At 32.8% G+C, this 72,089-nt stretch overlaps 3 protein-coding genes across 5 annotated transcripts in view; all 3 read left to right on the top strand.

Moving 5' to 3' along the window:
* LOC139527939 (prolyl 4-hydroxylase subunit alpha-1-like) overlaps positions 1-21,888 on the top strand; it is a 24,264-nt gene extending 2,376 nt beyond the window's left edge. Inside the window, exons 2-13 of the mRNA XM_071323632.1 lie at positions 4,237-4,391; positions 8,859-9,029; positions 9,812-9,972; positions 11,313-11,364; positions 12,705-12,898; positions 13,216-13,389; positions 14,797-14,867; positions 16,183-16,282; positions 17,948-18,001; positions 18,719-18,787; positions 20,128-20,196; positions 21,405-21,888. Coding sequence (XP_071179733.1) covers positions 4,237-4,391; positions 8,859-9,029; positions 9,812-9,972; positions 11,313-11,364; positions 12,705-12,898; positions 13,216-13,389; positions 14,797-14,867; positions 16,183-16,282; positions 17,948-18,001; positions 18,719-18,787; positions 20,128-20,196; positions 21,405-21,572 — 1,438 coding nt within the window. The 3' untranslated portion in view covers positions 21,573-21,888. The remainder of the gene's footprint in view (positions 1-4,236; positions 4,392-8,858; positions 9,030-9,811; positions 9,973-11,312; positions 11,365-12,704; positions 12,899-13,215; positions 13,390-14,796; positions 14,868-16,182; positions 16,283-17,947; positions 18,002-18,718; positions 18,788-20,127; positions 20,197-21,404) is intronic.
* Positions 21,889-33,375: 11,487 nt separating this feature from the next.
* LOC139527938 (uncharacterized) lies at positions 33,376-49,260 on the top strand. 3 transcript variants are annotated; one of them, XM_071323630.1, is made up of 3 exons: positions 33,376-33,428; positions 46,394-46,446; positions 47,274-49,260. In XM_071323630.1, the coding sequence occupies exon 3, from the start codon at positions 47,287-47,289 to the stop codon at positions 49,228-49,230; it is 1,944 nt and encodes a 647-aa protein (XP_071179731.1). In that variant the 5' UTR covers positions 33,376-33,428; positions 46,394-46,446; positions 47,274-47,286; the 3' UTR covers positions 49,231-49,260. The 3 variants fall into 3 exon arrangements, with proteins under 3 accessions (XP_071179731.1, XP_071179732.1, XP_071179730.1); XM_071323631.1 differs by lacking the exon at positions 33,376-33,428 and adding an exon at positions 42,739-42,845; XM_071323629.1 differs by lacking the exon at positions 33,376-33,428 and adding an exon at positions 42,771-42,868.
* A 7,422-nt stretch (positions 49,261-56,682) lies between these two features.
* On the top strand, positions 56,683-67,427 carry LOC139527937 (B-cell CLL/lymphoma 7 protein family member A-like). Its single transcript, XM_071323628.1, has 6 exons — positions 56,683-56,854; positions 60,660-60,741; positions 61,740-61,845; positions 65,672-65,860; positions 66,434-66,472; positions 67,292-67,427. The coding sequence occupies exons 1-6, from the start codon at positions 56,763-56,765 to the stop codon at positions 67,354-67,356; spliced, it is 573 nt and encodes a 190-aa protein (XP_071179729.1). The 5' UTR covers positions 56,683-56,762; the 3' UTR covers positions 67,357-67,427.
* The last annotated feature ends 4,662 nt before the right edge of the window (positions 67,428-72,089 follow it).

Below are 72,089 nucleotides of genomic sequence, written 5' to 3'. Positions count from 1 at the left end.
AGCAGTGCACTTTTTTGATTGATGGTAGAAGATTTATAGGAAAAGATGTACTTCTGTATACAGTATATCACTACATTTTATCTGTAAAAGTCTATTATAGTCGATAGTGTTTAACCAAGTGAGTATATGCTAATTAAGCCAAACTCGGAGGGACTGGAAAGGGGGGATGGGGTATTTTTTTTATTTGTGCAACCGACCGTGCAAGGGCTGTATAGCCAGTCAAGGTCGTTAAAAACTTCCCGATGATCTTCATAAGTGCAACGGCTTGAGGGTAAAAGTTTTTGAAGGTCTAAGATAGAAAAAAATAAAACAAAAATATACTAGGAAATCTTATGAAAACCGAAAAGTTTAAAATGGAAACATTCAACGTGTATAAATATGTGACTGTATGATTTGTTGATAAATTAAACGTACACGAATACATTGTAGTTGTGATATAACAAAGGCATTAAACTGTTTCGAAAATTGTTTCTTTTTTTCTTCCCCTCGCTCGCTTAAAAAATTTAAAAAGTTGTATATATATATATAAACGCAGAAAAAATATCTAAAAAAACTGACATAACCTTATTGTGAACCAATACAGTTCATCTGTTTGATTAAGTTTGTCGATTAGGTATGCAATATGTTTCACGTTTTCCCTTAACGTGAACTTGTCACAAAGTTTACAAATACTTATTTACCTATGATGATCTGTCGAGATTATATAATGATTCTAGCTCTACATGTATACAACCTAGTGTTTAAAAAAAAGGTACACAACATATGACTTTACAGTTTATTCATTTTGAGTGGTGAGAGAAAATTAGTTGGAGCTCAATGAACAATACTGAGAGATTAAAGCGATTGGGTATTTAGGCCGGGATGCTCCTCCCCAATTTTATTTTTTTTATAATAAATATAAATTTACAGCCAGTTTTGAGTCAAAATAAGCTTTTTTTTCCTAATTCTTAAGAGTGGCCCCATCACAACATCAAAAATTGGATTAACGCGTCTATGAAGACCTTGAAGACTTCTTAATAATTACAAAAACCTGTAATTTTGTCAATAATCGCAAAATTTCCTGTCATCTTACACATGTTACAGGTAGATGTGTTTCATATTTGTTTTTTTTCTAGAAAAACTAAATAAAGCAATAAAAACTGCGAAACAATATATGTAAAGTTAATTCTGGCGTAACCTATTTAGCTTAGTGTTGTCAACTAGACGTAAGGCTTAAAACAAATAACACATTTGGGGTTTTTTTTTTTACATGGCACGAATCAAATGAAACAGCATGGAACAAAATTAGTACGATAAAGACTCAACCGAAAGAATAAAAAAGACTGATAAGTGACAAATTTCTTCAACTTACAAAGAAAATTAAGCATTGAAAAGCGGAACGTGTCGAAGAGACAACAACCCGACCAAAGGTGACCAAAAAGCAGAAAACAGCCAAAGATCACCAATCGGTATTCACCATTGACCTTAGACTTTTTTTTAGCTTTCTCAATTTCTTTTGTATTGCATGTAGTTTGGTGCAATCTGATTCATCACTTATTCGTTCTGACATATAACACTGTAAACCATGATGTTGAATTGATTTTAAAAGTAGATCAAACGTTTGGGACATATTAATATATCCACGTGCACATATCATTAATAAAACGATCAGTATCTTAACATTATATTATATTAATAGTTATGAGGGTCTGGTTGGGGTCCTCATTTCTGTATTCTGTAATTTGTAGTTTTTTTTAGCATTTGATTACCAGAACAAATATTTCAGGATTATTTGATTATCTTGGAGTGATTTTTTTCTTCTATGATCAGTATGTGACTATATTGTCAAAAGTGTGATCATGTGATGACTTGGACAACCCAGTGAGGGGCCTCATTTTCTATACAAATTTCAAGTTCTCTATTCTTTATAAATTGTTCCTGTTATTCTCTCTCTCTATATATATACAAGAAGATAGTTTATATTTCAGCACCCCTTTATTCTCTATTTTTTATTTTATTGCCTTTATTTCTGTACATTTCGCCCATTATTCTTTGTTCTGTAAACTCATCCACAACTTCAGTTATTAGATCTTAATATTAGCATTAAAATTGAGAAAGGAAATGGGTATACGGTGGATAGTTTCACCTTGAAAGTATTGATATTATATTACATTATATTTTATTATATGACATAGTCATAGCAATGATTTGTATTATATTACTATATGAATCATTGGTTATAGTTATACATACGTATATGTACAATTATAGATTGATTGTTGAAGTAATATGCTGAATTATCTATTCACACGTCGCCACTAGGTGGGTTCGAAGTTTGAAGTACATGAAACGAATGCAACATTAAATACATTGTTATACCCTGCACATTACTATTTTTTTACCACTTAGCTAGCGTTGTTATTACAATAGTTAGGGTTCTCATATCGATTGTTGTAGATCTTGGTTTCGTTATTATTTGATATAATAGATATTTGCAAACCCACTTTTCCACAACTCAATACTAACCATAAAAAAACAAGAAACAGACAACTTAAAACCGTGTATAACCCGCAAAAGGCAAGTTTTAATCGCAAATGACACCGTCCAAAAGGCAATACAGATATTAACATCATATGCGATCAATTTGGGTTGGAGCATAGATTGTGTGAGAGTTTTGAAATATGAAATGCGATATGTTTATCCTGTTGCCTTTATTTATAACAGCTCAAATTCAATTATGCTTCTCAATTTGATTTTTTTTTTTTTTTGTGAACTTGGTGACGATTGTAGATCTTTGATGTTTGTTGTTGAAGTTCTTTTCTGTATGCGGTGGTGATTTCGAGTTTGACCATTGTATGTACACCTGTGTATTGTTAAAGACCGTGCAATGTCTATAGGATGCATTTTAAAAAAAATGTTATCATTAATTTGGAAGACCCTCTTGGAAGGTTACTGTCACATCAACGTACTACACAACTCATTTGGCTCTATTGAGGTTAAGATATTAAAAAATAATTCAATAAGAACCGATTGTTATAAAGAACAACAAGAATTATAATCATATAAATTTAGTAAAAAATGTTGTATTAAATGGTCGTTGCATAATTAAAATACCAAAGCCACGAGTAGCTGTAATATTTGGAATTAATTTACTACTACAGTCTATATAACGGTATGGTTGAAATTTTATGGACAAACAACTGCTTGGGTGGGATATAAAACGGTTGCCTTGGGTGTACAATCCCTCATCACGTGCATGAGTATATACCTCTATATGCGAATTTTGATTGGACAAAATCTTTTCAGTCGTCTGCTTCTAAAGATACGTATAACTGTCCCCAGCTGTTACATAATCCACTTATATTGCCATTTCGAAATAAAACCCAGTATTGCATGCTTAAGATGTTTGTAAGAATAAATCACACATTTCTTTTATTTCAACGATAAATTATATTAATGCATACATTTTCCGTATTAAACTACAATTCATACATATAATGTATCTTGCAACACAAATATATGACTTTCTTGTAGCAGGTTTTGTGCTGCATGTTTTCAATTCAAATATATCGAGCGCACGAGACTGTGAATTCTTATTGCTTTTAATCAATTTTTCGGTTTGGTACTTTTATCAAGATGATGGAATGAAACACATCATACACACACACAGTTGTTCATTAATGAATAGAGACAGTTAATAATTAGCTATGCATGTACAAAACACTCTTAGAAATGCTACTGGGAGGGTGGGTGGGAAAGCTAGCAAAAACGATAGCGTGCAGCCATGAGCAAGTTACTGAGAAAGCATGGTACAAACTGAAACGAGGCTGGCTGGATATTTGGGGTCTGCAAGACCAAGCGGGAGCGCGCCAAATTTAAACCTTCGTGCTAAAAACAAATTTACAAATAAATTGACCATGATCAAGCCAAAGGAGCCAATGGTTCCACCTACCAAACATTTGACAACCATTAAATTGTTCTAATATTTTACCTCAAACATTCATAAGAAGAAACTTAAATAAGCATTTTATCCCACAACCCTTAAAATGTATGAACATTTTCTCGTGAAATATATCAACCGTCCTTGCAAAAGATGAAAGGAATATTACGTCTGGAAAAGTATTTTCTCCTATTCCTATACATAGACTTCCATTAAATTTTTTGAACATCTTCGAAATCTTCTATCTTGTATACCTGTTTTAAAACTCATTAAACATTCATTTTTCAACTAATCTAAATTTCTGTGTTTTATTTCAGATTAGCCGATTCCTTTGATGAACACAGTCGGCTAGGTTTAAAGAATCCAAATGCTTACCTTGGAAATCCTATAAATGCCTTTTTATTTGTTAAAAAGTTTACAATTGATTGGGAAAAAAACGTTGAGGAGTCAATAAAACACAAACAGACACAAGGTATTTATCAATATTGTCATGTAAGCAAGATGTTTTGCTAGCCATAAAACCAGGTTCAGCCCACCGTTGTTTTTTAAAGTGTCCTGTACCAAGTCAGGATCATGACAGTTTATCAAATAGTATGCTTCTATGTATGATTGATATCTACATTTAAACCATGATGACTGAAAAATGTTTTATTTTTAATTTCAATTTTGTAAATATTTCCCTTTACATATTTTCATGTATATCATTCCATCTAAATTTGTAACATGTTCAGTATTTTGAAATCTCAAATAAAAGGACATTGCTGAAATGATGATAAAATCAACATAAATTTAAAGGCGAAATGATGTCAGCAAATAAATTTATGAACCGAAGCTTGACCAGAGTTGCCTCCCTTCCGTGAAAGGGTCGACTGTTTTGTACTCAAATTAGATTTTGTATCTAGTAAGTGTACAATATTTAAATGAATACCATGTTGTTATAGTTTATTGATTGTACTGAATAAAGTTCAACTAATGACATTCACAATAGCAAACACAGTGTATGTAAAGTGCGGATCCTAAAATACCATTTTCACTGTATATGCCATGCATTTCTGATGTAGAATGGTAAATAAACAGACGAAAAAATTATGATTTTTGAAGAAAATGAAGATAAATAGTTCAAATGTATATGTTAAGTAATAAGTTATACAAGTTAGACAAAGTAAGAGATGGGAACGGGTTTTTATCGCGCCGAGAGCCATCTATACGTGAAATATATACAGAAATAGATGAATATTTAGGACGTTTTACGAACAAATCGTGCAGGTGATTAAAAACTAGCTGGCAAGATGTAGTTGCAGAAGAATATTAATTTCAACACAATTATTAATGTTGTATAACGTAGAATAGCTTTTGTTATTCAGTTTGTCCATATTGTATTGAATTCCACTATGATGCTATATCTTTATGCGAGTCATGTTTACTGTTGAATAATGATACTTTACCTTCATTTTCACTGTAGAGCGATTCGTTAGTACTGTATATGCGGTGCATTTTCACTGTATGAATTTTATTCATATTTATGCATTAAATTCCTAATTCAGCCGACTTGCTCAAACAATAATTAAAGTAAGAAAAGGATTTGATAGTGTTTTAAATTTTATCATTGGATTTCGAGTATGGGTCTCAGTCACTCTATTTACAAAGCAAAATAATCATGTAATAGACATCAGCATGTTTATCTAAAGTGTAGTTATATTTATCCAATGCAATGGCACTTCATCACTGAATACGTACATCTATCATGTCTCTCGAAATAGAATGGAATAATAAGGGATAAAAAAAACCAACAATACTTTTCTAATATTTTTTTATAAATCACTTCTTGACCAATTTCAATGAGGTTTTGAAGTAAGTATCGAAATGGTCCACATTGAGGTACAAATGGTCCGATATTTAACATTTTTTTTTATTTCATCAAAAAAGAGTCTAGCTTGAATGTTGTGTACATACTTAACCCAAACTGTTCAGGGTTCGACCTCTGCGGTAGTATCAAGGGTGCTCTACAACACGTACATCCATCATGTTCCAATGCAACTTTATCAGTTTACATTTTTGACAGAAAAGTTTGCCCCACACCACTTGACTTGCATTTCACGCTTTGATGACTTTGGATAATTTATATGTCACATGTCGTTTAATTTTTTACAGTAAAGAACATGCAAGCAACAATCGAGCTATCTTTCCTTTAGAACATGGATATTGAAGCATTAGGGGAGGCAAATGAAGATGAATCACAGAAAAAAGAACTAAAGTTTAGAAGAAGGGGTCTTCATACCAATGCAATTATTGCCCTTTCAAGACAATATGGGTAGCTAGTTTGCACAGGCATAACAAGATCCACACTAATGTGTTACACAAATGTGACCAGTGTGCATTAAAATTTTAAGACTTCTCAATGAACATAAAAACTGATAGCATGGAGAAGGCCTAATTTGTACTCATTGTTCCAAACACTTCAAAAGCAGAACTGGCCAGTGGCCGATCCAGAACTTTTTGTAAGGCGGGCCCGATGGCTTACCTAAAGGGGGCGCCCCATCGTACGCTTCAGTGATTCCCTATATAACCAACCAATTTTTTCCAGTCCACCTGGATACGCCTATGCTGGCCTGGCTTACCATATGAAGAAAGCAATATGAACTATTAATCACATCTGCTCGTTTTGTAGTAAAACATTAAAATGCTTCGCTGACCGCAGAGGTCGAACCCTGAACAGTTGGGGCAAATATGGACACAATATTAAAGCTTGATACTATCTGAATTTGGATAATGATCAAATTTAAGACGTTTTATAGGTTTCTGACACAAGGTAAATGTGGTCAAAGTTCTTATAAATCGTATGCGCAATACTTTCAAAAATTTGAAATATAAAAAAATAAAAATAAAAGAGATATGAACCCGTTTAAACCATCAAACGGAATCCCAGTCTTTCCTTTGTGGTATTATAAATAAACCTTGTAGGTCAATTTTAGGGAGATCCATACACTTAAACACAAGATATTGTCTGGAAACTAGAAACATGTTTTTTTCGCCATTTCTGTTGTCCTTAATTTCTGCATGTTTGGGACAATTATCCCCGAACCTAATCCCAGTCTTCCCTATGTGATATTGTTCCTTGTGGTACAATGCCAGAAAGATCCAAAAACTTACACATGAGTAATTTTCCGGAAACTACAAAGTAAACATGATTGTTTGTTGTCCCTGTTTGTTCCTTCATTCCTAAACTGTTAGTACCATAACCCCAAAAATGAATAATAACCTTCTACTTGTGGTATTGAACACTGTGGTACAATAGCAGAGCAATCAAAATTCCTATACAAAACTATATTTATAAGTAATTAACCTGAATTTCAAAAAAATGCTTCTTTTATGCCCCTTTTTCGTAACGGTTGGAACCATTATTCCCAAATATATCCCAACATTCCTTTTGTGGTATTGAACCTTCTTGAAGATTTATATAGATCCATTCACTTAAATTGAAGTTGTCCGGAAACCAAATGTGTCTTCGGACGACGCAGACGATGACGACATCATAGCAATATACGAACCGGAAAAAAAATGTGTTCGTATAAAAACAACATTTTGATGGCCTTGTCAACTAGCACCTAAACAACAAGACTATAAATGCGCGAGGTCATTTTTTTACAAACATAATTTGAAACAACATCCACCAAGAAAACAACAAAAGGTATCAGTGTGATTTGTGTAATCAGTAATTTGCAACTTCAAAAGGCCTAGCGAATCACAAAGCAGGTAAACATGGCAATACAGTTCACACATGTCAATACTGTACGCGGGAAAACGTATAAATGGCCAGCCACTTTTTATAGACATATAAAAGTTATAAAAAAAATTATTAAAGTAATCAAATAAGTTTTTCATTTGTTACAAGTCTAATTATCACATTAATCTACAATGAAAATTCATCGCATCTTCGTAAATTCTACATCAGAAATGAATGCCATACAGTGATAATTCATCGCATCTATAGTGAAAATGGATCGCTTTTAATAATGTGTATCCTATATTATGTTGCTTTTATAACACGTATGTGAACTTTAATACTGTTATTTTACATTAAAAAGACACATCATAATAAAAAATATGTTAAAATTTAGTTTTAAATCAATTATTTTGGTATTTTCCCATGATCCTTTATTATATAATGAACATACTCGCATACAACAGTGAAAATGAACTGACTGGATTCGCACTTTATATACACTGAAACATATGACGTCGAGAAACAAGACATTATTAAAATATTTCTGATTTATAAACACATTACATAGATGGACCACCTGGCGGCCCATGAATATGAATAAGCAATGCCGATCGATAGCTATTTAATTTTGAACTGTATGCTTAAAGGCATGTTAAAAAAGATGAAGAATACTTTTTTTTATTAAGTTTCTCGATCTATATACACCAACACCTGTCTATTCGGAACTATTCGGTCCCCAGAGATTCATTTTAAAATGTTTTACTGTACTGGTAGTTTTTATGGGGATGAATATAAGCATTATATAAAAAGATATAAACGATGGTTTTGATGGTGTTTTTTTTTTTATTTGAATTTTCTTTTGGAATTATTTCTTTTTTTGTATTTTTTACCCATTATTTTTGTTTGTTTTTCTTTTTGCCCATTATTTTTCTTTCCTTTTATTTTGCCTTTTTTACTTACCTTTTATACTGCACGTTTTCAGTATTATCTACTCAGTAAACACCACCAAGATCCTTGTAAATGCCATGCACGTTTCGTCTTTGTCAATTGTTCTAGATATTCATTATGTCCGTCAAACATTTTTCTTCAAAAAAGGAGTATTTTCCCGTACGGTAACTAGTAGTTGCTAACCTTATATATACATCATCTCAGGTCGAGAGTTGTTTCATTTGCCAAAAAACCAACTGATCTTCTTATTTTTCTATTGATTTTCAGTTACAACAGAATTTAATACTCAGCTAGATAGATTACGGATACAATTGCCAGATGAAGAAGATCTTACTGGATCAGTTCAAGCTATATTGCGATTACAAGACATGTATGATATTCCTGCTAAAGAGATAGCAGAAGGATCTATAGGCGGCTTGAATACAGGAGAACTTAATGGTAGGTTATAACTTATAGAACACCTGATATCACCTCTATGCTCCGATTACAAGACAGGTATGTTTTCCAGCTAAAGCGATAGCAGAGGGATCCATATGCGGTTTAAATACTGGAGAACTTACTGGTATGTTATTACTTATAAAACACATGGCATCACCCCATTACTGCTATTACAAGACATGTATGATATCCTTACTTAAGATATAGCAGAGGTATCTTTAGGTGGCTTAATTATTGGAGAACGTACTAGTTAGTAACTACTAACAGGACACCTGCAATCACTCCGAGTTTGTTGGGATTGGTGCTCCTTAGTCTTTAGTTTTCTATGTTGTATTTTGTATAATGTTGTTTGCCTTTCTATGTTGTATTTTTTACCTTTTTGTTGTCAGTTTATTTTCGACGCATAAGTTTGACTGTGCCTTGGATATCTTTTTGGCTCTCTTTTCAGGAAGATAACATTTAAGTGCAGTTATATATTAAAGTCAGATGTCGGTTGTTTATGTTAGGAACACAAAACAGTAATCCTATCACACTTTTCGAATGTAAAATGAACATAAGACGACTATAATGAGGCTATTGGTGATATCAATTATATATAATACATTTTCGAAAGGAGACAACTCTTTAACTTACGACATAATACATAGTTATCTAGGGTTTAGATGTTTACTTAATAACTACTCATAATAGATATTTGGTACAATTAATTTGTTTTTATCAATTTATGTAAATATAAATGTTTATCAATATTCACTGCTATAAATACTGTTTTTTTTTATCAGCTGATGCTTGTTTTGAATTGGGAAGGATTGCATACGAAGATGGCGACTATTACCACGGTTTCCATTGGATGGCAATAGCAAAAGAGCGACTTGACAAAGAAACAAATAAAACGACAGACATGACAGAAATTTTAGATTATATGGCATGGACTGCACATGAGGTAAAACACATGACAAAAAGCAAAGGCGACAGTTGTTTATCTATGTTCAAATCTGGTAAATCGTGTAATAAGAGACAAATCACGACAACAAACACAAATTAAGAAAATCGAACGAACTCCTAAAGGAACAAGTCTGTATGCATCGACAGGATTGGAGTCTCCTACTTTGAATGCATCACCCGTTTTAAGAATCCATATACTTTCAGAATGTCACAGTCGGATATGACACAATAGGTAGATAAATATACTGGTATATAAAGATCTACGATTGTCTTTTACGTTTTTAAATATACGTATGCCTATTAATATAGCAAACAAATGAAAATAACACTCATTTAAGGTAGCACAATACAAAGATTTTTTCACTCCCAATCAGACAACTTTAAACTGATGTAGTTCATTTCCTCCTTCTTTATATTTCATAAGTGAGGTACCAAAAGAAAGAAGAAAGATTAATCTTTCAAATTGTGATAATTTCATTATGACATGATTATTACATAATTAATTATTATGTAATTAGTTGTTATATTGTGATGTCCACACTTGAATGAATTTATCGTCTTTGTTTTTCGTAGCATCCAAAAATATTTTATAGATTCTTGTAAAACACAGCTTGACCTCCAAAACTGTGTCTCAGATTTCCAAAAACATCAATAGAACAAATTTTATACCCAATTGAATTTAGTGGTCTCTTATGAATTGATGTTGCAAACTTCATTGAAGATTTATGAGAGAATGAAATACAATAGGACAAATCTGAGACACAGTTTTGGAGGTTAAACTGTGTTGTGTAAGAATCTATAAAATATTTTCGGATGCTATGAATAACAAAGAAGCTAAATTCATTCAAGTATGGACATCACAATATGGCAACTAATTACATAACAATTAATTATGGAATAATTATATCACAATTTGAAAGATTAATCCTTCTTCTTTCTTTTGGTATCTCATTTATAAAATTTAAAGAAAGATTAGTGGAATTACAACAGTTTAAAGATGTCTAATTGGGAGTAAAAAATCTTTGTATTGTGCTACCTTAAATGTGGTTCTTTTGACATGCTCTACACGCAACGCTCAAACCTAAACGTTTCAAAGACATAGACGTATAAATTATTTTGTACGATTCTTAAAACAATTCAGAGCATACTAGTAGTAGGTTTTTGGTGTCCGCGATAAACTTATGTGTATGTACTGTATGCAAATAAGTTCTTTTTTTCAAATGTAAACAATGCAATCAATTCACAAAGAAGTTTTTATCGTTATAAAACTAAAAAGCAACACTATATTTTATTTCAAATATTATCTGAATTAATAAAGTTTTTGTTTTCCGTCTTTAGCTCGGTAACGATAAACTTGCTCTGGAACTGACGGAAGAATTAATAGAATTAGGTAAGACAAATTCAGTATCGGAAAAAGCAATAATAAGTGTAAAATATTTAGTTTAAAAAAACACTCATCAAAGATTCTAGGATTATGATTTGGTACTCCAAACAAAAAGTAAAATCACAAAACTACTGAACTCTGAGGAATATTCAAAACGGAAAGTCCCTAATCATATGGCAAAAAAAAGCTCAAAAACAATAGGTTGGATAACAACTGTCATATTTCAGACTTGGTACAGGCATTTTCTGATGTCGAAAATGGTGTATTGAACCTTATTTTATAGCTAACAAAACCTCGCACTAGTATGACAGCCGCATCAAATTCCAAACGCACATTTTGTCTCATAAGACTCACTAGCGGCGTTCGAATAAAATAAACATAGAAGGCCAACAAAGAAGAAGATATACGGTTGTTTTGTACCTGCCTATGATATATGTATCATATATATATGACCTGTACGGAATTCCAAACGAAGATCGAGTAAGTGTTATACAAACACATAGTCTTTCCTTTTGCTCAATAATACAATTGAACAACTCGCAGTTTTTCCAAATTCCTAATGTTTGAAGAACGTAATGACCAGCTTACTATTCCGTTAGATCCGTTTACATTATCATGTAGTAAAATGCATAATAAAGGCAACAGTAGTATACCGGTGTTCAAAAGTCATAAATCGATTGAAAGAACACAAATCCTGTTTACAAACTAAAAATCGATGGAAACGCACCAACTATAAGGGGAAAAACAACGAAACAACAGAAACACTTCAGTGCAAACGACAATGCAGCATACATAGCATCAAATAAACGCATCATAGATACATGGATTCAAATCTGGTGTATATGCCAGACGAACTGTTAGATAAGAAATATCATATTCCTGACTTGGTACAGGACATTTTTAAGAAAAAATAGTGGGTTGAACCTGGTTTTGTGGAAAGCCCAACCTCGCGCTTTACGGTAATGATTAATATACCACTACAATGACAACATTGCATGATAGGAATACCGTTCAAGAATACTCAGGACAGAGAAATACATATTTGTTCTAGTTTGTATGACTACATGCTTTTATGCATTTAATTACCCTTTTGTATTATTGTTTATCACGTTTTATTGATATCTTACTATATCATGAAATAGCTCTTTGCCTCCTTAATGTTATCCAGAATTCTGATTCCATCACATGACGACCAGTACATGTAACTTTCAACCTCAGAACGAACATGTTTTTTCTGGTACTAGTATACGTAAAATTTGTTTATCACCACTTATGGCAAATGTGTGGCTACTAGTATTACAATTAGCCATATGAAGAACAAACTAATTATATTACAAACATTACAGTTCCAGATCATGTACGAGCACAAAACAACAAAATTGATTTTATGGAGAGAGTCAAGAAAGCATCCAACGTCACGTCACGTGTGAAACGTGACTTGACTAATACAACTCACTATGTACCGAAACCAACACCTGAGTACAACAGCACTCCAGAATTGCAATCATATAAGCGCCTATGTAAAGGATTGGATGTAAAGGTTCGGTATGAATTTGTTTCATATGGCTTGTTAACCAAAAGTAAAATACTAACTCACAAGAAAATTCAAAACAAAAAGCCCCTCAAGCAATGATAAAATCAATAGCTCAAATACATTAACCGAATGAAAAACAACCGTCATATTCCTTACTTAGTATTTCCAAATATAAGAATATGATGTATTAACCATCGTTTTCTGGACTAGGCAAGTGTTCAATACCATCAAATTGTTACCATTTTTATCCTTTTTAATGTTGTATTTCTAGTATAAAATAAATATATAAACCCGTGATATTTTCTTTTTCTTTTCACAAAAAGCCTCGAGAGAAGATGAGCCAGGTAGTATGCAGATATCGACATAATAATAACCCAAGACTACTGTTGTCACCTATAAAGGAGGAGGAGGTTTACCGGGATGCTAACATGGTTCTGTTTCATGATATAGCTTCGGACAAAGAAATGAAAATTATCAAATCTCTAGCCATACCAAAGGTATCTTAATTTAATGCTATATAAACTGAGTTATACATTACAATCAGTAAATTTTAACCGTCTTTGATTCTGAGAAGTCGATGTTGCGGTCACGTCAAATCAATCAATGCCCCTAGACAAACCAAAATTTTTGACGGAAATACATCGAACTCGAAAATTGTCTATTGTAACATGTTGATTCTGCAACAAAATCTTTACCCTCAAAATATAATACGATGTGTATTGACACATTTTAAAGTTCTTAATCAACTATTTAAAGTTCCTGGGTAATCATGTTGTTTGTCGAGCAAAAGTATATTTTCAGTTTTAAATACTTCACGACATTTGTTAACACTACAAACAACAGTTTTCCCCTTCTCACTGAATAAAGTTCCAGCGCTGCCATTGGTCAAGAATGATGTAGTCCAAATGGGCGGGACTTCTAACTACTGGTAGAAGGCGCAGCATTGTAATCACAAATCTTGTCTTAATCAAGGGTAGAGATGAAGTGACTATATCATAACTCTTGGCTAGCGAAGATGGTACTATGGTCTATTACGTGAAATATTTAAATACCTTATCTACATAAGTACCATTACTGTAATGATATTAATGATAAAAAAACTTTAACGCTGTAAAGTGAATTTGGAATTATTTTTTTTTCAAATTAAACTTCGGCATATGGTACAATATCGTGTTATCGCTATTGAGCCGAATAAATTTTAATTATCAGTAGCGAAACTGATATTGAAACGTGAAAAACTGGTAACAGTTCTACGCCCCTATGCGCGTCAGAAACAAATGTCATGTACTCTGTCAAATATATATTGACATAGATCGTATATGGCTTCTTTATTTTGTGTACTTTTATGTATTGCGTACTTCAGTCTAATTAACATGTTGCCTAAAAATATAAGAGCACAAGAACACTTATTTAAATTTAGTACATTTGGCACATTTTGATACCTTGATATCTTATATTTGAGTGATAGGGGTCTACTACTTTTTATCTGGTTGTACTTTTTCTGGTAAATTAAACATGGTACTTACAGACTTTTTTTATTTCCAACGTATTGCACTAATAAAGGCAACAGTAGTATACCGCTGTTCAAAACTCGTAAATCTATGGACAAAAAACTAAATCGGGGTAACAAACTAAAACTGAGGGAAACGCATTAAATATAAGAGGAGAACAACGACATAACATGTAACACACACAGACACGGACTAATAGCCTTTCAGTCATTGCATCAATCGTTTTTGCAAAGTTTACATAAATGGGAATTATTAATCTGCATATCAAACGTGTTATAAACTTAACAATTACAAAACAGAAATGAAAAAGAAAAAGAAACACAAAGGAAAAATACGAAAAAAAACTTGGAAAAGACGATTCTTTGTCCTAAGATTCTAAACATATTTTTTCAGTTATTTAGAGCAACGGTCCACGATCCGACGACAGGCAAACTGATTCATGCAAAATACAGAATAACAAAAACGTAAGTTTTTAATAAAGGCAACAGTAGTATAACGCTGTTCAAAGGTCATTAATCGATTGAGAGGGAGGAAAGACTCATCGGCAATCGAATTTAAACAGTTGTAATGGCTTATCAAATCTTAAGTTGTTGAGCATTTAAAACCAAACAGTTCAAATAGTGCCAAACACGACTGCGGCAGTCTACGTCTGTTAGTAGAATAGCCTTATAGCTTTGTACAATATAAGTTTGCATTATCAATAGATTTTCAGAAAATGAACGTGTCAGTTATATTTCTTAAATCTTCTCTGGTTGATTTTGAAGCTAGCAATTGATCAGTCTATATTAAGGGCCTTGCTTATTTTTGATTGTGAATACACCTGATGAGGATGCCTTAATTGATATTTGTTAAATGTATTGTAGTAAAGCTTTTGTTAAATGTAATTACATAAGCAACACAGTAGTACCATATGCGGAACATCATCTGCTTACCATTTCGGATACGCTAAGATCACCATATGTCTTTGGCGTGTTTTTGTCGATCTCATTCGTTCGTTTTTTATGTTGTCTTTTTACGCCCGTAGTTTTGACGGGACGTATTATGGTATTCAAATGGCCGGCGTCCGGCTGTCTGTTTGTATGTCTGTCCGTATGTCTGTCTGTCCGTCTGTCTGTTCGGCGTAAAAATGTCGCCTTTAACTTGAGAACAACTCATCCAAATTTCAAGAAACGATCTGTATACTTTTTGGTAAAAATAAGATTTATTTTTAATAGAACTTTGTGAGGTTGTGGACTTGGTACCTAAACAGGGGAGTGTTTTTTCACATGTCGCGCAATATCTCAAAAACGATTTATGATTATTGCTTAAAACTTTACCGATTCTTAGTTGTATCATTCTAAAGATCTGAATACTTTTTGGGGATGATTCAAAATTTTCTTTTAGAAGTATTGATTTTTTTGTAAAAAAAGGAGGTTTTTCACATGTCGCGACATAACTCAGAAACTTTTTATGATTATTGAATAAACTTCACATACAAGACGACGGGCGTATCATGCGCTCGTGGCGCAGCTGGTTTTTTTTGTATATTGGTGTTCGGCTTTTGTCTTATTTGTTTTAAATTTTGCCATGAGTTAGTCAGTTTGTTTTCGATTCTGAGTTTGATCTTTCGCTTCTCTCTAACATCTATGTGTAATGATCTGATTATATTGTTTTCATTCAACACTAATGTTACTGCTGATAGAAGAAGCTCTCAATTGTTAAAGAAAGACATACACCTTGGTGTTAAATGTGGTTTAAAGCAAGATAAAGCTCCTACTTTGTTTCTATACATACTTGTAGTGCATGGTTAGATGATCGCGACCATTTAGTCGTTGATAGAGTACAAAATAGAATAAAAGCTGTTACAGGTCTTGATTTAGATTCAGCAGACGCATTACAGGTAAGATTTGATAACATTTTGAATAAATTTTTTTAACTAAACATGTGAGATTATGAAAAAAATTATGAAAACAATGCACAGGCACTTGTGTCAGATAAAAAAGATATAACATATCTCTCAAGGTATATAAGAAAATTTCTGAGACAAGTGCCTGTGAAACAATGGTGGAAGATATAACTGTCGACAAGCCTATATGTTTATGCTTTTTTAGCATATATTGTAGATTCATGACTGAAACATCACAATCTGTGGTCTGAGTAGAACTGGTAAATGTTTTTGGGGACACTTGAGACCAAATATGATTTGTTTTCAACTATTTTCATTACCTTTCCTTCCCTATACAACCATGATTTTGTTAACCTTGTTATTACACAGTCACGTCAATTTGACGGTCATATTGATAAAAGTTAGTATTGCACATGGCATGCACTAGATCGAGTATGATTGCATCAATTCAACACATTTCAGACTTTTTGTTCCTATTGGCGAATCTATCCTCACTTGAAATGTGTAAAAGAGGGACAAAATATACCAGAGGGACAGTCAAACTCATAAATCGACAATAAACTGACAACGCCATGTCTAAAAACGAAAAGGACAAACAGACAAACAATAGTACACATAACACAACATAGAAAACTAAAGAATAAACAACACGAACCCCACCAAAAACAAGGGTTGATCTCAGGTGCTCTGGAAGGGTAAGCAGATCCTGCTCCAAACCTGGCACCCGTCGTGTTGCTTATGAGATAACAAATCCGGTAAAAAGTCTAATTCGGTAGGTCACATTTATAAAAGGGAAGGGGACTGGAGTTACCACATAAGGAACATATCGGATATCATTTGTGAAAACGATTATTCCATAATGGTCAACCAACTCGTGATGGCGTCCGTAAAATTTACGAAGAGATGATTTCAACTTCACCATTTGGAACTCTTAATTTAATAGCTTCCTTGTGAGCAACAACCCTCTATCAAGAAAATCATGATAGGAAATGCAAGCACGGGTATTTCGTATCACTTATAAATGTTTGGTTAATCGACGCAATATTATCATAATCATTATCAGAATGGTAGTGTTAACAATACTTTTACTTCATATTGATATCTCGTGGGATTTTGTCTATGTGTGTTACATTTTAGTATTATGTCGTTGTTCTCCTCTTATATTTAATGCTTTTCCCTCGGTTTTAGTTTGTTACCCCGATTTTGTTATTTGTCCATGGATTTATGAGTTTTGAACAGCGGTATACTACTGTTGCCTTTATTTATGCATGCTTTCCGACACAACCACTTAACGAACTTGTTCTGAGATGCTTCCTAAATATACCGGGACATTCAAAATGCACAATTCGGTGGTTGCATATGCCGCTTATGTAGCTGGTTGTATTAACTAGTACATCATTTGGTTTAATAATATAGAAGAAATGCATTTAGATAAAACTATTGAAGATCATTTTAAAGTGTTGCTGTTGATATATATATAGTCAGATGATCATTCAGAAACTAATCTTCTTTGTCCCTTTTCTTATTTCTCACTCTGAATTGGACTTGACATTATACATGAGGCACGCTTAACTGATACAGTCTAAATTACACATTACTATTATTTGTTGCAAAAGTTGGTAAAAATGTTTTAACTGTCGACTTTGAATATATTTGCAGGTTGCTAATTATGGTATTGGTGGTCATTACGATCCACATTATGACTTCTCAATAGTAAGTAATTTATATCTAACACAGCTATATATGCATGATACAATGCATGATGTTATCATTGCTATATTTACACTTTGTTATAGTGAGTGCGTCTTTTGTAGACAAAACGCGGGTATGGCGTAACAACCTTAATATAAGCAGTGTCTTAAAGAGTTTTACTTTACTCGAAAGCCGGTAACACCATTAAGAATAGAGACTGGAAATTGTTCTAACTATATTTGAGGTGGTTGTTCTCTTTTTAATATTATACATTTAAAAGCCTGAAGTTTTCAACCTGGAGATTTGCTGCAAGCATGTCAATTGGAAATGTATAATAATGATGCATTTCATAATATGTCTTTCCTTTATTTTTAGAATAAGTCTAAAAATTAAAATATCGAAAAATATTAAACGAGCATCTGAACAACACATTAATTCACGAATGCGAGTAGTATGAGCTAATTATCAGTGTTGTTCAGTCATGAGTTGATTTTTTTCGATATTTGATTTATTACTTATTACTTATTGGGCTTACGATTGAAATATGTAAAGAAAAGTATCTATTTCTACGAATTCATAATTTGTTTGACAACGTCTCGACAAAACCTATTGTTGTATGACGTCAGAGTAGTGAAATAACCGAGTTTATTTCACATGTGAAATTATCGGTTTGTATTTCACTTGGAAATCACGGTGATGCATTTCAACCAATGTAATGATATTTATGTATCCTTACAGAGAGACGATGACGACACATCAGAAACGGAGAAAAGAGATGGAAACAGAATAGCTACTTTTCTTTTATATGTAAGTGAAAGTAAAATCACAAAAATACTGAACTCAGAGGAAAATCTAATCGGAAAGGCCATAATCACATTGCAAAATGAAATGAAAATACACATAAAAAACGAATGGACAAGAACTGTCATATTCCTGACTTGGTACAGGCATTTTCAATAACACCGACGTTCTATTGTCAAAATAAATTGTAAAGAATTCCTCGAAACCCTTAGTCTCTTGCGTTTGCTATTGTCAGTGTTAAAGTGTAATGTTTACCGTAACAAGTTATTCCATTTATCAATACACAGAATCTAAAAAAAACAAATGATTAGAACTGCTATGAAGTCCTGATTTTGAAGATTAGCTTCTGAAAAAGTTTCATGACAGCTCAATAATATTCACAAATTGATTTTTTGGACTTTGTGTAAAAAAAGCGAAATATACCAAAGGTAAATTCATACTCATAAGTCAAAAAAAAAGGCCATGGAAAAAAATAAAAAGACAAACAAATCTACAAATTAAAGCTGTACATTTATTCGAGTGCATTTAATGTTTCCAGTCAGAAGAGAAGTGACTCGATTCTTATATTTACTCATTCAACATATTCAAACAGATATTATATAAACAATATTACCTCTACCAACTTAGTTTGGTTTAGATAAAATTAAGGGGATTTTTAAGTAATATTATCACTGATAAATATAATTTGAATCTTATGTAATAATTTCTTGGAAATACAAGTAAAGGCAACAGTAGTATACCGCTGTTCGAAAGTCATAAATCAATTGCGAGAAAACTAATCCGGGTTACAAACTAAAACTGAGGGCAACAAATCAACCATAAGAGGAAATTAACGAAACAACAGAAACAATGAAGTGCAACAAAACACAAAAGACAAAAACGTTTGTATACCTCGCTATAGCTGTCAGCCCATTAAAAGTAAGGATTTTTTTTTTTATAAAACATGCAGTGTTGTAAGTATTACTTCTTAACCCCGATCCAAAATTTCCTTTTTAAAGTTAATATGGCGTAATTCAAGTTATTATAGGTTATTCCGTTTTAAATTGAATCACATCTAAATGCTTTTAGTGCGTAGGTAAAAGTTATATCGTTGGTTAGTTTCGCTGAACCGTAAAATCATTACAAGGTTAACAATCCTTTCGGAGTAGTTTAGTCCTACAGACTGATAGGTTGGTAATATGTTGGACTAGTCTGCTTTGAGAGGAGGATAATATACCTAGCATAACAATGACTTCATGGTTCAGCTATCAAGCAAGATATCTAAAGATATTACCTTTACCTACACACTCAAGGCATTTTGTTGTAACGCATATTTCATAAATTCTACCATATTTTCTATTTTAAAGATGACAGACGTTGATGCAGGTGGTGCAACTGTTTTTCCAATAATAGATGTACGAGTACTCCCTAAAAAGGTATGTAAGAAATAACTACAGCTCATTACAATACACAAACAAATGTTCTCGCTAGGTTGAAACCTCATTGATGGCTTTTGCTGTCTTTTCTGCTTGATGGTCGGGGTGTTTTCTCTCTGACACATTCACCATTTTGTTTTCACTATGCTATTCTAACACTTTTCTTACTATTACCAATCTTGTGCAGCTATCACAGGGTTGTTATAGTGACCTTGTTGTTTCTTTTACAGACGTCTTAATTTGAATTATTCAACATTCAATAAAAGATTGAAATATTATATTTTTGGTGGTCTGTATTTTTTCATTTCAATTTGCTTGATATTGTTACTTGTTAATATTTAGATTTTTTAATCCAATGTCGTCGTAAATTTGTATATAACCATCATTGGTAAGTGGCAGTGTGACCAACAATTAATCCATCATTTCTACAGAAGAATATGTCTGTACCAAGTCAGGAATGTGACAGTTGATGTCCATTCGTTTGATATGTTTGAGCTTTTGATTTTGCCATTTGATTAGGGACTTTCCGTTTTGGATTTTCCTTGGAGTTCAGTATTTTTGTGCTTTTACTTTTTAATGACCTTCAAACGAGAATTAATCACGATTCTCTCTTCTTAGACATGTTTCTTTATTCTTATGAGTCCCTCTTCATACCGAATTCTCTAGAATGGAAAGATTTTGGTATTAAAAACAAATATCATTAATTGAAGGAAAGTAGACAACGGTATTTCAAAAAGACAAGTCTGTAGCAAATTAAACAACAAATAAACAACTAAACAACAGGACACCTACCAAAACTCATGGTTGATTGCAAGTGCTGAAAACAGGTAAGCAGATCCTGCTCCACAACTGGTATCTGTGTTTAGCTCATGGCATGTCCGGATTCGGTGATGTCAAAGTTGAGATAATGTTACAAGTAGAACATATTCATGTTCGTCTGTATACCTCTTCTTCATATTTTCCATCAGTTTGTTATTTAGCTCACTGTCTTGGGAGTCCGACATTAAAAACTGGGCGAATTTAAAAACTAAAAGTTTGTATCACTAGATTTGGACAGAGATGTAACAACACATCATAAAAACAAACTGAACAAATGAGTTTTTGAAAAGACTCGATCCATCAAATCGGTACTTTATGCACATGTATAAATTTGCGTTTGGAAACTAAGGTATATTCAATTTTCATCTTAATATACATACGATTTTCAGGGAACAGCAGTATTTTGGTACAACCTTAGAAGAAGTGGTAAAGGTATCATGGAAACAAGACATGCTGCTTGTCCTGTATTGGTTGGTACTAAGTGGGTGTCCAATAAATGGATCCGTACACGAGGACAAGAATTTAGAAGACCGTGCGGACTTACTGAAGATGAATGAACGATGTATCAAGTTTCAATAGTGTATTCAGTTTTTACATCAAATGTTACAAAATTTGTAAAATACGTATTTTCATTGTTGGTGTATGAATGATTTTTTGATAATAATCATGTTTATTCACTAATGTAACATAACACATTTAAATCCAATTGCATAATGCAATCCGGTGAACAAATGTAACATAAACAAATTGAAATGCATTGATCAATCATTGTTAGAGGTGTTATTAAAATGAAAAATAATGTTATACAAAAAGTAGACATAATATTTTATCCTGATCTCAGTTTTAAATGTGCAATAAAAAACGAGAACACTATTTTTGTTTTCCTTAATTCGTGTTATGTGTATATTACAATAAACATGCATCTTGCTTTGTGTGGTTTGATACTTGTGAAAACTGTCATATAAATTGGATTTTTTGTGTTCTGTAAAGGGTTGTGGTTTTTGTCTTTGTCATATAGATTGACTAACCACAGTGTTCCAAGTTAGGAATATGAATTGTTATCCATTCGTTTCATGTGTTTCGGCAGTCGATTTTAACATTTGATTAGAAACTTTCCTTTTTGAATTTTCCTCGAAGTTTGGTTGTTTTGTGATTTTACTTTTTGCTTACCTTTGTAATCAAGGATACTTTTGTTAGGACAAACTTTAATCTAGGTACCTATGACGAGTTGAAATGTTTTATAGTGTGAACACCTTGTCCTATTGGTATTCATACCACATCTCCCTATTTTATAATAAGTTAACTCATTAGATCACAAAGCACAAAAACAACTAATAAACACAAAAACAAATAAATAAAGGCAACAGTAGTATACCGCTGTTAAAAACTCGTAAATCTATGGACCACAAAAAATTGGGGTAACAAACTCATAACTGAGGGAAACGCATTAAATATAAGAGGAGAACAACGACACAACATTAAAATGTAACATAAACAGAAACGGACTAAGCATTAGACAAAATCCGATGAGAATAACAAATATAACAACAAAACCAAATACATGAATTTGGGATAGAAAAGTACCGTGACACGTCTTATAGTAGTGTGAATTCACACTCAAATATAAGAGAAACCAAACGACACAACGGAAACACAACGTTAAAATGTTACACACACAGAAACGAACTATAATATAACAATGGCCATTTTCCTGACTTGGTACAGGACATTTTTAAAGATAAAAATGGTGGGTTGAACCTGGTTTTGTGGCATGCCAAACCTCGCACTTTAATGGCAATGTTAAATATAACATTGAAATGACAACATAATATTACAGGACTACAATACAAATAAATAAGAGAACGTATTAGACAAAGAAACACATGATTAATAGATAACAAAAGGTATCAGGTTTAAAATTCAATACGTCAATAAACAAACAAACAAACAAACAAACAAACAAACAAACAAACAAACAAACAAACAAGCAAGCAACCAATCAAACAAGCAATCAAGCAAACTACCGAGCTAAGATTTCTAAAAATTGCTGGTGAATGATAGTTCAAAGTCTCAACTCACAACTAATAAATAAAATCACATGTATCATGTTAACAAATCATTCCAATGAATTTAGTGTTAAGACTGTTGTGTACAATTGCAAAAATATAAGTATGGAACTGATTTATGAGGATGTGGATGTGGTGTAAAGAATAGAGAATAATGGGTAAAATGTGCAGAATGAAAGGCAAAAAATACTAAGAATAGAGAGAAAAAGGGAAAAAAGGCATAAAATATAAAGAAAAGAAAAAAATACGCCAACAAAATACATGTACTATCGTAGGTGGGGCATAAAATGAGCTTTTTAAGGCGGTATGGAATTAAAAACTATAAATAGAAAGAAAATATGATACTTTGCCATAATGTAGTATGAAAAAATGATAGGTCCCAGAGATTGTTTTTAAGCTACAGGTTGTGAAAAAATACTATACAGACGAAGAGCATCTTTATGTGAATAGAAGGTAAAGTTAACAAAAGTAATTGTGACGATAGCTCTAAAACTTCAAAAGAAAAAATATAGTAAAAGTACGTTTTTCCCAAATTTAACTTAAAATAGACAACAAATTATAAATTATTTGATACATTTTATTGTTTTTTTTTCATTATGATAAAATGTGTAAACGTGACAAACAAAAAGTAACTTCAATTTCACTAAAGTTATATAACCAACTTGAAACGGCTTATTTCATAATTACTTTGTATCTGGTCTTGTTGTTAATTAAAGGGGCACTAGCTGTCAAATTCATGGTCCCCGATTTTACTCAAATTCTCATATTGTATTGATTACAATGTTAAACATGTATCCAAACTATCAAAAGTGTGAAATAAACAGTTTACAGAGCATAAGGTCAATAATATGTAGTTTTCGTTTCGTGTGTATTTTAGTCTAGACTCCATCTAATTAAATATCGAGTTGACTGACCTCAGATGACCATATAAGCGATGTAAACATAAATATACTAATGATTAGATATAAATAGAGTAAGCCAACACGTGCAGTTGGATTTTTTTAGGACTGTTTAATTTTATTTTATAGATTAAAAATACATGTTTCTCGTCGTTTTTACATGTAGAATAAAGATATTTAGTGGATCGAATCAGTCATCAAACATAAATATACTAATGATTAGATATAAATAGAGTAAGCCAACACGTGCAGTTGGATTTTTTTAGGACTGTTTAATTTTATTTTATAGATTAAAAATACATGTTTCCCGTCGTTTTTACATGTAGAATAAAGATATTTAGTGGATCGAATCAGTCATCAAACAAATGATTTACGTTTGTTTCACTTTCAATGTTGACATTCCTTTCCTTTAGATAAACAGTCCACGTACAAATCATGCGTTGTCCATCTCTAGTTAAGGGGTTAAATTGAAGTCCACATGAATACGGATTTAATGAGGTCGGCTTATTCACTTGCAAGTGAATAATTCATTATCAATATTATTTAGCTTAATTTGACAAAATTCAACAATTTTGACTGCTAAAAGCGAATTATTTCACTATTTCACTACTATTATTGATTGAACAAAAACAAATCACACTTTAGATTTTTATACATCTTGTAGCTAGTGCCCCTGTTATATAACACAGTCTAAGTCCCTATTATCAAATGAGGATTTATGGTTGTTAGGTCCCCCCCCCCCTTTATGGATTTTCATATATATGTATATGATAGATGCTAATGTAATGTGACATTATTTAGACTTTTGAACGTGCTACTTTCTAAGGTAATGCTCCTCAGAAAGACATGTCACTATAATCGGACACTTTATTCTGAATATTATACTACCAGTATATTATTCTCTTATTCCTTTATAATGCCGAATTCGTATTGCGGAGATGCGGCAAATAACAATTTTAAATTCTTGTAACTATGTATATATAGGTGTCCGTGATATGAATATTTTACATTAGATGCATGAGGGTCGTCATGGGTGTACCATCATGACGACTCACGGTAAAAGTATTGACAAGACGTTAACGGTATTTTTTGGTAAATGACGATTCAATGTACACTTTCTTTTAGCCGATAGAAAAATCAACTTGTTTTGACAAATCGCGTGATTTTTTTCCAAAAATAACGGCTACGATAATAATTTAAGACCTCTGACGAATCACGGTAAAATTTAATCAATTTGATGCTAGCGGTAGCCTAAAATGATTGTTTGACGCCTAACTGCAAAACGTATGCATAGCACCCTCATGTTTGTACTATTTACATCTATTATATTCAACGTCCAGATAAAGATATGAACAACCTATTATATGCATTATATCTTTAATCATAGTCATGTAAGTGGGTTATTAACTAGTTAAGCACCAATTCACAATGTGGTTGTTATTTTTAGAAGATTAATATATCATTTTACTACATTTAAAAGGGTACCACGATTTCCCGAGAACTACGAGAACAACATAATATCCCGAAAACAAGATTATATATCCCGAGAACAAGATTTTTTATGGTTTTATATGTGTTTTTTTGCTTAAATAAGTGTAACAGCATACAATAATTAAGGTTTATGGCGTTCATAATTAATAAAAGTACACGCAATCTTCAGAAAATATATTTTTATGTCTTGTTACTTATATGCAAATTCCTTGTTGAAAACAATGTGGCGGACGTTATATTTTGTAAGGTAGATAACTCGACTTGAAAGCAAAGTACTGTAGTACTGTTTGCTCACTGAGGATTTTGTGTTGTAGAATTTCGTTATTTGTGATCTGGTGCATTTGCAATATCTAATTGTGATCATTCTGCATTTGAACTGTGTTGATGCTATTTCATTAATTCTAATGAATGAATTTATGATTGACTCATTGACATAGTAACACAATAAATAACGTATGCTTCTCTTTGGATATATAAAATAAGAAATATAGAGATCAGATTATTTATTTGAAGTACAAATCCAATGTATACAATGGTATAAAATACAAGAAATTTAATGTTTAAAAAAAAAGTGGTACAACATATAATTACATGGTCTTTTCAATCATAGTAACATAATTTGTTTAAGAAATCTTGAAATTATAAAAGTAACATATCAAACAAACCATTCAATTATCAAAATTCCAAAATAAGATATTCAAAATTTGCCATTTTATTTTTTTTTCTTAAAATTTTATATGTGTTCTCTATTATTTTTTCCCTAAATATCAGCACCTTTCTGTATAATAAACATAAACATATATAAATATTACATAGCAGTACTGTACATAGTCTTCAGAAATATATACAATAGAAACCAGTAGTTTTGTTTTCTTATAATTGTCAAAAGAGAAAAAAAAAGGTTTTTGTTACCTCTGGTCAGCCAACCTACATTTGTATACTAGTAAAACATGTTTGATTCGTTAATAAATAGAAATCTCAATACAAAGTGTTCTTATATATATGGATTCCATAAATATAAACAATAATGTTATTTACAAAGAATGTTAAAGAACTGAAAAGTATGTCTATGTACAGAAGGAAATAAAAGTCTTGTGTATTCTTATAATCGTGTGTATTATCTTTTATTTTAGGGCTGTATTATACACATCCAACTGAATATATCTAAATCTAAATAACAATATTGTATTATGATGTAATACGCAACTCTTTAACATTATAATATATTATAAATGTATTTATTATATAATTGTGTTATACTTTTATTTTAAATATAGAATTATTTACATCCATGAGTTTGATTCCTATCTTTTGCGAAAATAATTTATTTTATTTAAGAAAATGTTAAAACTACAAAGGTACCCTGCACAAGGCACGGGCATACCTTATGAAGTCCGCGACAATTATTTATTTTATTTAAGAAATTTTAAAACTTTAAAGGTACCCTGCACAAGGCACGGGCATACCTGATGAAGTCCGCGAAAATATTTTATTTTATTTAAGAAAATGTTAAAACTACAAAGGTACCCTGCACAAGGCACGGGCATACCGTATGAAGTCCGCGAAAATTATTTATTTTATTTAAGAAAATGTTAAAACTACAAAGGTACCCTGCACAAGGCACGGGCATACCTTATGAAGTCCGCGACAATTATTTATTTTATTTAAGAAATTTTAAAACTTTAAAGGTACCCTGCACAAGGCACGGGCATACCTTATGAAGTCCGCGAAAATATTTTATTTTATTTAAGAAAATGTTAAAACTACAAAGGTACCCTGCACAAGGCACGGGCATACCGTATGAAGTCCGCGAAAATTATTTATTTTATTTAAGAAAATGTTAAAACTACAAAGGTACCCTGCACAAGGCACGGGCATACCTTATGAAGTCCGCGACAATTATTTATTTTATTTAAGAAATTTTAAAACTTTAAAGGTACCCTGCACAAGGCACGGGCATACCTTATGAAGTCCGCGAAAATATTTTATTTTATTTAAGAAAATGTTAAAACTACAAAGGTACCCTGCACAAGGCACGGGCATACCGTATGAAGTCCGCGAAAATTATTTATTTTATTTAAGAAAATGTTAAAACTACAAAGGTACCCTGCACAAGGCACGGGCATACCTTATGAAGTCCGCGACAATTATTCATTTTATTTAAGAAATTTTAAAACTTTAAAGGTACCCTGCACAAGGCACGGGCATACCTTATGAAGTCCGCGAAAATAATTTATTTTATTTAAGAAAAAACCTGATGCAGTTATAGAAAAAAATGAGGTTGTTCTATTCCCATTAGGTTATTTTCTATTCCCATTAAGTTATTTTTCTGACAAGGAAACAAAATCAGTAAGCTAATACATGGTATAAAGTTTATGACAATACAGATACATATTTAAATAATCAAAATTGTTCTTATGGTTCTGAACTGGTCTTTGTTCTTTTGAATGATGTTGTTCTTTCATTGATCTTTCGTTTTCTCTGACCAATTTTCTTTCCAAGTGACCTGGGTTTAATTACTGTCATTTTCCCATCGCTGGAAATTGACACTTTGTTGTCTTTAGGGACAAACCTCCTAAATCTGTTGAACAGTCGTTGGCGCTCCTCGCTTGTTTTGTTAATCCAAATAGTTTTGGAAATGGTAAAATGTTGGTGTGTACTAGCCAATCTGTACTGCCCTGTGCTGACAATTGATCGGAGAAGGTCCTTATATTGTGTTTTAATAGCATCCTCAATGATCTGTACTAAGTCTAAGAGTGGTTTAGATTCCCATGCTATGGACCTTTTGAGGACATGGTTTAACGACTCACTATTGTTGTTGGTCCATGGCTTATCAAAGTGTCCTTCTGGGAGATCGGTCTCCCATAGCTGTTGAATGTTATTTTTTAACCGGTTTTCAAAGTATCTGTTGAAGGTGTTTGTTGATTCCATGGTCTTCTTACTTATTTCATCACTTTTGGCTTCAAAGCAAATTACATCATCAGCGGTTAAAAGTCCTGAGTTTCCAAAGATTGAGTCCAAAATAACATCTCGATCTTTCTTATTGACAGCGTCGTCTATTAATTTCTGTTTGGCGTTTTGTCTTAAATGACGTGTACATAAAATGGTTCTAGATTGAGGAAATGCTTCTTTAACTGCGTTTATCAGACCTACTTCCTCGTCAGTCCCAAAGACAAGTTTTGAAGTGTCAATGCCGCGGAGTTTAACTTTTAGGTGATTGAAGAAATTAGTGAAGCATTCAAAGTCACTATTGTCATGGATAAATACTGGTCCAAGAAAAATTGGGTGCTCTGAAGTTGATTCCATATTTACTGCGGTTTGTTTAAAGCATAACGCGGTCACGTGCATGTCGCATAAGTTAAATGTTTTGTCGATCCCAACAATAGATTGACCAGAACAGCACAATGTTTTAATGTCTTCTAACTGCTGTTCAGTGTACATAATTAGACAAGGGGCTTTCCCGTGGTCTCTTATGATGGACTTAACTATCGAATCTTGTTCGGACAGTTTTTTGTCTATTTCATTGATGTGGTCTGCAATATTACCTCTACTCATATATTGTCCACAATCGTTTTTTCGTTGATTCTTTTTATCTCTGTACTTCTTATCATGAACCTGTCTCCTACTTGTTGGTCCACTCAATTCGTCATGTTTCAATGTCAGTTTGTTATAAACATTCAAAGGCGTTTCTTTTTGCAGTAGATCTGACATCTCAGTCATAACAGTTGCTGGTGTGCGAAGATATTCAGTATCTTTTTTGGTATTACCATGTGCCGACAAACCTGGAAATATTCCAATATACTCTACTATTGCTATAGGATTGGTGTCACCACCTATCCAAGAAACACGCCTTTTGTACGATGAATCTTTCTTGGAAGTGGAATAGTTCCTAATTAGCTCAACAACTTCATCTGGCGCCGGTTGATTTTCGAGTGGAATAAAGTTCTTTTTACCTTTCTCAGTTTTGATAACACCGAATGTATCTTTCCTTTTTTGAACAAATTTTGCCACTCCATTTGGGTCTGTTACATAGTATGTCTTACTGGTTGAACCTTTTGGACCATCGTACACTCCACAGTCGTCAGAAAAATTACTGATAGCTCCCCTTTTTCTTCTTTCGATGTTGTCTGAATTTTTTAAAGCGAAGAATACGTTGTTCTTAATTCCACCGGGAATGTTATTATATGCTTCTTCGTATGTAAACGATGACAATTGCTTGAAAAGTTCAGCAACATCCATGAAACCTTTTAATAGACAGCCGTTTGACAGACCCAGTGATCGCCCGGGAGACAGCTCTATATAGACAATTCCCGTCACCATATGTTTCAGCAGGGTAGAATTCAGACAATATTGCCGGATGAAATTTGGCTAATATGGACGAGGATACACGATCAGCAGTGTGTTCAATCTGCGTTTCATTTGCTGTCGGAACTTCTATAGAATATGTTTGAAGTAGTAGTGCTTCAGACTTTGTTACATTGCGGGTAATGCGGTGGGGCTGACCAACTACTGCTTGTAACCTACAAGTATTAAATATATATATAAATACCCAGATATGAATATATATACCTATATAAATATCTTACTTTTTTGGACAATTTTGGCGTAACTTTTTTTTAATAACTGAATAACTCTAAACTATCGTTCCATGTCTTTTTTTTTTTATTATACAACAATCAGTGAATGGACAATAGATAAATCACTGTTCATACATGTTTTTTGTGATGGAAGTGTGAAATTCTTTTTTATATACACTCATATATAATATGATGGCACGTAAGTATGACATTATGTTGTTAATACACATATTTAATTATCACAAAGTATACATAATACATTTTAATATTTATTTAACACCAAGCCTTAATGCAGCTAAAAGTAGTCCAAATACATTATGTCCTTTCCCATCGAAACCTGTGCCCCAGAAAGTATCACAAACATTATGCGCAATGTAACCTTCCGATGCCATTAGTATATCACGGAATTCTTCAAACTGTACAAACTTTATTTTCAAAATTTCGGCTTGGACAATTGGCTTCATTTGTTCCCATTCAACACATGTTTTAATAGATTTTGACAGTTTTTTTGCATTTTGGGCGTTATGTGCTATTATGATTTTAGCATTTAACTCGTATTCTTCATGGAAAATGGCTTTTTGACTTTGGTACATATGTTCGGCAGATTTGAAAGTTATACCATTATTATTCAAGAGAACAGGGTAGAAATTGGATAGAACGTCTGTTTTCCCTTTTACGTAAGTAATCATTCTTGGTTTGTATTTCTAAACGTTTTGTACTTCTGAAGAAATCTCGGTCAATAACATTGTAACTAGTTCGGACTCTATTTATACTATTTGTAAAATTTACAATTAATTTATGAATTGTAAATACTGTTCAGATGTTTATCATTCATCAAAACATTATTAACTAATCTATCTACTAACTGTAATTAATTAAACCGGGATTACAATAAATCTGAATTAATCTCAAATGATTATGGAAGTGTGCCCTATAATCAGTGTCATAAACCATTAGACAATTTCAAATAAACATGTGTCAAAGTCAGCTTGCAATACTCTCTGATGCGTATATAAATGACTGTAAAACCTAAGAGTGTCATTCAACTATTTATGGTCTTCGGTCGCTTATCTTAAATAGTTGAATTTTGGAAGCAATTTCGTAAATTTTTGTAATTTTTTTTATAATACCCTAAAAGAGTTCAGTTGCCGTTTTGGAAAGAAAGTATCGATATTAATAAATTTATTTACATCTATTTGAGATAAAAAATATATAAGTATATATTTGAATAAGTGAGTTCCGTTTTTGAAAATTATTTTTGTTTCATTCTTTTTTTGAAGTGTTTAATTGAATTACAAATTACCATTTTATAGAGATTATATTTTACATTTTATGAAATAGTTCAGATAAATTTTTTAAACAACTATATTTCAAATTCCTCTTTAAAAATATATATTTTATTTTATTTAATTGTCAGTAAATTGACTGCTTTCGAAAAGGACTTAAATACTTTTATTGGAGCTTGCCTTTCGAGGGGAGTTGCAATTGTATTCATGTCCGTTTTGCAGCGGTCTAGATTTCGCGTCCGACTCACTCCCGAAATATACAATGCCAGAAGAGACGTAGTTAATCGAATGATGTTGAACAAAGCTGTTCAAAATCCTTTAGTTTTCTATTTCAAACCGGTTAATGTATATCGAAAGGAGTACGAGGCGTTAGACGGAGTGCACTTCACGGAGAAAGGGTACCGGGCCTTTCTTCTCGCTCTGAAAAAATCACTCAGTTGGTTTATTAACCGTGTTAGTAAGCGAATTGATTGATCTTTTTAAAGCGACGTTCAAATGACAGTCAGTAGGATGTGAATATGTTATATATGCTGTAAATACGCTTTTAATTTTTTTGTATTATTTATTTATATCGTAAGAGTTTAATTATTATTATTGTTGGGTAATAAAAAGTAGAATAGTATTGCATTGTGTAGCGTTTGTTTGTTTAATGTATTGCACTGTGTAGCGTTGTATTTACTGTTTGATTAATGTATATTTATAAATTTATTTTTTTGTCATTGCTTGAACCTTGAAACTCATGTCTTGTGATTTTTTGTAATGCCGACTGTAACTAATAGTATTAAAATGTTATAGACCTGAATTGGTAATAAATTAATAATCTTATCTCTAGGTTTTGAATATACATGTCATAAGTGGATATACTAATTAACAAGTTATTGTAAAAGTTGGTGGACACGTGCCTGTAATCGTTGTTAATTGGAAAGATCATAGGTCATAATAAATATATCACAGATTACTTACACATAAAATATTACTCCTAAAATAGATACAAATCAGCACCAATAACACAAAGGACACATTAAATGCCATTATCGAAATATATGTAAAAAAAAAATGCCTACCTTTTCAATGATTTTACCCCGTCGAACTCTTCATTAGTGAAACAACAATTCTCACATAGAAAAGACAGGTTAGCATCAGACCATTTCTGTAACAATACATCACTCATGGGTACACATTTGGTATGGACCCATTTCTCACAGCCAGTGCACTGAATTGCATCAATGACACAATCATCAGTACATTCAGTACATTTTATACACGGATATTTCATTTCCTCTGACATTTTGGAAGAATAAGCACCAAAATCGTAAATTACTTTTTATATGCAAAATGTTACTAAAATAATACCAAGCCGTTGTCTTCATATTTCTTTGATGAACAAAATTTGAGAAAATTGAAATTTTTGTACTTTGTATTAAAACAACACCAAGCTTTAGTTTAAAAGGAGATATTTGGAGAAAATTGTCCAGTAATTACAGCATTTAATAAGAAAACAATATAATTACTAAGATTTTGGATCATTTTGAAAACATGTTATTTTAGTAAAAACTTTGACGAATCATAATTTATTTCATTTTATTAACAATAACAATAACGATATAAATAAAATTTATTAACAATAGAGACATATAATTAATTAACAACAATCAGTTTTATATGAATGTTTAACATTTTTTTTTAATAAAATCTATTCTTTCAGTACATTTGATACTTTTCTTTTCTGTCAGTTCTTCTAAGATCTTCTAATACTTTGATTTTCTTAAGTTGTCTACCTTTAGAATGTCCGCCATATTGTGTCAACAAGGATTTTGCATACAAGACATAGAAAATGATTTTTTGACCTGAAATTGCATTTTTATTGAATAAAAACGAGTATTATCTCTTATTAATATTCTTTATTATTGTAAAAAGTAGTAAAAACACAATAAAAACACCTATAACACAATTAAAAATCTTGTTCTCGGGATATATAATCTTGTTTTCGGGATATTATGTTGTTCTCGTAGTTCTCGGGAAATCGTGGTACCGTGAGAACATTTTTTTTGTTTTATAATAATTGGATTCAAACGGAAAGTGACACTTGGTATGGTAAGAAAATTACTTTTACAAAATACCTATAATAACTATTTCTGATATTTAAATATCACGTATATATGTGTGTGGAAGGGGTTAGGGTAGTGATGGGGACGTGGGGAATTTAGTTGGGAAAAGAAAGTACTATTTTAATATCAGGATGTTCAATACCCCAGTACCACTAGGCCACGATCGCAATACGATCTGTGAAAAAAATGCAAATTTTGATGATCGTGGTACGATCGTGTAGGTCGCAGTAAGATCGTACCACGGTCGTGGTGAGGTCTTCAAGAACGTGAAGAGCGTAGCCAACTTTAAATATGTTCAAAACAATCGTGGTGCGATCGTGGAGAAATTAGGTCGTAGTAGAAGCGTAGTGAGAGCGCACTAAGATCGTAGTAAGATCGCAAAGGTCGCTGTACAATCGTAGCGAGAGCGTAGCGAAAGCGTGATTCTATTCGGAGAGATTGCGCTACGATCTCACAGCGACGTTATCACGACCTAACTACGACCATCACGTTCTCACCGCGACCCAACTACGCTTCCACTACGACTTTACCACGCTGTTCACGACCATAGTACGATTCTAGCACGCCCTTGCCGTCCTCATCACGCTCTTCTCACTACACGACCTTACTACGTTCACACTACGACCATCATTTTTATTGTCATTTTCACATAAAATGTATAAAAAAAAACTCCCTTTATTTTGTTTGTCTGAATGTATTTATCCATTTGCTCTAACGGCTCAACCATGCTTCTCGTTTTTATATAGATTAGACCGTTGGTTTTCCCGTTTAAATGGATTAATAACATTAGTATTTTTTGGGCCCTTTATAGCGTGCTGTTCGGTGTGAGCCAAGGCTCCGTATTAAAGTCCGTACCTTGGCCTATAATGGTATACTTTTATAGCTTTTTACGTTGATGAAGAGTTGTCTCATTGGCACTCATACCACATCTTCCTATATATATTGACACATCTGTGTCATCTCTGCTATCGTTCACTAAAATATCGTCATTTGAGCTTTATGGACCAGCAATACGTTGTAATTTAGGTTTGATTGGTCGTTTCGACATCTCTTGATGACAAGTATTATACTACTTATATATGCACTGGGGTAAAGCTGATGACCGTAACTGTATTCCTGGTCATCCCAAGATGTCGGATGAATAATTAGGTCAGTTTCTGTATTGTCTGTTAAAGGGTTTCTATATCATTTTCTTTACAAAACATACATTGGTACGATGTAAATTTATAAAAGATTCACAAGGAAATCACAAATTGCTACCGAGAAATGTGAATGAAACAGGAAATTGGATTTTAAAAAATCGCTAAGATGACCGTAAATCATAATCGAGATGACCGTAACAGGATCAGCGATTCATAACAAGGGTGTCCGTAATTGGCTAAAAGATGACCGTAATTTGTAGAGGATGACCGTAACTTTTAAAGGATGGACGTCAATTCTGACAGAAATATCCATATTTGTATTCATAGCTTTTTAGTGGGTTTGTCTCAATAAGGGCTCGGTTGGCGGGTATAAATATGATTCATCAATTTCTTAAACTTTTTAACTATTTGCCGTATTTTGAGTTCAGACAATGATATTAAATTGTATATTTCTCGTATAAATAAATAATATTTATTGATAACGACGTTAAAATTTTAATACAAATTGACAGCGATACGACAGAAAGTTGCAGAAAAAAACCCATTAATTAAACATATGAATATCCGGTAATCGAGCCGATGTGGATGATTCCAGAGGAAGCATATTTAAAAATCTTAATTTGTGCTCTAAAGACAGACGAATATAGGTGAAAAAGGTTTTGATAAAAATCAACTAGCTGTCGGAAGATGGCTCACTCGGAATTTTTTGAAACAACAGATAAAATACTGACTGGCCAATAGTTATCAATTTCGAGTTGATTATTATTTTTGTGAAGTGGCACCACTTGAGCCTAGATATAATTTTGTTATTGGTTTCACAACTGCAGTTTTTGCCAATTTCAGTTTTTAAACGGATAACCCGTCTTTACCTAGCTGTAGCTTTATTTATTCGAAGTTTGTCAAGGTTCCCCATTGTAATACGCTATTCGCACAAGACTATTTTGATTATCTATTTTGCTGGAGCTCGCCTTCACTAGTTTGGTCGTAGTATTTTAAATACATTTTCTGTTATTTTACTTGCAAGACAAAATTGAAGATCAATCAACATTGGCATTTTTTAAAAGGTGTATTTATTACAAGACATTAATTGGAATCCTAGAAAGAAAAAAAATCCTTTTGCTTGTAGTTGGAGGATACATATAGTGAACTATGAATTTGAACCTCGTCTTATTCTCTTTTTACCTATAGGATAATATTAATGCTATCTTATAAATACGTTTCAAACCAACACTATTAATTATTTGATAAGAAAATGTAATACAAATACGAATAATTCTTTGAATTAATGGTCATCCTTCATATACTACGGTCATCCTTTTCAAACTACGGTCATCTGTTTATCAATCACGGTCATCCTTGTTATATGTTACGGTCATCTTGAAAATATTTTAATGATGATTTACGGTCATCTTAGGGATTTTTTCAAATCCAATTTCCAGTTTCATACACATTTCTCAGTAGTAATTTTCGATTTCCGTGTGAATCTTTTATAAATTTACATCGTATCAATGTATGCTTTGTAAAGAAAATGATATAGAAACCCTTTAACAGACAATACAGAAACTGACCTAATTTTTCATCCGACATCTTGGGATAACCGTGAATGCAGTTACGGTCATCAGCTTTATCCCAGTGTATGTGTATAGTATCAGTTTAATTGAAGTCTGGAGCTGGCATGTCAGTTAACTGCTAGTAGTCTGTTGTTATTTATGTATTATTGTCATTTTGTTTATTTTCTTTAGTCACATCTTCTGACATCAGATTCGAACTTCTCTTGAACTGAATTTTAATGTGCGTATTGTTATGCGTTTACTTTTCTTCATTGGCTAGAGGTATAGGAGGGTTGAGATCTCACAAACATGTTTAACCCCACTATTTTTGCGCCTGTCCCAAGTCAGGAGCCTCTGGCCTTTGTTAGTCTTGTACTATTTTTAATTTTAGTTTCTTGTGTACTATTTGGAGTTCAGTATGGCGTTCATACTTTGCTCCCTCTGCCTCTACACCAACCCTACCATTGATATGAAACACGATATTGACGATATTGCTGAGAACGTAGTAAGATCGCGGTATGAACGTAGTATAATCGTGGAAAGAACGTGCTATGATCGCAGTAAGATCGTATTGCAATCGGATAACTCGTGGTATGGTCGTAGTGAGAACGTGAAGAGCGTAGAAAGATCTTCGTAAGCGAAGTGAGGTCGCAGAATAAGCGCGGTGAGAACGTGGTTCAATCGTAATTAGGACGTACATGTAGTAGCATCGTGAAAGCAACGAAAATTAACATTTTCATGCCGCTCATACCGCGACCTCACCACGATCTAAATTTATTTTTTGATCGCGGTGAGCGTGGTGCGATCGTGGTCTAGTGGGACTGGGGCTTAACAAAGCAAAACCAAAAAAAAAAAACCAAAAAAATTGTGAATTCGTCACTTGTGTATTTCATGGAGAGAAAACAAAGGCCGAGATTCATTGTTCTCACTTTGAAATTTGAAAGTCTATTGACCCAGAAGTGTGGTTTTTTTTCCACTAAAGTTTAATAAAAATCTGCCATTTACTAATTAGACACCCCAGCTTTATTAAATACTGTTTGTATTTGTAAACCGATTTTGTATGGTCACAGATGTCGTGTAAGTGTTTTACAGATACTTATTCGATATTTTTTGAATGTTGCTGCACATTCTTTTATCATCTACGTATACACTTAGGCCGTGTTCACATTGACCTAAACTCGGTGTTGTGTAAGTGTAACTCACACGTAAACTAAACAAAATTACGTTCCCATTGATAAAATTCAATGTTTACATGTAGTGTAAAACATGTTTTATCTACATGCAGTCGAATTTTTGAATAAAATTGATATTTATAACAATTATTAATAAAGTTCTTTACAGAAATATTTGTCTAAACTTGATATATTTTTTTTTTTTTTAAACTGAACGTAGCTTTATTAAGTCCTTATCAGAGAATTTTAGGTTTTTGACATACGTAATACGTAACATACCTTAACATTTCAAAAAATGTTTATTGTTATCTCCCGTTGACCATTTAACTTGTAAATTAAACAAAAGTCATATATTTTGACGTACGTAATACACCTTAACTTGGTCGTTGTAAAATTGTGGTTGTCTCCCTTTTTACATTTAGTTCAAATCTATTTAAAATAGCGTTCTCTACAACCGAACGTTTACACTATTATTATATCTGAACGTAAGAAAATGCAAACTTTGTTCGCAGGGGACACAGGTATATTTTGAATGATATGCAGTTAACAATGTTTCCTATTTTCGTACAAAAAAAGTTTCTTTTCAACTAATTTGTGAATATGGCGTGCCACGTTCAGAGAGTATACGGGAAAATAAGTTTTTGAACATATTTATTCTAAAAAGGATAAAGTTGTTCAAAGATGAAGGGCATTGTACAAGTATAGTAATTTAGGTTAATATATACATGTAGGTTTTTGTGTGTTTTCTAATACTTAAGCATATCAAAATACCCGGATTACTTTATCATCAGATAGTTTTGGGTGTTATTTTATTTGATTGCCATTAACATGAGTAAGGACTTTTGTTAATATTTGTAAGAATATCAAACATTTTTTTTTGTCTTATTGATAACAGCTTTTATCTATTTTTCAATGAAGGATCTGTGTCGTGTGTGCCACAATCTAACAAGAATTTTTTTACCTGGAAAATTCATTATGGCAAGTGATAAAAAAAACATATCGCATGTTTAGAATCCCTTGAAGGATGCAGATTCGAGAGTGTCAACAGGTTTGTTACAAACGGACGGACCTACGGACCGACAGCGCGATTGAAGGTAGCATTGTGTTACTATTATCCTTCGAAGCATCCCTGGTGAAAAGTAATTACTTTAGAAAAAAGAAAGCTGTCGCGGGAAAAGAAAAGGTCGGCGTTTCGACAAAAAAATCCAAAGGCGAGATACGGTTTCAAATGGTGCAGAATGGGTTATAATATCTCAACCATTTATGTCAACGAAGCGTGACTAGACGCTAAGATTATTGAACCTTTTTACGACAATCAGCGTATAAATTGTGACTTAAAAAATTGACTGTCACATGCAATGTTGTACTGGCTTAGCTGTCAATCAAAAACAATACATAACCATAATAGGTGAACCATGCCGAGTAAAGACAAATAATAGTACAGAAGACATAACATAGAAAACTAAAGACTAATCAATACTAACCCCACCAAACACTGGGGTGATCTCAGATGCTCTGGAAGGGTAAGAGATCTTACTCCACATGTGGCAACCATCGTGATGCTTATGTTATTACAAATTCGGTAAATAGTTTAATTCGGAAGTTCACATTCGTGAAAATGGAAGAGTATTGTAGATAATCCAGGCTACAACAAACTTGGATATATCGCAAAACCGTGGTTCTAAAGTGATAAATAAGTAACAGGGGCGGATCCAGACATTTCAAAAAGAAGGGTTCCAAAATAAAAGAAAAAAAAACAATGTTGTCTCCTTTTCCGTAATATTCACATATTTCTTTCTAATTTTCGAAAGAAAAAAAATAAGGATCAAATCATAGACCTCCACCCCTTGTACAGCCACTGAGTAAATTATTTGTAACTTTTTATCTGTAGTACATGGTAAGCTTGCATGGTCTGCAAGAAAACAACTGAGTTTTATCAACGATATTTGACTTTCTTGTGACCACCTGAAATTGATGCGCAGAATTCCATAATTGATGACCCTGACCTTTGCCTTTTTTAGTTAGTTTTAGGTTGATGTTCTTTTCTGAGTCATAATCTGAATTTGATTTTATTAATAATATATCATTATTGTTCAGTATAACATGTTTATTTTAAATTAAACTTGATGCACAAAAAATGTTTCCGAAGTGACGACGTAAAACTTGCCACTAGATACCAATATGGACTGTAACGGCCAAATCGAACTGAAAAGTCTTGAACATGTTAAATGACTGAGAAACAACAAAATGTTTACATTTTTCAGTTTTTAGTCCAATATTCAGATGTAATGTATACCAGTTGAGTCTGTTTAAATCTCATTCATCTATGCACGAGTTGGTATAAAAAAATGAAAAGGAATCGTACTTTCTTAATTTATTACAAGGACTGTAATTTGAAAAAATTGACTGAAAAGGCTTTTAAATATTGACAATTTTAACTTGTAAGAACGAAATAAAAATAATCTTGCATGGCATTTTCTGCAACCGTAGGAACATCTTGTTCTTCATCAAGATCATTTATAAATTCAGCCCTTTTCTTTGCAAGTCCAACACATTCAACAATACAAGAGAGTTAACCTTTACACTTGTCAACCTGTTGACCTATGCATTTATTTACTTTTTAACATGTCAATCTGTTAACCTTAAGCCTTTACACTTGTCAACCTGTCGACCTATGCATTTATCGACTTTTCAACTTGTCGACCTGTCAACCTTATAACCTTTACACTTGTCAACCGTTCAACCTATCATGCATTTATCGACTTTTCAAGATATCGACCTGTCAATCTGATGACCTTAACGCTTGTCAACCTTGTAGACCTTTTTAGGATCAACTTTTCAACCTTTCTAGTGTAAACATGTCGACCTGTTACTCTGTTAACTTATGTACAAACATGACTAAACCGATTTACATCTTAAATTAAACCGATGGAACTACAGTACCGTTTATCTTAATTGACCCGACCTATAATGAGGTATAGTCAGATAGTTGAATTAATTTCCGTCAGTTCGATAGAATGCCGACCATGCAGACTTATTTGCATTCTTGTACAGTGAGGTCGATAATTCTCTCAGTCTCGAGAAGAAGGAAGACGGATAAAAAGGAATGGCAAATATTGACAAATTCAAATACCAAAAACAAAGTTTGTGGTAATTTATTTTTCCGTCAAATGTGTTATTTCCTATTTTTTTTGTACACCTTTTACTTTCGTCCATTGTTTTTGATAAGGATGCAACCCATTTATTTTTAGGGGAGGGGTGCATGGATAAACTTTTAGTCGAAATTTTGATTGAACCTAATTTGTTCAAGCTTGCCAACATTTCTTTTCTATATTCCAATCATCTTGTTTTACGACTATTTTTTGTTCTGCCTTTTGATTTTGTAAATACTCTTCCAAACTTGGTTTCATCATAAATTCGAAGGTCCTGCCTATTTATTTCAAATTTGATCAAGCTCCCTCCGAAATAGATATGATTGTATAAAAAAAGAACCTTATGTTTAACGCATAAATATAGAATAAACATACATTGTCCCGAAATATCAATGCTTAGAAACAGCCTCGCTTTCTACCTGTTTCTAAGCCTTGTACAAATAACACTGATATTTCGAGACAATTTACGGTTATTCTGTATTTAATTTGTAATTAAGTCATCGATCATTTAGATTTTTTTTTTTGGGGGGGGGGGAGACTCTGTCTGACGTGGAAATTTTGTTTCGAAAAATATCTAATGGGCAGAAATATCTTCATTTTAATTTCCCAGCAACCCCCACCCCTGCCCTACCCCACCTAAAAAAATAGAATGGTCCGTGCCTGTTACACGAATGTTATTTTAGAATTAAAACAATATTATACCTTTCCGACTGAAAATATAAAAAAAAATACAAAACCGGCGAAGGGAGACGAACACAATTTATATTATGTCTTATAAGTCCGGATAATTGTTAGCCTAAGTTTTTTGCGTTAACGTACGTAAGTTTCGTTTGAAACGTAAAATTCTCTATCAAGACTCAAAGCAGCATCATTGCCGAACACATAATTCATTTGAAAATTAAGGTATTTCCGAATCGACTTGACTTGCACAGAAATGTTTGCCACTGGTCTTTACTCAAACAACGAGTCACTCATAAATGCATAACTTAAAAAGTGTGAGGTAAATGTATTGTTTGTCTGGTACATGTATCTCGGATCCGTTAAATTACCCTTAAAACTAAAAAAAACATTACCCCCTCTCTTTGCCAAATACTCCTTGGAGAAGAAATACCATTTGAAACAAACAGAAAAGATAGGAATATAGTAAAATATATCATTCCTTCTTCTCCTTTAATCTCTGTACCGATGTAATGCATTGGCTTTATGAGAATAAAAATATATATTTTTCGCCTGTAAGCACGCTGCTGCAGCCTACGTTTTCTAATGCTTAATCGAGACATCTTTATTATTTTTAAACTACTGCAAATCATCAAAATGGCTTTCATAAAGAAGCAACCACGTAACTTAAAAAAAAAAGGGGGGGGGGGTATTTTGTTCATTTATCTGAGCCAGAAATTTTTCCGCGCAAACGTAACATTCCGGGTTTTTTTTCGATGCTGCTGGTAATCATTTTATTTTTCAACATGTAACACTATAATATATGGGAAAACTCTTGATTTAGAATATTTTTGTATCATCTGTAGGACTTTTTTTTTTATCCAATTGGGGTTGGGAATATTTCCATCGATACCCCCCTCGATTTGAAGTCACTTCTAGAAAAGTTGTCCGAAAACTTTGCATTCGGTTCTACGTAATGAACATTTAAATGACATAGAGTTTACAAGTGTGAACAAATCTTATGTACACTAGGTAATTAAACAAGGTGTATAGATGAGAACAAATTTAATGTGAAACCAATGGCCAGTACATTAAACTAGTTGTAAACAAGTTTACTGTACATGGCGTTTGGTGTGAACACGGCCTTAGTCTTTGATTTTATTAAATGTCAAATAAAGGACACCTTGATTTTATTAAAATGTCAAATAAAGGACACCTTGCGTACAAATGATTTTAAAGCTTATTACTAGTTATAACCACATTTATAAATTTGACAAAAATTTATCATAAAAGAAGACCAAAGGAAAAATACTCAAAAATATAGCGATAATAAGAAACTATAATAATTGATTCGTTATTTTAAAACTATCATGCACTCGTCTATGTTATATCATATTCATAAAAGTTGAGAGAATTCAAATATTCTGCTTGGTTGATTTAATATGTTTTTGTAAGGCTTTCATGCATGCTCATACAAAAATGAAATGATAAACATGATAAATGCAATAAGCTAGGGCAGCTATATTTTATATCGCGTCTTCGATGTAAATCAATTTCAACATTTAACTAATCATGCGTATCAAATAAAATCGTTAATGAATTGTTAATCTAATCGACGATTTCATTCATACAAAAAATTTGAGACGGATGCGCTCTGTTTCTAAAAGTGTCGGGTTTCAGTACACATAAATATTCGATCACAGGTATTCACGGATGTATAAACACTAAAGGTGAGGAAAACGTTAATTCAAAGGTATGTTAGGTCAATCATTTGTTATTGAAAACATCCTAGTTTTAGTTATTTGTTTTTACTAAGAATGAGATTGAAAGATGAATGTGTCTGACAATGGACCGGTTAACATATCATATTTATTTAGTAATTGCTACGGAACTTTTCAGTTAACCTATATAAAGATTTACCACTTTTCAATGTACGCGCTTGACTGAACGTAGCCTGTCTTTTACTGTTACATTCCTAAGTTAAGGAAGCTAGTGCAGGATTATCATAAAAAATGAAATACACATGATTCGTACATCAATTTATGAATTTCAAATTTTAATCAATATTTCATTTCAACTATTAATACCAGGGGCGGATCCAGCCATTTAAAAAGGGGGGTGGTCCCAACCTGGGATAAAAGTGGGATGGTGTCCAACCGTACGTAGGTCCTAATTCAAATGCATTGATCGTCCTAAAAAAAAGGGGGTTCCGAACCCCCTCCCCCTCCCCCTGGTTGACCCGTTCCGCCAATGAATATAATAAGATTTTAATTGTATTGCATATCGAGTCACTATATATATACGTTCGTACGCACTTTCTAATTCATTTTATCGGCTGCTGATTTTGATGGACATAACTCATAAAGTAATGAAATAAATCCTGCTATGGTATAAAATGTACGATCGATTATGTCCATGTTGCTAAGTGAATTTCAAACATCGCTGAATCAGTCAACTGGTTTGTTATACATGTTATATAAATATAGCATATTGAGGTATTATGAATGGAAAAAATAAACGTCAACAACATTAAGCAGACTATTTAAAAATAAAATATCTAAAACCTTCCAGTCTGTCTCGAGTTTGCCAGTCCTGAGTTATTTTAGGGGGGGGGGGGGGGGCGTTCATAGGGTTCAAACCTGCAACGGGGGAGTTACAGCCTAGGCTGTTTTCATCGTTATTTCGTGTTTCTAAGAAAAATTAAATGAATATGGATATTAGACCATAGACGTTTTGGTTCGACAATAAAACAATAATTATGTATTTTCTATACTATTCAATTTGTCAAGTTTCAAATGAGTCCAGACAAGTAATGAGTATATGGAAAAGATCCAAAATCATTTGGATATGTAACAAAAAGAAACTATTTACCAGTCCAGTAACGTGTTTCCTGATTTGAGATAGGCGCATGATCATGTGACGGGGGTTTGTGCAGTAGAGTTTGAGTATTCAACCCTCCCCCTTTTTTCCTGGTGTGCTTATATTTGACGATTATGATTATTATTTTGTATTTTGTTCTCTTCTCTTTTTTCTTCATTTCTTAATAGCTGTTGTTTATCAATAATGATAAAAGCATTAGATAAACCAGTTTATATAAAAAGTGTGAATGTTTTGTTAATTCCCGCTCGGTCTATTAATATTATAAAAATATCTGACGGCCTCTGTCACTCCATTTCATGGTACAAAGAGACGATAAGCAGTGGCGGATCCAGGGGGGGGGGTCCGGGGGTGCGCACCCCCCCCCTTTATTTTTGCCGATCAATGCATTTGTATCGGGACATATGTTTTGCACCCCCCCCCCCTTTGCCCTGGGTGCCCTGGGTTAGCACCCCCCCCCCCCCCCCCCCCCTTTCGAAAATTCCTGCATCCGCCCCTGATAAGTTGCAAAAAAGTGACACGATATTGACAGTCACGCTCCAATCTAGTTCAGGTAGTTCATATCGTCATAGTCACGCATCAGTAGCAATGTTATTTTCACTTTATTTCACAGAGTTAAAATTACGTTAAAAGTTTGAACCTGCAGTTTTGAATAACTGTATATAAATTATTTGAGAGTCGAGATGGAGGATCAATTTCTCTTTTCTTTACATTTTTTGCACATGTTTTCTATTATTAATATTTTATTTAGCACCCCATTATTTTCTTTCATTATTTGAGGGTCCTATTTTCTCTTTTCTTTATTTATTTGGTATTTTTTTCTGAAATATTGGCCAAATTTTATCTCATAATTTTGAAAGTCCACCCTCTTAAATCTTTTAAATTCAGTCTATACCTAATATGAAAAGACTGAGTCATTGAGAGTTTCAGTTTAGCAATAAAGCTTTTATATGAAAACTAGAAACATTTCTGTTAACGTAGATTAATAAAGCTTTAGTCGACCAATGATGACCATTGGATTATCAGTCGGGTTTTTGGTAGATAAGGAAAAGTCAGTCACACTTAAAATTTGAAAAAAAAACGTTTTTTTCTGTAGCCGTATATTTGAGTTGGGGACAAATCTTTTGATTCGTCGCTGTTATTGACACAAGAGCGATATTGTGCTAAATTAATGCTACTAGTTAACTAAACTTAATCTCTATATTTGCACAGAAATTAATTACTATATAAAAGTTTTGATAAATCTTTCAACTTAACCCGTTGATGGAAAGGTTTAAACCTCAAAGCAATGATTTTAAAAGGGCATATATCGTATTGCTTGTCCCTTATGCGCGTGCACGGGTGTAATCTTGCAATAAAGATTAAAATCCAAACGATGCCGCAGACGTTTTTAAAATAGAAAAGAAATATATGCAGTTATCACCTTTAAGCAAAGCAAAGAAGATAATGCAAAAAATCACTTGTAGATTCTAGATGGGGGCTTATAGGTACCCTCTCCCCCTTTTATTGCAAAATATAAAAAAAAAAAAAAATAGCAATAAATAGTCCAAATATTTTATGGGCAATCTGAAATATTACCCCCCTATTTAGTCCTATGATATAAGACTTCGTAGGTTCATATCGTTTGTATTAAACGTTTTTTATCGGATGAACATGATTAAGTGGTTCAGCATTGATAATATAAAAAAATGTCCGATAAAAAACGTTGAATGTAAACGATGTGAAGTTACTAACTTGCGGAAGTCTAACTAGCCCCCTTATTTAGAAAATCTTACATCCGTATACACTCTTTCCATTAATGTTTATAAACAGACAAGCCTGCATTTATACATGCCCGCTAACTGAGACCCTTCATAGATGCCTAGTAAGCGAGCACGTACATGTAAAAGAATCCAGCGTTGAAGCAGAACATTCGATTTTCTTTTGGATACCTTTTAAAATACCTAGCTTGTGTGTAAATTTAACGTTGTTTTCATCACATTTTTGCTTCCTGTTATTATCTTTAAATTCTTTTAGCGTTATTAGTTAATTGTGATTTTAACTTTCAAACAATTAACTGCCATGTTTTTTTTAGGTCGGCCTTATTCGTTGAAATTGGGAAAAATTACAATTTTGGAGGAAAGGGCTGACCTTCTCAGTCTGAATTAAGTCTTATATCTGAAAAAAAGGGATCTTATATACAGTATCAGAACTACAAAATTCTTAATTAATATATGACAGTTTGGAATTCAAAAGAAGAACTTAAATTGTGTGGCTTCTCCAAATAACATATCGATCAATGCCTTAATATGCCCTCAGTCTGGTTTTCGGGACTCCTTAAGGAGATTGGTATAATAGAGGAAATTTGAATAAAACGATTTATAAAATAAAAACATAATAAGCCTTTTTTGTTTATTTTCAGTTTGAATCACAGAGCTGTGTTTGTGTAGATTATCCGCCTATATGTATAACGTGGTATGTATGGATCTATTGTAAAATCCGTCATATAGCCTTTAACATTACATGTAATAATATTCAGTAAAACTGCAAAATTACTTTAATGACCTTTATATTGTCTACACGGAAATGTCGGCTTTTGCTGTGCACAATGACACAACCGTTAGAACCAGAAAATAATCTGTTAAATTGACATTTTTGTCCTTTGATTTAAACAGATACGTAAAATTGACTTGGTATTAACCAAGTGAGGGAAAACATGTCGAATTTCTCTTTTGTATGTCAAAGTATTGTATAGGGACATTGCAATTAGATCGCTACGATATATTATATTATATAACTGCAGGGGCGGATGCAGGAATTTTCGAAAGGGGGGGGGTGCTAACCCAGGGCAAAGGGGGGTGCAAAACATATGTCCCGATACAAATGCATTGATCGGCAAAAATAAAGGGGGGGGGGTGCGCACCCCCGGAACCCCCCCCCCCCTGGATCCGCCACTGAACTGCCATGCAGTTTCGCGCGAAAATGTAGTATGTTTTTCACAATATTTTTAATATGCATATGTTCAATGAAAATTAAGTATTTAGTAATTCATTCATTCACAACGTAAAATATTGATACCACGTACTAAAGACCACTGGTGAAAAACTGATAATCGTAACTTTAATTACGACGATCCCAATATGGCGACGGCAGCAATACGTTAAATCTTTTCAGTCATTTTTCTCAAATGTATCATGTTGTCAAGAGTTACTCAGCTGCAAGGTTTTTCTATATCTATGTATGAAGACATCGTGTCATTTGGTTATAATTGCGTTGTAAAATTAGTACTCTTTAAATTTCAGATATGCTTAAAAGATGACACCTTCCTGTGCAAGCACCATACATGTATTTTGTTCCTGTCATATGAACCGAAAATGTAGGATATTATTTTTTATGATCGTTTTTGTGCCGTTTTTCCTATTTGTAACAGTTTATTACAACTGGCCAGTTTTTCATGTGTTTATAAACCAAGATATAATGAGTCCTTGTGTTCTTCCGCAGTTCGACTTTTACGATTCATCCATTGCTAATTTCTTCTGGAAACCGGATCCAGTTAAGTGTGAACCATGGGATGCTCTTATGTTAATAGATTCAGATGGGATGTTACAATTCAATAGTTCTGCAGTTAAAGCGTCGGGATATGATGATTTGAAGTGTGTCTACAAAAAAGTAGTTCGTGTCGGAGACTTCAATGTAACATTTACTGAAGAGACGGTATTCAAGAAACCAGTTTACATACCTCATGATATTATATATGTACAGTGTAAACAGAACGATAAATTAGTTTATGACAACCTTCATTTTCATATAGATTATAAATCAATTTTACAACAAAAACATTTAGGAACCGAAAATCAGGACGAATTAAGTATTTATATGTTTGGATTAGATTCTTTATCGCATTTACTTGCTGAACGTAAGATGCCACTGACTATGAACTATCTAAGAGACAATCTTGGTGCGTATATTTTAAACGGCTACACAAAAGTAGGTGACAATTCGTACCCGAATTTAGTTGCCCTGTACACTGGGACTACAGGAGGCAGCGAGTTGCCGGGAGTAAACATAGATACAATGCCTTTTGTGTGGAAGAATTTCTCCGGTAAAGGTTATGTTGACATGTATTGCGAAGATTGGCCAAGTATTGCCACATTTACTAACTTCACTGTTCCGCCAGCCCATCATTATTTTCGACCATTTTTCCTGGCAGCAGAAAAAATCCGCACGCAATCAATACGTAATGTAAGAAGATTATTGCTATTTTTAGAACATCATAACTTCAGATTAAAAGATGTTTCATTTTTATGTTTTGGCAACACACCGAAGCATCAGCTTGTTATAGACTATTATAAAAGATTTATAGAATCCTATGGGAACAAGAAAAAGATCGCAGTTTCATTCTTGAATGAGATTGGACATGATTTTCTTAATTTCTATGAGCATGGTGATAGAGACACGATGGAATTGTTCAAGTGGATGAAAGCAAGTAAAAAACTCGATAATGGAGTTATCGTTCTTTACGCAGATCATGGGCCGAGGTATAGCGAAATTCAAAACACTGGTATAGGTCGTGTTACCAGCATGATGCCAACTTTAGCGATATATATACCTCAACAAATACGGGACCGTTTTCCGCATTTACATGCAAATTTAATGAAAAATACCGAAAGACTCACAACACCATTTGACGTACACGAAACGTTAATGGATATCTTAAATAAAAATTTCCAGGTTCAAAAGCCAGTTGATATTCATAAGAGTATCCCAAGAGGTATAAGTCTGTTTCGGGAAATTCCGGAAAGCCGAAGCTGCAACCAGGCAGGAATTCCCGAACATTATTGTCCATGTTATTCATCCAAATACATTGATATAAAAGATCCTGTTGTAAAGGAGGTTTCTTTATATATTGTCAATAAAATAAACCATATTCTTGAACATGATTTTCACCGTTGTGCCAAATTAACATTAAACACAACACACCGCGCTTCGCTTGTGAAATCAAACTTTGTGCGCGACAAAGCTGTAGAAGAATGGTCTTTAAGAACGTTTGTATATACCTCTTCAGAAGACCGACGGTATCTTATAGCATTAGATACGTTCCCAAGTAAGGGTAAATTTGAAGCTACTGTTCAATATAATGGCAAATCTGATATGAAACTATTAGGGGATATAAGCAGAATAAATAAATACGGAAACCAGTCAAGTTGTATACCAGAGATTCGTGATCAACTAAAACTATACTGTTTCTGTATAAAATAGAATAAAAAAAATGTCATAAAATGAAATTTATACATTATGTTGTTGTTTTTATTTCCTATAGTTATTGTTTATTAATTTGAAACACCAAAGAGGCGGTATGATAAGAGCATTTAAGTGACTCTTGAAGTTGCAAATTAGAAAACTGAAGTACTGAACAATATTATATGCACCGCGGCATAAATCACAGATTAATATCAGATTTATATACTTCAAGAATATTTACTTTTTTTTTATTTTATTATATTTTATTTTTTACCTGTCTAATTATAATTTTTTCACGTTTTCATTTTTTTTCATTTTTTAACGTTTTTTAAGGGATGAAAAGGAGTGCGTATTATATACAACTTCGTACTATACACGGTACTTGTATATTAGCGATATCCGTTTAGGTGGAGTCTACTGTATAATATACGTCACGAAATTGATTACCACATAGCAAGTTGTAAAATGACAAACATAAAACAATTCCAACGAGAAAACTAACGGCCTGTTTTTTGTACAAAACAATAAATAAATTCCAAATATGATAGCCAGCTACAAGAGAAAGTCAATTAATAAGAGGCTCTTGATTTGAGATAGGAACATACAGAATGTGGTGAGGTGTAAGGCAGCAACCATTTGATTTTCGGGGGGGGGGGGGGGCTATGGATTTTTTTTGGGGAAAAGAGTTTGTTTCCAGTTTTTGGAGACTTGTCGCCAAAATAATAATTTGGTTTTTGACAAATAAAAATTTGTCCAGAAAAAAAAATCATAGTCACAAGTCCCCCCACCCCCAGAAATTCAAATGGTTGCTGCTTAACGTATTTGTGTTCCCACCGTAGACAGTGGTATAACAAAACTATATAAGAACAAACTAAAAGCATTTTTGGCAAAAACTTAACACAAGGCACATACAAAAAACAACAAACAAAAAAGGCTAAAGTCACTTAAGGATGTATTCTTCTGACATTTCAGTCTCGTTCAGTCTCAATGAAATCTCGTTCTGGAATTATTTCTAAAACATGTGATATAAGTGGAAAATAGCAATGTATTTGATAATTATCATAATCAAACTTAACTCTCTGGTCCGAGACCACAATTATTTCGTAGTGCATTTATTTTAGAACATAAATGAAAATTTTAAAAATCCCACCTGCGCTTTCTCAATGAAATTTTAACAGTGTGTTGTACTACTTTTGGGACAAATTATATCAAAATTATAGAAAAATGAAATTTTGAAATTTTATTACTAATCAAGTCAGTCTTTTTTAGTGAAATTTTGAGAAAAATGGGTGAGGGGTACAAAAATGATTTTACCAGAAACATAAACATCCCATATAACTTTTTCTTTTCAAATTTCATAGATATGTATTTTTTTCAATCATTTATAACAAGGAAGATGAAAAAATATGCATTTTGTTCTTTAAACAGAGAAAAATCCGAAATTTACAAAATTGACAAAATGGTAAATTAGACACGAAAAAACATCAAAATATGATAAAACTTTCTTATATTAACACCTACCTATAGTTTTTATACGACCGCAAAAATTAAAAAAAATTTGGTCGTATATTGGTATGACGTTGGCGTCGTCGTCGTCTGCGTCGTCGTCGTCGTCCGAATACTTTTTAGTTTTCGCACTCTAACTTTAGTAAAAGTGAATAGAAATCTATGAAATTTTAACACAAGGTTTATGACCACAAAAGGAAGGTTGGGATTGATTTTGGGAGTTTTGGTCCCAACATTTTATGTATTAGGGGCCAAAAAGGGCCCAAATAAGCATTTTCTTCGTTTTCACACTATAACTTTAGTTTAAGTAAATAGAAATCTATGAAATTTTAACACAAGGTTTATGACCACAAAGGGAAGGTTTGGATTGATTTTGGGAGTTTTGGTCCCAACATTTTAGGAATTAGGGGCCAAAAAGGGCCCAAATAAGCATGTTCTTGGTTTTCGCACTATAACTTTAGTTAAAGTAAATAGAAATCTAAATCTAATTAAAAACCGATCTCTCATCGCTCCCGTTTTCTGTTGGGACCTCAACTCCAAATATCAATCACAACCTTCCTTTTGTGATCATAAACCTTATGTTTAAATTTCATTGATTTCTATTTACTTATACTAAAGTTATTGTGCGAAAACCAAGAATAATGCTTATTTGGGCTTCTTTTTGGCCCCTAATTCCTAAACTGTTGGAACCAAAACTCCCAAAAACAATACCAACCTTCTTTTTGTGGTCATAAACCTTGTGTCAAAATTTCATAGATTTCTACAATCTAATTAAAAACCAATCTCTCACCGCTCACGTTTTCTGATATGTCGCGTGGGAGATCTAAGTATAAGTAAATAGAAATCAATGAAATTTAAACATAAGGTTTATGATCACAAAAGGAAGGTTGTGATTGATATTTGGAGTTGAGGTCCCAACAGTTTAGGAATTAGGGGCCAAAAAGAAGCCTAAATAAGCATTATTCTTGGTTTTCGCACAATAACTTTAGTATAAGTAAATAGAAATCAATGAAATTTAAACACAAGGTTTATGATCACAAAAGGAAGGTTGTGATTGATATTTGGAGTTGAGGTCCCAACAGTTTAGGAATTAGGGGCCAAAAAGGGGCCCAAATAAGCATTATTCTTGGTTTTCGCACCATAACTTGAGTATAAGTAAATAGAAATCTATGAAATTTAAACACAAGGTTTATGACCATTAAAGGAAGGTTGAGTTTGATTTTGGGAGTTTTGGTCCCAACAGTTCAGGAATAAGGGGCCCAAAGGGTCCAAAATTGAACTTAGTTTGATTTGAACAAAAATTGAATTCTTGGGGTTCTTTGATATGCTGAATCTAAAAATGTACTTAGATTTTTGATTATTGGCCCAGTTTTCAAGTTGGTCTAAATCGGGGTCCAAAATTAAACTTTGTTTGATTTCATCAAAAATTGAATAATTGGGGTTCTTTGATATGCCAAATCTAACTGTGTATGTAGATTCTTAATTTTTGGTCCTGTTTTCAAATTGGTCTACATTAAAGTCCAAAGGGTCCAAAATAAAACTAAGTTTGATTTTAACAAAAATTGAATTCTTGGACTTTTTTGATATGCTGAATCCAAACGTGTACTTAGATTTTTGATTATGGGCCCCGTTTTCAAGGATCCAAAATTATTATATTAAGTATTGTGCAATAGCAAGAAATTTTCAATTGCACAGTATTCAGGAATAGCAAGAAATCTTCAATTGCACAGTATTGTGCAATAGCAAGACATTAATCAATTGCACAGTATTGCGCAATAGCAAGAAATCTTCAATTGCACAGTATTGTGCAATAGCAAATATTTTCAATTGCACAGTATTGCGCAATAGTAAGAAATATCTAACTGCACAATATTGTGCAATAGCAAGAAATTTTTCAATTGGAGTTATCTTTCTTTGTCCAAAATAGTAGTTGAATCAACTTAAATCATTGTTTTATACAATATACAATGTATATTCACTTTTACTATCAACTGATAAATTAAAACAATCTTTACTATTCAGTGATAACAAGCACTTTATTTTACATTTTAATATTTTATGATGTATTTAAATGAGTAGTTATTGTTGCAAAATCCATTAGAAATTTGAATTGAGATCAGTTTTGGAAAAAGGGAAAGGGAGATGTGAAAAAAAATGGGGGGGGGTTAAATTTTTCTCATTTCAGATTTCATAAATAAAAAGAAAATTTCTTGAAACATGTTTTTGAGAGGATTAATATTCAACAGCATAGTGAATTGCTCAAAGGCAAAATAAATATTTTAAGTCTCATTAGACCACATTCATTCTGTGTCAGAAACCTATGCTGTGTCAACTATTTAATCACAATCCAAATTTAGAGCTGAATCCAGCTTGAATGTTGTGTCCATACTTGCCTCAACCGTTCAGGGTTCAACCTCTGCGGTCGTATAAAGCTGCGCCCTGTGGAGCATCTGGTTATGAGTTGAATTTATTCAGATTGGTCCCCTTCATCTTTATTGAGAGTATGAAAAAAAGTTTTATTGTGGAACTGTAAATTTTTTCACGATAAAAGCACAAAAATGGGTAAAAATTGATGAAAAATGGAAAAATCATCAAAATTGGGTACTTTCAGAGGGCCGTAGCCAAAAAAACAGTGCACCACCATATGATTTTTTTACAGTCATATAAACCCAAAAATCAGGTTAAGAAAAAAAGTTTAATTCTAGAAATTTTTGGCTCCTCAGAGATGTACATCCTTAAAACCGATCTGAGGGTACTCACAGTTACTAAAAGCTAGTCCAAAGACAATAACAACTATTTATTAAAGACTATAGATTTTAAGTTGATGGACATACAATCTTCACAATAGGTAGTTTTTTTCCACATTTGAATATGCAAAGCTCTAGATATATTCTCGTGTCTGGTCAGAGACAAAGCAAAGACACGGAATCTGTATTTGATCATATTTGGTTAATGTAAAATTAAAATTCTTTTAATTTCCGCCATGTGAAATCATATTTCCTCATTTACATAGTAAGAACCTAGTGGTGTTCGGTTGCAGTTTTCATACTAATGGCTTGGAACTAGCTGTCAGTAACTGCGAGTACCCTGAGATCTGTACTTATTGTCTTTTCATTGTTAGGATGTACAAGTACCCTGCCACGTCTTTGTGTTTTTGTTAGATTTTTTTATTTCTACATGTAAAGCCTTTTCAACTTATTTTACAATTTGTTCTTTATATAATGAATTGTCACACCACTGTCCCAGGAAACGGGGAAGGTTGGGCGCCCGCTATCATGTTTAACCCCGCCACATTCTATATGTGGCTGTCCCAAGTCATGAGACTGTAATTCAGTGGTTGTTTTTGTTTGTGTATATCATATTTGTGGTTCGTTTATTGTTTTGTATAGTTCGTTCTTGTTTTGTGCTATAGAACCACTGTCCAGGGTTAGGGCCGGGGCGCCTGCCAAAAAAGTTTAACCCAGCCACATTCTGTATGTATGTGCCTGTCAGAAGTCAGTAGCCTGTAACTCAGTGGTTATCGTTTCACGTTTGTTGCTGAATTAAATCTTTGTTTTTCTTTCATTATTTTATACAAAAATTAGACCGTTAGTTTTCTGGTTTGAATTGTTTTACTTTGTCATTTGTCTTTTATAGAACAGGTTTAATCCACCATTTTCTACATTTGAAAATGCCTGTACCAAGTCAGGAATATGACAGTTCTTGTCCATTCGTTTTTGATGCGTTTTGTTATTTGATTTTGCCCTGTGATTATGGACTTTCCGAATTGATTTTCCTTCAGTAAGTTCAGTATTTTTGTGATTTTACTTTTTATATATCGCTGACAATGCGGTATGAGTTTCTTGAAGGCCGTATACGATAACCTATATTTGTTAATTTCTGTAATATTTGGTCTCTTATCAAGAGTTGTCCTATTGTCAATCATACCACATCTTCTTTTTATGGTAAATTAAAGTAAATGTTAATGCGTCTTTGTTGTTTTTCTTAGGGACGACATCAAAAGTTCAATGTAAGATAAAAAAAAACTTAATTCATATAGTTTTTTCACTGACCCCCTACCCCCTTCTTAACTTAATCTAGTAAAAATTCAATATGAACAATAAGGATATATATAAAATCAATGTCAATTAAACAAAACTTGCAGTAGTTTTGACCCACCCCACCCCCAAACTATTTGCCTGAATTAAGTTGTTTATCCTTCATTGATTTTGTTTATGTCTTCTCTTACGGAACACTAGATTATTCTTTTTATTCCCATTTTCAAATACGCAGTTTTTGTTAAATGAATTTAAAAACATAAATTTCATCAATTTCTTTATTGTCTTAAATAATTAAGTTTGCAGTTCGAAAGTCATTTTGAATGGGATGCACTGAAACTGGTTTCCTCCTAATCAGTGGATGTGACACCGCAGAAGGCAACGACTTTCTGCAACCTACGCCAAAATGTTTGTCAGAGAGGTCATTCAAGTCTTTTGGAGCATGTTTTGAGTTCTGTGTTGTATATAACTTCTGATTTTGCCTCTGTCCCATGCATCACCGTGTGTTTTGGCCATAAATCGGTTTAATTGAACTTTAGTGCTTAAAATGATTTTTTTCTTCAGACGATTCTTTGGAAATTCAGTATACGGGAAACCTTTTTGGCATGAATCTGTCTGCCATGGCATTCGGCGACTAGAGGTGGGTATTTTTTTTTTATTTTTTTTACCTTTTTTACAGTGAATTTATATGGGAGGGACATTCTGACTTTAACCGTGCTTATTGAAAAATGACCATGCAAAAAACTTTAGGGTATACTATTTTTTGGCTTAAAAAATAGGGTGGGTTCCGTAATGGAAACACAAATCTTTTTGTATTTGCCTAGCATATCTCAGACCACCACGTACATCAGTGAATGACGCATACACCAAATGTTGACATAAACTTCCTTATTTCTTACAAAACAATATCTTTCAATCTGATAAGTTGTTGCCCTTTTGTAAACTTATAACACCCTACCCCATTTCAACCTATGATATTGAAAGTTTTGCCAAAAAATCCCCAAAATTACATAAATTATGCCAAATTAAGAATACTATATATATGATAACAACTTGAAATGTCTAAATAACAAAACAAACAAAATATTGCCAAAATCAAAAATTCCAAAATAAAAAAGTGTATGCGAAATTAAACAAAAAATACTTTTTTCGATATTTATTAAAAATAGATATACTGTATAGAGTTTTTTATTTATTTTTTACAAATCACAGTAACTGGCATTGCTGTTGATAACTGTTGAGTCACAAGTTGAAGCCAATTACTCTAAAATCTCTAAAGGAAACATTTTCAGTTTCACGCTTCATTATAGCAAGGACTTTCTATTAGTATAGAAAGTCCCTGATTGTAGATATAATAAAGAAAAGCTCCCAATGATAAGAGATAAATTCGCAATACTAAAGTGATATAAATTTTGTAGTCAAACATAGTTCAGTTTAAAACCATTACCAAATATGCCATAATTTAAAAACTAGTAAAACATATATGTATATGAAAAAGACAGCATCTTTTCTAAATAAAATACCGTTTTGGCTTCCTGGCTTGGGATTTTCCAAGAGGCGAATGTAGCTGGATCAAAGCTAGTCCAGATAATCATGCCGTCTGCTGTGGGTATTTTTCGATTTTGACTTTTTTTTATCCCAAATTGACGTCCCAGAAAAAAATTAAAATAGCCTTGCCAGACGTCATAATTATTTGGACTAGATCAAAGCATGATATTATTCTCCTCTCAATTCCACTCTTAAAATCTTACACGGAAGAGCCCTACAGGAAATATGATTCATCTGGGAACAGTATAGATCCTCTATAGATCAGTATATCATTTTTAATGTATATCCGTCGCGTCTCAAGAAAACGTTCAGACTCATTTATTACATTTTGTAATTTACTATTTTTAATACGGAAATATATCGTAGTCACTCCGGTATGAACCGGTCACATATCATCCGGGCTACAAGGGGAAAGAACAAAAGACAGAGAATTTACAAACTCAATCAACAAAATATATCATGCTATCCCGCTCAGTTAGAGCCGAAACTCGAAGCAGAGCCAAAGAAGACATCAAACGTGTTATAAATGCAATTGACAAAGTTAGAAAATGGTAAGAAAACAGAGAAAATTTGACATGTCAAGTGTGTCTGGATAATTTTTTATTTGTAATTTGTGCTACACGACGCGACCACTGTACCATTTGACATATATAATTTAGTATTTATAATACAGTGTTTAGCCAAACAAATATTTTAAGAGATATTATGCATTTTTGCATTTACTCTGCCTAGCTCTGATCACAGGAATCAGAGATTCACAACAATTGTAGACTTGAACTGTTGAAGATACAAATTTATAAATAGTTCAATATTACTCTGACGTCCAACTGGTGTTGTGTCAGACAAGCTGGGGCCGTGGGACGTCAGAGCTCGTCCCATATCAAAAAGTGGATAAAAATAGATGCGCTGCTTCGTCGCTTCTGACGGCCTTGGAATTATATAAATCGGGTACCAATTTTTAGCTCACCATTCTAAAGGAACAGTGAGCTTTAGCCATCACTTGTCGTCGTCGTCCGTCTGGTGTAAACTATTTCAAACATCTTCTCCTCTAAAACCACTGAACCAATTTCAACCAAACTTAGGCTGAATGATCCTTAGGGTAAAGAACTGTATCTAGAATAAAGTTTGTGTTTTATTTTGTGTTTCGTCAAAAAACATGGCCACCATGGCTAAAACTAGAACGTAGGGGTAAAATGCAGTTTTTGGCTTATATCTTATAAAAACTAAAGCAGTTGAGATGAATCTAATAACCCATTGTTGGGTTGCTGCCACTAAATTGGTAATTTTAAGGAAATTTTGCAGTTTTTGGTTATTATCTTGAATAGTATTAATGATAAAAATAAACTGTAAACAGCAAATATGTTCAGCAAAGTAAGATCTACAAATAAGTTCATATGACCGAAATTGTCAATTAACCCCTTAAAGAGTTATAAAAATCTTCTCCTTTAAAACTACTGAACCAATTCCAACCAAATTTTAGCTGAATGATACTTAGGGTATCAAGAATAAAGTTTGTGTTTTATTTTTTGTTTCTTCAAAAAACATGGCCACCATGGCTAAAAATAGAACATAGGGTAAAATGCAGTTTTTGGCTTACATCTCAAAAACCAGAGCATTTAGAGCAAATCTAATATGGATAAAAGTGTTCATTAGGTCAAGTTCTATCATCCCTGAAATTTTCAGATGAATCTAACAACCCATTGTTGGGTTGCTGCCACTGAATTGATAATTTTAAGGAAATTTTGCAGTTTTTGGTACATCTTGAATATTATTAAACGGCTAGTAGCTACGATTTTCATTAAATATACTTTTTTAAACTATATACTGAATTTTGTACAAAAAGTTAAATAATTATGATTAAAACAATTACTGGTTACGTCCCATTAATTATAAGCATTTAGAAGCTTTTTAACGTTTAACACCTACATTTATTTATTATCTATAGATAATAATTCGATGCTAAGCCCAACCCTTATTCATATGACCTTTACCCTTCAGTTCCCAATGCGCAATCGCACATTGTGCCTCGAAGGGAAAATGGTCGAACAGGGGAATGTTATCGCGGAAATGGTACGCGAATTTACAGTTTCAGCGAGAAAAGAAACAAAAAAGAGGTGCAGACAAGTTATTGTAAATTAAAAATTAAAAACGTCGATGAGATCGGTCATTAAAATCACTCAAAACACCTGCGACGCAGGCAAAGTCGAACAGAAGTAGCCGACGGTTTGCGTAATGTTTACATTTCTTAAATTTTCCAGATCACATGAAAAAAAATCTCAACCTGTTCATAATTGTCAAAAATATGTTTATAAATTTACGGGCAGTAATCTCCCACCTTAGAAGAAATTAGAAATCAACTTCCTAAACTTTAGTATTATTCTTCAAGTGTATCCTTCATGGAGGCCCCGATTTAACACACAAACATGTGTATACATTATCGGCATGGTTTGGTCATACAAATGTAGTAACAAGTGTATAATATCGCCGTTGTTGGAGAATCTTGAGTTGGAATAATATGCCGGTATTTGTTATATTTTTTATTTACCTAATTTGATAAATGGCGTCGTCAAATATGTACGTTTAATAAAGAGTAATTATCAAATATGTAAGAAAACAAAAAGCACGTGTTCGTATCTATATATATCTTGGTTAGCTCACTCGCTATGTCGGCAAAGTTCGGGAAGTAAACCCGATGCATAATTAATGAGATGAATAGGCACACAACACGATATGAATTATCAATTATTAACACTTCTGTAGTTTATGAAAACATTCTAGCGATCTTATTGCTTATATTTAGTACATATCTTTGATTTTAGCAGCTTTAAAACGTGTTCATAATTTTGTCAAAATCGTAGCTACTATCCCTTTAATGATAAAGATAAACTGTATTTACAAAAGTTTTCAGCAAAGTAAGATCTACAAATAAGTTTATTTAACCAAAACTGTCAATTGATCCCTGAAGGAGTCATTGTCCTTTAAAGACAATTTTACACAATTTGTGTAAAAGATAAATGCCAAAAAATCAAGGTGAGCGATTCTGGCTCTTGAGAGCCTCTTGTTCATTTATCTCTTCATTTATGCCTCATTTATAGGATATCCATGTTTAACATTTAGTAGCCAACCACAATTTTTCACCTCCTTTACAGGAGATCAGTATTAAGCATTTAGTGCCAACCACGATAACAATTGGAAGCTCTAGGACATTTAGATTACTTGCATCGTAAACGAACGAGGTGTTTGATTATGGTCATTTGCATAAATCATCACTTTTTTCTTGTGGTCACGTGATAATCTTGACGTCCTTTTGAAAATAAAAGTAAAAATGTCTGAATCGATGGGTCACTGTGAAAACTGTTTAAATATGGAAAAATAAAGGGTGGCAGGTAGGTGAATCGAAGCTTACATAAATGAAGAGATAAATGAAAATTGAAAAATGAACAAATTGATACCCGATTTATATAATTCCAAGGCCGTTAGTTGGCACCAGAAGCGACGTAGGAGCGCATCTATTTTGGATGGGCAAATATCCACTTTTTGATATGGGAGAGCTCTGACAACCCCAGCTTGTCTGGCAAAACAACTGATGGACGTCAGAGTAATCTCGGACTAATTTATAAAATGTAGTCTTAACTAGTACATGTAGTATAGTTAGGGAAGATCTTCTTTGGTTCAATTGGTTAGAGCACTGCCTTAAGACCCTCAGATTGAGGGATCCAATCTCACATCTACCGTCCATGGATTTTCACTTTTAACTTGTCAACATGGTCAAACATTGTTACTTTTGTCCACCATTGAAATATTTGTACAAGACAGGGTTAACGTTGATCAGAAATGGACAAGCCATGTCAGAGTTCGCAAAACTTTTTTTGACCCATCGGTCATGGGACCGACAAAGCAAGATTATTTGTCAGTCCATAAAATTAATAACATATTTTATGCTGAGGCCTAAATTAAAATATTGTTTGTTTGCCCTTTTCCGACCCTATGTTTTGAAACAGGGTAGGTAGGTAGGTAAAATATTTTATTTTTTTCCCCAAAAAAATAACTTGGCTCGGTATATTATTTGTCATGGGTAGGCAGGTAGGTAAAATATTTTATTTTATAGATACAAAATCTGCATAATGTCATTTTTTTGTCCGTTTTGTTTTTGCAAATAAGTTTTCCGCTGGGACTATTAGTTTTGAAAAAAAAATATATAAGAGATAACTTTGTACTGGTAAGATAATGTCAATTTAATGATTGTAATTTTGTTTGTAATTTATCATTTCTAGGGAGAATGATTGTAATTTTGTTTGTAATTTATCATTTCTAGGGAGAATGATTGTAATTTTGTTTGTAATTTATCATTTCTAGGGAGAAACGATGGGTGACTATTGGAGAAACAACCATGAAGATTTTTAAATGGGTACCAGTCACAGCCTCTGAACCCAGTCAGGTTTGTACATAGACTTAAGTGTAAACAGCGACCCAATTATGTATTAAGAAGATCTGGTGTCATTTTGATTGGACTGCAACTTAACACTAGAAATAAAAATCTATACATGTTACAATGATTGATTAGAATTGATCATGATTCATGTGTCAAATTTATTTAAAACTAAGAGATGTTATCGTGGGACAGACAATTGCAAATATGAGTGGTAAAGTTAAACTAGTTGTCAAGAGATGACTGAATCAAGCTTAAATCTTTACTTGTACCAAGATCAGTCGCCGAACCAATTTGAAAGATAAATTCAGTACATTCTCTACTGTTCTATGTGTTTAGACAATTTGCATGCAATCTAAGAAACTCATTCCTGGTATATACATATATGCTCCTCAATATTTTGAAAAATTCAAAGTGTTGTTATTTTATAAATAATTACAGTAATTTATCTCAATGAAAATTCATGTTTACACATAAGTGATGACTACTGGACTGGTGATAAATAAATAAATATTGTAAAATGGATAGCCAGTTAGATCTCATACCATATTCCTAGGTTACTGACGAAATGAAACACGCGTCTGGCGTACTCAATTATAATCCTGGTACCTTTGATAACTATTTACACCACTGGTTCGATGCCACTGCTGGTGGATGTGTGTCCTCAGGGTATCACCAGCCCAGTAGTCAACACCAAAATGAATATCAATAATGTGGTCACTTTTATAAACTTCCTGTTTACAAAACTTTTAATTTTTCAAAAAACTAAGGATTTTCTTATCCCAGGCATAGATTACCTTAGCCGTATTTGGCACAACCTTTAGGAATTTGGATCCTCAATGCACTTCAACTTTGTACTTGTTTGGCTTTCTGAATATTTTGATATGAGCATCACTGATGAGTCTGGCGTACTAAATTATAATCCTGGTACCTTTGACAACTATTTACTGTTCATCTAGAACTAATATACAATGTATTTATCTATATCATGTCAATTATTTTTACAGGGTGGCGGGCTTAAAAGAACAATAAAGGCAAGAGGAAAAACTGTTGCAAAGAAGACAGAAAACAAGGAAAATACACCATCTAATGATAGGAGCTTTTCCAGTCAAGGTAGGATAAATGTCAACATCTTCATAAAAAAAAAGTCTATGTAATTAAATATACACGAACACAAATATAATTAGTTGTAAGGTGAACATGTCTGTCTTAGCAGGTTCATCTGACCTTCACCGCATGTTCATAGTTCATTGGGAAAAAAATAAAATTTTCATGGTACAATGTATGTAGAAATAGGAAAATGTGGTATGAGTGCCAATGAGACAACTCTCCAACCAAGTCACAATTTGCAAAAGTTAAAAAAAGAGGGACGAAAGATACCAAAGGGACAGTCAAACTCATAAATCTAAAACAAACTGACAACGCCATGGCTAAAAATGAAAAAGACAAACAGAAAAACAATAGTACACATGACACAACATAGTTATAGGTAAAAGTACAGCCTTCAACACAAAGTCTTGGCTTACACACAACAGCAAGCTATAAATATTGCAGATACATGTAAACACTCTATTAGAATGATTTTTTTAAATTTCCCTGCTACATGTAGCAACACCAAAACAAATGTCCATATTTGAACACCAGCATTTTTAAAAAATGCAGCTGCTGGTGTTGCAATTTTAATAATGACATCAATTACAATGTACATGTAACCCATACAGCTTTGTTTCCAAACTAAAAGAAGAATGTCTTTTTATAGCATATTAATCTATTGTAATAAAAATTCATAATATCTAATAAAATTTGTAAATTTAGCTATTTGTTTAAAGTAACATTCGTTTATAGTAGAAAATTGTTTTAACTTAAATAAGCTACAATTAAAAATTGCTTGCTAGTCCCTCTCTGTGATTAATATTAGATAACTCTGGTTAATTTCCCAATCAATCTATCATGAAGGGGAGATAAAAAGTTCGATTTACATTTTATTGTTTTATTTCAAAAATGATGAACGGTTCTTTATATTGGTATGTATTCATTGTAAACTTTCAAATTAATGAAATCATATTCGTACATCAATGTTTTTGATACACCAATAACAAAAACTGAAATATATTGAATTCATACATTTTGTAATTATTCAAAATTATATCAGAAACCTATATTTAATTATAAAATAATGAACCTGTTGAAGGGAGACAATACTCTCATTTTTTTTCCCGAATCGGCACATAATACAAAGAAATGTCACTCTTGCATACAAATGACACATCAATATAATTTATTAACTGTGCATTCGTGCTCCACCTTCAATGAAGATTCTAAATTATAAATATAACCAAAAGTTGTTAATCTATAGGATAGTGAAGACTAATGAAAGCTAACCCACTGTAAAGATATTTCTTTAAAATTTTTTAAAACTTCCTCAGAAAAATGCTTGAGCCACTTGACTTTCATAGCTCATAATTAACATTTTTATGCCCCACCTACGATAGTAGAGGGGCATTACGTTTTCTGGTCTGTGGCTCCGTTCGTCCGTCCGTCTGTCTGTGCTTCCGTTCGTCCGTCCGTTCAGGTTAATGTTTTTGGTCAAGGTAGTTTTCGATGAAGCTGAAGTCCAATCAACTTGAAACTTAGTACACTTGTTGCTTATGATATGATCTTTTTAATTTTAAAGCCAAATTAGACTTTTGACCCCAATTTCACAGTCCACTGAACATAGAAAACGAAAGTGGGAGTTTCAGGTTAAAGTTTTTGGTCAAGGTAGTTTTTGATGAAGCTGAAGTCCAATCAACTTGAAACTTAGTACACTTGTTGCTTATGATATGATCTTTTTAATTTTAAAGCCAAATTAGACTTTTGACCCCAATTTCACGGTCCACTGAACATAGAAAATGAAAGTGGGAGTTTCAGGTTAAAGTTTTTGGTCAAGGTAGTTTTTGATGAAGCTGAAGTCCAATCAACTTGAAACTTAGTACACTTGTTGCTTATGATATGATCTTTCTAATTTTAGCCAAATTAGACTTTTGACCCCAATTTCACCGTCCACTGAACATAGAAAATGAAAGTGGGAGTTTCAGGTTAAAGTTTTTGGTCAAGGTAGTTTTTGATGAAGCTGAAGTCCAATCAACTTGAAATTTAGTACACTTGTTGCTTATGATATGATCTTTTTAATTTTAAAGCCAAATTAGACTTTTGACCCCAATTTCACGGTCCACTAAACATAGAAAATGATAGTGGGAGTTTCAGGTTAAAGTTTTTGATCAAGGTAGTTTTTGATAAAATTGAAGTCCAATCAACTTGAAACTTAGTACATATGTTCCCTATAGTATAATCTTTCTAATTTTAATGCCAAATTAGATTATTACCCAATTTCACGGTCCATGGAACATGGTAAAGGATAGTGCGAGTGGGGCATCTGTGTACTTTGGACACATTCTTGTTACACAATATTTTAATAAAGTAGTAAAATATTATTTGCTTCTCAAATTGTAAGACGCAATAAAAATTGTATGCTTGCATCATCTTATCCAAATACAGATTTTATTAAGTCCAGAACATTTCGACATTTGTTTGTTTATTGTCGAGCCTGCAACTTTTGTTGCAGAAAGCTCGACATAGGGATAGTGATCCGGCTACGGCGGCGGCGGTGTTAGCTAACTTCTTAAAAGCTTTATATTTTAGAAGGTGGAAGACCTGGATGCTTCATACTTTGTATATAGATGCTTCATGTTACGAGGTTTCCGTCAGTCACATGTCCAATGTCCTTGACCTCATTTTCATGGTTCAGTGACCACTTGAAAAAAAAGTTCAAATTTTTTGTAATGTTGAATTCTCTCTTATTATAAGTAATAGGATAACTATATTTGATATGTGCGTACCTTGCAAGGTCCTCATGTCTGTCAGACAGTTTTCACTTGACCTCGACCTCATTTCATGGATCAGTGAACAAGGTTAAGTTTTGGTGGTCAAGTCCATATCTCAGATACTATAAGCAATAGGGCTAGTATATTCAGTGTATGGAAGGACTGTAAGGTGTACATCTCCAACTGGCAGGTGTCATCTGACCTTGACCTCATTTTCATGGTTCAGTGGTTATAGTTAAATTTTTGCGTTTTGGTCTGTTTTTCTCATACTATATGCAATAGGTCTACTATATTTGTTGTATGGAACGATTGTAAGGTGTACATGTCTATCAGGCAGATGTCATGTGACCTTGACCTCATTTTCATGGTTCAGTGGTCAAAGTTAAATTTTTGTGTTTTGGTCTGTTTTTCTCATACTATATGCAATAGGTCTACTATATTTGTTGTATTGAACGATTGTAAGGTGTACATGTCTAACGGGCAGATGTCATGTGACCTTGACCTCATTTTCATGGTTCAGTGGTCAAAGTTAAGTTTTTGAGTTTTGGTCTTTTTATCTAATACTATATGCCATAGGTCAACTGTATTTGGTGTATGGAAATATTTTATGATCTTTATGTTAGTCGCACAGGTTTTATTTGACCGTGACCTCATTTTCACGGTTCATTGCACAGTGTTCAGGTTTTGTGTTTTGGTCTATTTTTCTTAAACTATAAGTAATGGGTCAACTATATATGTTGTATAGAAGCATTGTTAGCTGTACATGTCTGCCTGGCATGGTTCATCTGACCTTGACCTCATTTTCAAGGTTCATTGGTCTATGTTTAGTTATCTTGGTTAATGTTAAGTTTATGTGACAATTGTTATAAAGCTTAGCTTTATACTTAGGACTATCAACATAATATCAATGATTAGTATAGAAGGCGAGACATTTCAGTGTGTGCACTCTTGTTTTTAGAAATACTGGTTTGTTACAAATCACACACATACATGGGTAAGATCCGACTAAATACCAATATCCTGATTTTGTCAATTAAATATGCTACATTTTAGATTATTTTTTTTTCATTTTTCAGGTCCCTCAAGTGTTTATACAGATGAGAACACACAGCAGTCAACTATGTCCCAAGCTGATAGTGAATGCTCTGGGTTTATTAATGAAGATTCTAACCAGTCTTATGCTGAGAATTCTAACATGGCATTTTCTCAAGTTGGAGAGGATAGCAACGAATCAGATCAGAATAGAACAACTGATGTCAGACTAGGTAATTGGATATAAGAAGATGTGGTATGAGTTCCAATGAGACAACCTTCCATCCAAGTAACAATTTATAAAAGTAAACAATTATAGGTCTACTTTGATTACATACTAAACTACATAAAAATAAGGAGATGTGGTATGATTGCTATCCATCAGAGTTAAAATGAGTTATTGGAAAGTAATTAAAAACTGCTATACAGCCTTTATCAATGAGAAGAACCAATGATTTTGTCACTATAAAAGGTCACAAAATGAAAAATGTGAATAAATTCAAACGGGAAAACTAAAATCCTAATTTCATTAATTTATAACAAAACCAAGAAAAATCAAACATGACAAACATGAACAAACAACAACCTTTGCACTACAGGCTCCTGATCACTTGAGACAGGCACATTGAATTAACAAAATGAGGCAGGATTAGCAAGGTTTAACATGTTTGTGAGATCTCAACCCCAGTTTTTCATGCTTCAACAATGATCAAAATTAAAAGTATATACCAACACATGAAAAAATCTGAAACAGTTCAAACTAGACATTTTAGTTTCTAGTATATTTATATTATTTGTTTTTGTAGCGATGAGTATGATGCGTGAAGAAAAGAAAGATACAAATGGTAAGATCTATACAAATGGTATATGTTTTTTTGTAGGTTTATGTAAGGTCCAAATTGAAATCAGAATACACATAAACTTAATTCTAACCTTTAAAACAAAATTTGACAAAGTCAATATTTTTAGGAAGTAGATTTGTTTGCTTGTTGCGATGCACTGTCAATTTGAAAAATATCATTAACTTTTCTACCAAAAAATCTTAAAAACGTAGTATTGACATTTTTTGTTTTGTGGGTACCAGTAAGTGAATTAGGAAATCTTGCATTTTCATTGATATTTGATGTCTTGTTTTAAAGTCTGCATTCAGTTTCATTAGAATGTTTGTAAATTGTTGAACATTAAAATTGTGGTTCCTTTGTACCCATGAAATCCACAATGATAATAAAAGTATTCTAATTTGGTGTTCTGATTTCAAAAAAAGGCAACAGTAGTACACCATGTATACCACTGTTCGAAAGTCATCAATCGATCGAGAGAAAACAAATCCGGGTTACAAACTAAAACTGAAGTAAACACATCAACTATATTAAAGAGGAAAACAACAAAACAACAGAAGCACTGAAGTGCAACAAAAAAACAAAACTACAATGCAACGGACACAGAAACGGACTATAAGAATAGATAACAACTGCCATTTTCCTGACTTGGTACAGAAAAATCAGAAGTTCTAAGAGAAGGTCTACATTCATCTGTTCATGGTTAGTTATCTAAAACATTTGTCTTTGTCAAATGAGAACGGTTTCTCTCCTTGGGTCTTACAAGATGTTTTTTTTTTTCAAGTTTTATTGTTATGTGTATAATTTATGTTTTTACTCTTTCAGATTCCACTACAAGTAAAGAATCAGAAGAATCACCGGTCAAGAGACCGAAAGTAGACTCATCATGATGACATTAGGCCATTGTTTTATCATTGTATCATCTATTTGATTAATCATGATAATGGGGATATTTTTTCCAGACATTTTTTTTATCTCGTAATTCATTAGCCTCAGAAACAATATCAAAGGGAAAATATCCACAAAAGGTTTCCATCTAAAATCATGATTCTGCAAAATCGTGTAGTAAAGAATAAAACCCCCCCCCTCTGGATCCGCCTATGGGAGCGTAAAAAACAGATCAAGTTTGATTTTGTTAGTTTTAGAATTTACTGACAAGAAAAACAGCCCTATTAGTTTCCTTAACATTTGGATTTACTTTGGTTTCCTGATGAAAGTTTCTTACAATTCAAAATTATAAAATTTGGAAGAAAAATAAATGTAATGGACCAATAAAATACAGGTCAAGTTTGATTTTCATTGTTTTGATGTTTAATAATTTACTATTTGCATGTATTTAAGAGTTGAATCATAGTTGGCATAAAAATAAGGATTTCTTTTTGTTTCCAGATGACAATTACAGTTCTGCTTGACCCAAACTTTTGAAATTTGAAAACAATGTCATAGACCTTGAAATACATGTGAAGTTTGATTTTAATGGTTTTAAGATTTACTGGTCAATACTTGTTACTTTTGATAACCTCAAAACTTGGATTTCCAGATGATAATCCTAGAACCAATGTTCAATTATAGTGACGACATTTGCACATATTCATTCATGAGCTTTAAGATACTAGTCAAATTTGATTTTGATGGTTGTGACATCTACTGTTCTATAGTAACAGCCTTTTTGGTTGTGACATATACTGTTCTATAGTAACAGCCTTTTTGGTTGTGACATCTACTGTTCTACAGTAACAGCCTTTTTGGTTGTGACATCTACTGTTTTACAATAACAGCCTTTTTTCAACGTAAACACATTTAGATTTCTAGGTGGCAAATATAAAAATAAAGAGGTATGGTATGTTTGCCAATGAGAGAACTATTAATCAGAGACAAAATGATGTAGTTGTAGCTATATTCACTCATGGCTTTCAATCATGAGCAAAATCAATCTTCTATAGTAAGCTTTAAAATACCATGGTATGACAAAAATGTTAACCAATTAATATAAGTAAACCAACAGCCTGATTTATGCTCACGTAATAAAGCAACAACAAATATGACAAACCGCCACCAACAATAACCACTGAATAACAGGTTCCTGATTAGGGCCACCCAGGCACACATACAGTTAAAAGAAATCATTTTAGATCTTAGCACAATGTTAAAGTCATGAAAAATTATCCTGTTTATTAAAAAAAACATTACCTGATTACTGTCACAAAAAAAACTTTTTTTCTTCAAAAATATAAATTTGTGTTTGTAGATTTTTGTTCTTCCCTCAGTAGATTTGTATCCCTGCATCTAAGACATTGTTGCAACACCGCCTAAATTATCTCCAATACCTTTGACCACTGGACCAACTAGGCCATAAAATATGGCTTTTGTTTTAGATTGAACATGAAAGTATTAAAAAGTTAAATAACAAACTAACCAAACTCTGAGGAACGTTCAAAACGTAAAGTCCATAATCAAGTGGCGAAATCAAAAGCTCAAACACGTCAACCAAATGGATAAAAACTGTCATATTCCTGACTTGGTACAGAAAATGGTGGATTTTACAGCTAGCAAAACCTCACACTTGTATGACAGTTGCATAAAATTGCATGATATTTACAACATAGTGTGAACGAAACAGGTAAATATGTCAAAAATAGGGGTACAGACTACAGCAGACAACATTGCGTTGTAATCTTGATCTCAATAAAAAAAAAAACACAAAATTATAAACAAAGAAAAATACAATGGAATATATAGGCAAAGCACATGATCGAAAATAAAAGGCAAGATTACAAAAAATGATGACAACTGCATATCTCCACATTGAAGGAATGTGCTGAGCCCCTATTAACACTTCTAAAATTTAGCCAAACATGCAATTATATGTATAGAGTGTCCACAAACAGATGCTAAAAATAAAATTGCTTTTTTATATACTTCTGTAGGATATTTTTTTCAAATAATTTGTTATTACGTAAAATTGAGTTCATTTCAATTTTTACAACTGCAAAAAATGGCTGTATATAAAAGTATCACATTGTGTTTAAGTGTATGAAATTATACCACAAGTTTCCATACACCAAAGGGATGGTTAGAATTGACTTTTGGGGTTATGGTTCAAACATTTAGAAATTGGAGGGAAAATCGAGAAAAAAAAATAGAAGTTACTATTAGTTACTGTTCCGTTTGCTCCAGAGAAATCATCGCCATCAACAAGTCAAAATATCCAGGAAGACGTGGAGACACTCGATGCATGACGAGCATTAAATATACAGTACAATAAAAAATAAAATATTGAAGATGTTCATAAATAAATGATTTATAACTTTATAATATTAATTAAAAGCATGAAAACACATTCGTATGTATTTTGGGAATTTCTCGCTACATTGAAGACCTGTTGGTGACCTTCTGCTGTTGTTTTTTTCAATGGTCAGGTTGTTGTCTCCTTGGCACATTCCCCATTTCCATTCTCAATTTTATTTCTAAATTATTTATAAAAAAGATGATTTTCAAATCTTTGTAAAATCTATGGTTTAATATCCTGCCATGTGATTAAAAAAAAGTGGTATGTAAAACTACATCATAAAACAGACATGACAATATTAAAAGTCTTTTGATATGAATTTCAAATGGACAATTCAATTGTTACAAAACAAATTCTTTGACCTTGCCCTTTGGAAGAACTACACATTACACTGGATTCTATGGCAAGCCGTTCTCGTCAAAACTATGTTTAAACCATTTTTCGAAAAATTTACACACTGAGAATTACAAAAAAGCACACTGAGATTTAAAAACTTCAATACGCACACTGAGAATTGAAAATTACACACTGAGAATTGAAAATTACACACTGAGAATTGAAAATTACACACTGAGAATTAAAAATTACACACTTGAGATTTCAGAAAAGACGCACTGAGATTACAAAAATGAAAAATGCACACTGAGAATTGAATATTACACACTGAGAATTGAAAATTACACACTGAGATTTCAAAAAGACACACTGAGAATAAATAAACTGAAAACACACACTGAGAATTTGAAATTACACACTGAGAATTTAAAATTACACACTGAGAATTTAAAATTACACACTGAGAATTTAAAATTACACACTGAGATTTGTGCGCACTTTTTATGAGCACATATCTAATTAGCATACTTAATCTGAATCTATTACAAGCTTAAAACAACAAGGGGACAGAACTCGTTAGTCCTTCGATTTGGTTCCAAATTATTAATAAAAAAAACTTTACAAATACAAGAACAAGAAAAATACCCACTTACTCTTATTACAAAATATAACCAAATGGTGAAAAACTTTATTAAAATTATAAGAAAACATTGGAACAATCTGCAAAAGAATGCAGTGAAATTTTTACCCAAGTGTCTATTATAGCATATAAACGTAACAAAAATATAAAAGATTAACTAGCGAAATCAAGGAAACTGTTGGAAGACTTTTGAAAAGGGACCCATGTTTAATTACTGGTAGTAGTAATAATCTGAATTATAGGCCACAAACTTATGAATATGAGCGATGTTAAGTCTTGAAATTTAATACGAATGCTGGTTGAAGGAATCGCATTTCATTATAATACAAGAGTTCTTGAGATCAAGATATTAATCTGTTGAATTATTCATCTCATGAATATTCATTAGTAATTTGCATATTAATCTCAGTGTGTATTTTTGAAATCTCAGTGTGTAATTAACAATTCTCAGTGTGTGTTTTTCAATTTATTTCATCTCAGTGTGTCTTTTTAAAATCTCAGTGTGTAATTTTGAATTCTCAGTGTGTGTTTTTTATCTTTTTAAATCTCAGTGTGTAATTTCGATTTCTCAGTGTGTTATTTTAGGTTTTTAAATCTCAGTGTGTATTTTTGTCGAAAAAAGGGTTTAAACATAGTTTTGACGAGAACGGCTTGCCATAGGATTCCTTTGAATCTGCATCATGTGTCCATATGTTACATATGTAGATAGGTATGAATAAAAAAGAAGATGTGGTATGATTGCCAATGAGACAACTCTCCACAAGAGACCAAAATGACACAGAAATTAACAATGTAAAACAATACCTTTAATGTAATTTGTTCGACTGACTTCTCCAGTTCCTCTATCATATCGGTTTTCCTTGAAGGTCTTCTGTAGTAGGAACCTATGTAAAATTGGGTAGCTGCCTTGAACAGTCAGTAAGTGTTGCCCAGACTATCTCACAATCAGTTTTTATATTAATCTCTGTTTTTATGAGTTCACTTTAAGCAGCTATGAACGCTCCACTCTCGCTCTGAATAACATCTATTCTCTGTTTATATTCGCCACCAGTAGCTTCGGATGCAAGATTTGCAATTTGCTGTAACAGTTATTTTGTCTCCCTTTGTTTTGTGCTTTGATTTTTATAGTTCGTTCTTATGTTGTACTGTTATACCACTGGTATACCACGTTAGGGGGAGGGTTGGGATTCCGCTTACATGTTTAACCCCGCCACATTATTTATGTATGTGCCTGTCCCAAGTCAGGAGCCTGTAATTCAGTGGTTGTAGTGTGTTACATATTTGTTTTCGTTCATTTTTTTTTATATAAACAAGGCTGTTAGTTTTCTCGTTTGAATTGTTTAACATTGTCATATCGG

The sequence above is a fragment of the Mytilus edulis genome, chromosome 6 (assembly GCF_963676685.1).
Source record: "Mytilus edulis chromosome 6, xbMytEdul2.2, whole genome shotgun sequence".
NCBI classification, from domain to species: domain Eukaryota; kingdom Metazoa; phylum Mollusca; class Bivalvia; order Mytilida; family Mytilidae; genus Mytilus; species Mytilus edulis.
Note: the sequence above shows the minus strand (reverse complement) of the source record. Positions and strands in the feature narration are given on the sequence as shown.

What these genes read in the sequence shown, in the direction of transcription:
- LOC139527937 (XM_071323628.1), top strand. Translation starts at nt 56,763, where the DNA reads ATGCTATCCCGCTCAGTTAGAGCCGAAACTCGAAGCAGAGCCAAAGAA. An exon ending in ATTGACAAAGTTAGAAAATG is followed by an intron (nt 56,855 to 60,659) that starts GTAAGAAAACAG and finishes TATCATTTCTAG; the next exon opens with GGAGAAACGATGGGTGACTA. An exon ending in AGAAAAGAAAGATACAAATG is followed by an intron (nt 66,473 to 67,291) that starts GTAAGATCTATA and finishes TTACTCTTTCAG; the next exon opens with ATTCCACTACAAGTAAAGAA.
- LOC139527938 (XM_071323630.1), top strand. Translation starts at nt 47,287, where the DNA reads ATGACACCTTCCTGTGCAAGCACCATACATGTATTTTGTTCCTGTCAT.